This window comes from Bactrocera dorsalis, chromosome 5, assembly GCF_023373825.1.
Source record: "Bactrocera dorsalis isolate Fly_Bdor chromosome 5, ASM2337382v1, whole genome shotgun sequence".
Taxonomy (NCBI): domain Eukaryota; kingdom Metazoa; phylum Arthropoda; class Insecta; order Diptera; family Tephritidae; genus Bactrocera; species Bactrocera dorsalis.
In genome coordinates this window covers 61210416-61282504 of record NC_064307.1, presented here as the reverse complement: position 1 = coordinate 61282504, position 72089 = coordinate 61210416, and the positions used below count along the sequence as shown (strand labels likewise).

At 34.1% G+C, this 72089-nt stretch overlaps 1 protein-coding gene across 6 annotated transcripts; it reads left to right on the top strand.

Annotated features, from left to right (window-relative positions):
• Positions 1 to 14348: 14348 nt before the first annotated feature.
• LOC105222121 (somatostatin receptor type 5) lies at positions 14349 to 62513 on the top strand. 6 transcript variants are annotated; one of them, XM_049459392.1, is made up of 4 exons: positions 14350 to 14754; positions 17583 to 17963; positions 53744 to 53774; positions 59929 to 62513. In XM_049459392.1, the coding sequence occupies exon 4, from the start codon at positions 60077 to 60079 to the stop codon at positions 61718 to 61720; it is 1644 nt and encodes a 547-aa protein (XP_049315349.1). In that variant the 5' UTR covers positions 14350 to 14754; positions 17583 to 17963; positions 53744 to 53774; positions 59929 to 60076; the 3' UTR covers positions 61721 to 62513. The 6 variants fall into 6 exon arrangements, 5 of the variants coding, with proteins under 5 accessions (XP_049315349.1, XP_049315348.1, XP_049315352.1 ...); XM_049459391.1 differs by having other exon boundaries at positions 14350 to 14801; XM_049459394.1 differs by having other exon boundaries at positions 14365 to 14495.
• Positions 62514 to 72089: the final 9576 nt, after the last annotated feature.

The window sequence follows — 72089 nt, the reverse complement described above, 5'->3', positions numbered from 1 at the left end:
CTCACCGAAGTGTTCTCTCGGTATGTTCATTGATTCATGAGATGTGTGGGAAGTGGCGCTGTTTTGTTGAAAACAAATATCGCCAAGATCACAAGCTTTAATTTTAGACATCAAATAGTTGGTTATCATGGCGCAACAAAGGTCGCCATTGACTTTCACGTTTTCACCGAGGTCCTTTTTGAAGAATTGTGGACCGATGTTTGCACCGACCCTCAAACCACAATAAATCGTTGTTTTGTCTGGATAAAATGGCAACTCTTGAATCTCTTCAGGTTGTTCTGCATTACTAAACAAAAATAACGTGACAGCTGGAAACACAGGCTATTGAAAAATTACCTCTACTTGGATCACCCGATATAATGTTTACCATAGCAAACTGAAAAATAGAAGAATAAGACGGTAAGAGAGAAATTCTCTAGTACAAATATATATAACAAAATAGGTATGTTAGCGCTCCTATTCTACCACTAGTTTCCAGTATTTAGTTTGTTCCTTGTCAACGATTTGCAGAGGCAAAGAAGATCAAACGCGAAACGTTTGTACTCTTTGTACCTGAAAATCATACTTTCGTTGCTGCTCATTATACCAGAGACCCTATAAAGTATATAAATGATATATACAAGAAGAGCTGCGTCTATTTATCCATGTCATTATGTGTATACGCGAACTAGTTCCTCCGTTTTTGAGACATCGATGTGAATTTTATTTTCCCCTACGAAGCTGTTCATTTGGCGGAACCGGCGATATCGGAATATTATCGCATAAAGTTGCCGTACAAATTGACCGATCGATCTCAAGTCCTTGTATAGAAAAATTTTTTTTCCTTTGAAGGATATTATAGCATCGGTGCTACCGAAGTTAACTTTTTCTTCTTTATTTGATAAACTGTTTTCACAATATTTGGAATAATTTATGGTCGAAGATAATGTTAAATCATAAATAAGTCAAATAATTTAAGAAAATTGCGAAGAAATTGTTCATATCTGCTCTCAGTATAGCAAATAACTGCCACAGTTTCATAAAATAATTATGTACTACTAATGCGGAAACATCTCGATATCCTTACTGCTTCCGAGAAACCAGAAGACATAGCCGAAACCGACATTAGTCGTTTCAACAAATTTGTGGGAGGTTCAAAGCGCTTTGTCGATTTGTAGTGGTATTATGATCCAGAATATATATAGGAGTGTTCTTAGCTGTCAATGTACGATCCCTGCTAGGATCGACCTCATAACTTAAACTAACCCTATAAACGAAACTATTTTATACGTATAAGATATAGGTATATGTATAGGTATAGGTATAGGTATAGGTATAGGTATAGGTATAGGTATAGGTATAGGTATAGGTATAGGTATAGGTATAGGTATAGGTATAGGTATAGGTATAGGTATAGGTATAGGTATAGGTATAGGCATAGGTATAGGTATAGGTATAGGTATAAATGCGTATAACTCATTCGTTAGGTATATTTTTTTTCTGGGTATTAAAAAATCACATACAATAATATAAATTATGTTATTTTAATTTATAAAGACCAACCATGTTATTGCAAGTGAGCTTTATTAGTTTTTAGGGATCTGGAGTCTTAATTGTCTCTTATATGCATATAAACTACTTTTCATAAGATGCATATTTTTGTCAATATTCAAACCTTTTTATAGCCGAAAATTTTTTTCATTCTTTTTTTCGCTATAAGATCTTTTAATATCTTCCTTTGAACACATATCCACAACTCCCATGTATTTGCCAGAAAAGCTTTATTATTTCTGTGCATTCACCTTCACTACTCTGTCCTTTCGGCTTGACTTGATGTCGCCGATAATTGGTAATTAACATTGCTTAAATATGCTTACACAGCGTTGTTGTTGCTTTGCACAAAAGTTCATTGCTGCCGCTGTTTGCGCGTTGCACTGTGTCAACAACAATGTGGCATTGTCGCTTTAATGACTATTGTAAACAATCAATATACTTATTAAAATAAATGCAACCCTGTGTGTGCTATTATTAGCCCTTTTCCGCGCGTGTGTGCGTGGCTGTGTAATGTTGTGTAAACCTTCGCTTCATTGTGTAAATACACTTTAGTATTGTTCCACAATTAACATACTTAATGAAAGTGGCTTTATTGTTCGTTTGCCGTTCGCTGACTTAATTTTTTAATAGCTGGAAATTCAATATTTTCGCTTCTCGCCATTTTTGTGTTGCGGCTTTTGGTATTTAAGGAGTGCAGTTATTCAATTAAGTTGGAATTTTGCTGAGTTTTTATATTTATATAGTTAATTAACTTTTATTATTATAATTCAAGTAAGCAAATGTGTAAAAGGCTCTTAAATATTGCATATATTCGGATGCGCTGAAGTTATAATACACTGCCTTGGGTATAAAAATATCTTTATTTTCATTGCACAGTATAAATATACATACGTATATATGTAAAGTGGTCCGCTATCGGGGGTTGGCATATCATCAAATCAAATCAAATAAGAAAAGGACTTGTGCTAAATCTGAAAAGATGAGTGGATAAACGATTACTCTGGGAGTTTTATTAACAACTTTCCCTAATAATACGAAGCACTTGATCTAAAATAGTAAAGCTATATGTGTATATAGCTAATTATGCGACAAGGAGTTAGAAACTCCCAAGCACGTGATGCTAGATGCCACTGCAGTCTGCAGACGTAGTATTAAAGCCCTTGCATTTATGTATCGGAATAGGAAACACATCGCCTCAAAAAACCTAGCAGTATACTGGAATGTTTCAATGTGTAGTGTCTTCTATGTATGTGTGAGTTGTTGTGGTAGAGGGGAGGGCACTTTGCCTTACAACGCGTTTTTCTTTCAAATAAAACGTGGTCTGGTGTCAAAAATGTATCAAAGTATTTACCATAACACCTGTACATTCTAGTTGGCTTTATACTATAGATAAGTATCGCTCTATAATTATAATCAGAGAGTTTTTTTAATAAAAGTGGTTTGCTGCTAAAAAACATTAAATTTGGATCGGTACGGACTCCATGGTCAATAAAATCGATAAGAGTTCCCACAATGACTTGTTGATTCATTTCGCACATATTTCAATATTTGTCCTTAACTCGTTGTAAACCTTCGGGTAACAGAGACCTGAGTTAAAACTTAATTAAAAAATTAATGGTACGTTAAGTTAGGTTAGACGCCTGATATATAGAGATCGCACTTGGATTGTTATACAAATTAACACTTGCATTTAATTTCCATTCCGGCGTGACAGTCAAGAAGCAAGTGTTGAGTTGTTTGCACTTCATCTTCTTCTATACAACTTCTGCAGATGCAGTTTTGTAAGATTCAGAACCGTACATCATATATGTACGTCTGTTAAAAGCACCACTAGGAAGAGCACCACTAGCCTTACTGAGAGCGAAGAGATCTCTAGATATCTTGCGATCGATTTTGGACCATAAGGCTTTTGCGACCGCTGGCCAAGCTTCAACGAAGCCCAGCTGTCTAGTAGTAGAACAGAAGAAGGTACGGGACCACGGACCCATTCTTATTCCTTGCTAGCTCAGTTTTAAAATTTCCTGCGATTCCGTTGGGCCTGGCCTATACCAGTGTTATCACAAAGACACTCGTTGCTATTGATAGCGTGGTTAAGTACTCTTTGACCAGCCCTGAATGCAATGTTAATGTGTTCAAGGTCACTTTTTTGAAGAAGGCTGCACTTCGAAACAATAAATCTACTGTTACGTTAATGGCTGCAAACTTGGCTTGGAAACCATCGCAATAGTCGGAAAGTCTGAAGCTGGAGTTTATAGAGAGCTCTTGTTAGTAAACCCCTCCACCAACCTTCCCCCCAACCTTTGACCCATCCGTAAATAAGCTCATTGCCCCTCTCTTCCAACGGCTTCTTCCCACCCACAGCTCCCTTGCCGGTATTTAGGCAAAAAAGGAGCTACGTATAACAAGGTTCGGTTTGGCGACTCCATGATCGAAGTGTTCCGGTAAAAAGTTAAAATCAAAGTGAGTCAAAGTGAGTAACAACACTGACTGTCTGAGTCTGATACCAACATTTCGTAGCTATACCCCTTCCGACTACGGGCAATATGTGTAAGATGGCATTATAAATATAGTAAAATTATAATAATGGTATGCATTTTTATAAGATATTCATTGAGCTTCCATATTAGTAACTAATATTTAAGAGAATAATAATAAAGGAATAATGCAAAGTAAGTAAACTTTTTTCTTCAATATAGAAATGTAAACACAAGTCTTTTCGTTCATGGTCAGCCAACAAAATTTTTAACAAACTTACAAAGGTAAAATTTAAGAAGTTTTATTAATTTCTGAACACTTTCTTTATATTTTGATCCGCAAGTTTTCAACAAGCGTGCAAACTTCGAGTTCTCAAAAAAAAAAAATAACATCCGTATGGTTATTTTACGATGTAATCTAGTAGTTATATTGCATATTAAATTTCTTAACGAGGATAATACTTTAGTTCTCTTATTCCACTCATATTACATTTATTAATTTTAATTAGTTGCATACCGCTATCATTATCACATCATTTAATGGAATACTAGAATTTCCCTTTCATATTTTCTCGCCTCGCATAATCACACGTATATGAATACACATGAACATTGCCAAAACCTCTATAGTCTAAAAAATCTCCTTACGTCTACCGCACTCTGCTGCTTTGTTATTTTACGCACGCACCGAAAAATGTATTTGTTTACCAACACTTAACTGTTACGTCATAAAAAATCTGAGATGAAAGAACTTTGAGACCTCACAAAAGTGATTAATTTTTATTTTATGTTAGCGCTGCCACAACAAAGTATAATTTTATATGCCAAATAATAACAATTCAAACAGATTGGCAATTTGCTTTTTACGTACACTTATTTCAATGAGTTTGACGCAAATGTAGGTGTACGAAAGATATGAGACATACATAAAGAGATTTTTTGAAAATTTTCCATACACAAAATTGGAGTGGAGGAATTGGTACTCGTAGCAAATAAAGTTTGATTGATTTGATTGATTTGTATGAATTAATGTTTTAGCTGTCTATAGATGTATTAGAGTGTAGTTAACACAGTCTAATTGATGAAATACGAGAAATTAATGTTAAAGCGCTTTTATTGTTGTTATAACAATGACATTTCGGGAAATCGAAGTACATGCCTGCACATCATTTAATAAGAAAGTGCAGTCCTAATAACAATTGCTCATCAGAAATTTGAATAATAGTCTTTCAAACTCCTTTCTGCTTAATTCTAATGTGTACATATACATGTATACAAGTGTACACGTGTTTGTGCATCAGAAATTTTTGCTACCAGTAAATGAAAAATTAAGCTCGATGCCCTTGAAAACGCACAGAGTCGTAGTGACTTTGTTCTATATAGGGTGATTTTTGGGGGTTACGAGTTTTTTTTTAACATATTTACTAAAGTAATAAATGAACAGAGTAAAAATTCTCAGAGATATGATGTCAAATCAGCTTTAAAAAAAATATAGTTTTTTAGCTGTGTAGAATTTCCTTGAAGGATCGATGTTAAGACAGTTGTCAAATCAATAAATGAACAAAGTAAAATTTTTTAGAGGCATATGTATCCAATCAGCTATCAAAGTAATAAGTCACTCATTAGGATATTTTATACCCAAAGGAGATATATGTCGGTTTAACTCTCAAAGAGTTCCAAGAAATATAGTTGTCAAAGAAATTCTTGACGTTCAAGAAAATATTATTTCCAAGAGGGATAGATGTAAAATCGGATGTCAAAGTAACACGTTAGTTAATTTTAGGAGTATATATAATTGACTAATTGACAGTTTTGTTCAGTATACTTTGGAATATTCATATAAAAAGGCATAGACTGAAACATCTTTAAAAAATTATTGAAAAATCAGGTTCAGTCCGGCATAAGTTCCTTCATATTTTTAATGCTAAATAATATAGAATGACAATGGCGAAATGTGGTGTAATAATATGCGGCTCTCACGCTCGAAATCTTGACCATTTTTCTATCCTTTTCGTATCTCCTTTGAAATAAAGTTTTTATACCTCTAAGCAAGGGCCGTATAATTACACAACACCACCCTCCAAAATGAGGATCCTCAAAAACACTTAAATTGCACTCATTTTATATTTCATAAAAATCACCCTATATTTTCCACCACACTTGCACTTCCAAAACGAATATGGATCCTCAAGGCATTACAATGCCCTCGGTAAGAATATGGCACACATATATACGCTAATACGTATATATATGTACATATCTGCCTTCTAGCAAATGTCACGTCTGCATAACTTTTCTAAGAAATCCTATTATGATTGAAGCTAAAAGCAATATCGATATGCCGTCTCACCAACATACAGGCATATGCGTGAATTCACTCGAGTAGGCCACTCGGAAGAAATTGGCAAATCGGCAGCAATAGGAGCATGCATATTTTTGTATGGCTTTAGGCTTTGAAGTGCGCTTCTTTCTCTTTTTTCTGCATTCAATGGCATGTGAGCAGATTTGGAATTGTCAATTCATCTGAATTGTATGATTTTCAGATACAATTTTTTTCATTTTTTCGGGGCATTGAAATGGTCATAGCAACTAGAAAGCGAAAAACATAGATAAATACGGTACAAAATCATGTTTTTATGTGATACACACCAGTGCTATACATACATACATACATATTACAATGGAACGAAATGTCATCTTCTTTTAAAAATTATAGTTGTCATGTTCAGAAACGTTTACAAAACTCAAAGTAATCAATTTGGTATTTATCATAAGTTTTGGTGTTTTTTTGTGTTGAACCGAAAGAAAATGTCATCGTATTTAATCTGCAAGAACATCAAAATTTGTGTCTACAAAAAACATAACGCATACCTAATTTTAAACTGTGATTGTTGTTTTTCATTTAAAACTAGCAGGCATTTTTTAATTGCTTATTTACCTAATGAAAAACCTTTTGTACTGCAGTGCTAGAATAAAAAACTGAGAATTTTTCGTCAGAGAATGGGCTGCATTTTTCTCTTTCACTCTCTCCCTCTCTTACAGAAACGTTATTTTGTTATTGTTGACATTCTGGAAACAATTTTTGAGCATGTTTCGTTAAAAAGTGGCTCCCAAGATACAATGAATCTTTGTGTGTGGCCTTTTTCACTTCCTTTTCTACGCTGGAAGTAGAAGAAAGTGCAGTGACGGCTTTGTTGTTAAGGCTTACGATTTTAATATCTTCTGCGTACCCCAGTACCATTGAAACTTTGGAGTAAACAGTGCTTTTGGGGTTTAGGTTAGCGGCATATATCACCTTTTACAGCATAACATCACTCTGTCCAAAACCTCTTCTGGTAACATAGGGCTCGGAGGTGTCCTGCCCGATTTTGTGCTCAACGTCACTCTGCATTACCGTGTGATTTTTTACAGGGTTACCAAACTTAGACATACACATCTCCTGTGAGTGCTTTGAAAACGGCAAAAATGTAATGCGCGTCTATCTGTTCGTAAAGAGTCTTCTTCTGGATCTTATGCGATGTGATGTGGTCTAAAACTGCACTGATAAGGTCCGATCAGTTTATTTACAGTGGGCTTGAGTCTTTCACACAATACAGTCGAATAATCATTATAAGCATTGTTGAGGACTCTGATCCTGCAACTAATAACGCATTGTATACAGACTGTTCGAATTTTTTTGCCAAGAGAGACGAGAATTGCCATGAGAGTAGCATTACCTGTAAAATGGCAAAAACTTATCGAACGAAATGGTGCATATTTGACCAAAACCGGTATATGAAAGCTATGCTAATTAAAATCTTGAATTCAATGCAAAAATAGTGTATGTATTACGAGACTTTATACTGTAATAATGGGTGTTATTCTTGGCTGTATGGTTTTCGATGAGACAGCACTTTCCTCGAAACTGTTTTATACTCAGTTTGGTTTGGCATTTTATAGTGAATAGACCTACTCTGGAACAAATTTCCCAAATCAGGCATATGTTTTACCCAAATAATGGAGTGATAACAATCCACGGTCCATGGTTGAGGCGCCGTTAAATCATCAAAAAGTCAGTGTTTAGTGTAAAAAGTGAAGTCGGTCATAATGGTAGCAATAGGAGAGCGCTACAGATGATTAACTATGCGACTTTTTCGCGCTTGAATTTCCAAAAATGGCGCTAAATATCTTACAGTCAACTATACAATCAATTTATTGAAATAAGCTTTTGTTGAGCGTATTATTTATCGTAGGCTTGCGGCTTAGCCCTCAAGATCGTGCGATTTAGCACCCCTAGCAGTCGCTTGTTTACGCATATAAGCTCTTGAAAATTGACACCTTGGACGATAATATTTTTCGCGTTATTGTCGGCATACCGCTCGAACCAGTTTTCCAGCGCTGAAATTCGCATATGTGCAGGAAAAGGCCACTATCCGAGAACCATGTGAGACGATGGTGTTAGTAAAAGACGACGGCCAATAGGACAAAACGATAGACGTCGCCATGTTTTGTGACTACGTTGAGAAAGCTCTTTGTAAGCATGATAACTACCTGCGGGCTTTTCAATCCCAGGCTTTGTCAGAAGATATTACACACCGTTACCAAAAAATAACACGATGACATAGTTTTTAATAAAGCGTTGAAACTTATTGAGCATAAAATCTTTGCAATGGTTGGAAAGTAACTGCCCGGTTTTTGTATGCCTGTCCACAAGGAATGGACGAGTTGTACTCTGTTTTGGTCAGAGACTTTGGTTATGATTCCAAAGCCGTCGCGAAATTCTAGTCAAAAAAACAGAGTTCCCATTACTACCGGACCAAAGGCTAATTTTCAATTTAATAAAAAAACTGCGTAACTAGTGGACCAAGAGGTATTTGTTTGGACGCATCTGGGGACACAGGCAAAACTTTCTTGCAGAACTTGCTGTTGGCATAGTTGCGCAAAACCAAAGTGATTGTACTATCTGTTGTGTCCTCCGGCATAGTCGAAACATTGCCAAGTGAAAGCAGAACCACAGCTTGCAAGAGGGTCAATTTCTTCAATCATCAGGAGTCTGAACTCTTCGCCCAAACGCTTCTCGAGGTCGGCGAAGGTCGACAGATACTAAGGGCCAAATAACCTTCGACAGTCTATTTAGCAATATTGTTGGCTCGAAATGTAACCTATTAATGAGGTATTTTCGAGGTTACAAGAAAACCTGGCTAACGAGGAGTGGTTGTAAAAAAGAGCTATCACGGCGCCCGAAACCGAATTGGTAGGAAAAATTAATAAAATAATATTAGAGTAAGTTCCTGATGTGGTGAGGACCTGCATCTCAACAGACATGATGATGACAATTCACAACGCAATTATATACTCCGTAGAGTTTTTAAATTCCCGCGACTTGTTAAAGGTACCCTCCCACCAGTTGGAACTCAAAATTTGTGTGCCTATCATACTGATGTGTATCCTGGACACTTCCAGATTATGCACAGTGCATGGTTACGTACCACTATTTTTATTGGGTTAATGGAGAGATAGTAGTGATACCCAGAATCCCTATAATACCCACAAACATACCCTTCCAGTTAAACGACTACAATGTTCTTTATTAGTGGACTCCTGTATCACAACAAAAAAGTCAAGGGCAAACTCTAAAACTCTAAAAGTAGCCGGCATTCAACTGGGCAGCCTTATTTCTCTGATGGACAATTGTACGTGGGTTGCTCGCGTGTGTTAAGAGCAAAAAATCTTTTTATTTACACAAAAGACGTCACACAGTGTTGTTTACCAGGCTGTGCTGCAGTAAAATGATTTCTAGCTCTCTATGACCCGAGACAAAAAACAATTACATAAGCATAATCAACTCTCCCGTTCTGTTAGTCACTGTATTTTGTAAATTGATTTTGCCGATGCTTAAATTTATATTATTTTGTTTCTGAAAATGTGAATAGGCAATGCTTTTACTTTTACTGCACAATTATCCCTAATAAACCGCTGATAACACTTGGCAAAGATAATATGAAATAAAGATCATAATTGCGTTCAAACACTCGTAGTCTCTCAGAAGCCATCACTGATTTACTGCTTAAAAATAATCTTTGGTAATGAATTTAACTAACGTTTACTAGATATTCGTTCCATAGTAAAACCATCAAATTTACCACAGTTTGGCTTTCAAACCGCCTTATTGCCACCAAAACCACAAGTACTTGCACAAATAACTTAGTTCTGCCGCCTACTTGACTGCTAAAATAACTGCAGAAATACCTAAACTAACTGCAACGCTGCACGTCCATACTTATATCCGTTTCACGCTTGGCGATTTCCCATGCGCCTGCGAAACTGTACATGAATGAAGCATGCACGGACGAATTTGCTGCCCGCGATGACAGCAAATGCAACGTGCCAGCCATTTTTTGTGTGCTTTTTTCTCAAATTTTCCGCACATGGACCATGCGAAGTGATACAAGCTGCAAACGTGCTGCAGCATTGAACCGCACCGCAGTGCACTGCACAGCACGAGGGGAAATTGTAAGTTGGAAAAAAAGAAGAAGCAAAAGAAACAAAAGTAGCTTGAAGTGAGCACTAGTGGCCAATTGGGATTCGCTTAAGTGCGGCCATCAGGGGAAGTGGTAATTTTCAAATTAACTAACGACGGATTGCACAACAGCGTATTGGGGCAAGTGGCAAGTGCCAGTGGCAGAGACAATTACCGTTCTCATCAAATTGCTAATACTAATAGTCGCGAAATAAATAAACTTGCGCAAACAGTAAGAGCTTGAAAGTTAAAATAAAAATATTTGGTGTCGTAAAAACATAAAAAAATATAATTTTGGAGCAAAAACATAAAAGCAAAAGCAGTTTATGGCAAGCCAAGTGCTTCATGCCACAGCAGCAATGTGTAAATAAGCAGAAAGTTTCGACAAATTCAGTTTTTCTGATTTGTCTCTAAAGCAATATGTATGCAAATTACTCGAAAAACTCAAAAAACATACAACAACAATAAAATTATCATTTGCAGCAGGAGTACTGTTATTTGTATACCCTCTGCTTGCATATTTTGTACCTTAGTTTTGGGCGAAACTATTTAACTTTGAATTGCTTATTCCTTAGTTTGGTGGGAGACGCTGTAGGGAGTTGTAGGTTTGTGGTTTTTCAGCACTGGATTTGACGTTTTTTTTTTATTTATTTTGAAACATGCTGTTAACATGTAATTGTGTTATGATCTGCAATAAAACGTATACTTTTTTTCTAATAGTAATTCCATCAATTGGTTGTAGTCTTCTGAATTCGAAAATGTTGCATAATTCAGATGTGAAAATCAATTGCAAATTTTTACTTGTTTTGTTTAAACGAAATCTCTTGGCTTTTGTCTCAAACAATTTTGCTATGGTACAACCTTTATATATATTATTTTCAGCACGGCCATCAACATCATCTGAAGATCAACACGTTAATATAATAAAGGAATCGTTGCTTAAAAATCGACGATTAAAATTCAGACATCTAACTGACGTTGTTGGAATATGGCAAGGATGAAAACCATTTGGAAGGATCATTTGAGCCTAATAATTATTGGTTTCAAAATCACTACATTTTTTCGAAAACCTGCTTCGCGTTAACGTCTGTGAAACCACGTCAAACCAGTTAAAAATCAAGTTTATGTTGACAATTTTGTTCCATTATCGAGATGTTGTGTACTCCGAATTCCTTTCGAACGGCCACACAATCAACGTGGAATACGATTTGCTTGTTATGTGTCGTTTGCGCTAAGCTATTCGTAAAAAAGGCTGGAACTATGAGCCGACAACTAAAATTTTTTTGCTTATTAATGCAATTTTTAAAAATTGTCAACTTTTTCGGTAATTTCAAACGATGCAGTCTTAAATTCTTGAATCAGGCTATTCGCCTTTGAAGTTTTGCTCAAAACTATGTTAAAGTCAAATTTTTCGGTAATTCCAAACGTTGCCTCATTTACAAGGTCTTGTGGGTTAAACTTTAAAAAAAAATCGCTACGTTTAATTTTTATTCCATAAATGTTTACTTTAACACGTATTTTGGGGATTAGAAAAAAAAGTTCTGCTGACAAGTGGGAGGCACTCATTTTACTTTTTTGAATTTAAAAAACTTTACATAATAGGAATATTAAAAAAAAAATTATGGAATTAATATTTTTTTATATGTTAATCCTTTTTTTAGGATAATAAACTAGAAAAAACTTTAACTTCGGTAGAATCGCAGCTATAATAGCCTTTAAACACAAAATATTTAAGTTTTCGTACGTGTGCATGATTGTGATGGGTTAGTTTGTATGACAGCTATATGACATAGCTAACCGATCTGAACAATAAACCATACCGAGTTTCGATAGGATATAACGTCAACTGGAAAAGTTTTCCATAGAAGCACTTGAACGCGATCGTTCTGTTTTTATTGCAATTATGTGCTGTAGTGGTCTGATATCGACGACTCAGCTCATTACGCTGACCATTTACTTTACAAAAATAGTGGTAAGTCTTACATACGCTGTTCAAAATCAATTCAATTAATGCTTAAATTAATGAATAAAATGCAACCCTGCTTTCGACCGTGCTTGTTTTAAAGAGGCAGTTGTAAATCATCTATACCTGTATAGCTTTTTGTCTTATAGTGAAAAGATACATTTTTGCAGAGAACTCAACCAACATTTTACTGGCTCAATGTAACCTCGTGCATGACGAAATTTGTGTGTGTACCATAAATTCGCTGCAATGAATACTTTATTTTTTATTTGTATTTTATAAGCCTATAAGAGAAATTATAATTAAATTTTTTTCTGAAAAGTGACCTTATATTTGTATTTATAATAAATCAACTCTTTTATTTATTTCGTATTTTATTGTAATTAAGTTTTTAAAAAACAGCGAACAAGCCTTCGTGCATCAACATCGCTGTTTACAATGTGATTGCTTCGAGCTGTTAGTTCATACTAAATTCAATGCAATGTTGGCTGCAACTTTTATTGACTACGACAGCTAGTGGATGCTAGATAACAGAATGTTGCTTACTATGTTATTTTCATGTACTATATTATAATGTAAGTAATTTTAGCTAAACATTCTAATAACTCTGTTCTCTTAACATACACTGCAGTCACCATGTAGTGATAACAGCTGTTAACAGACTGTGTAAATTCTGAGTAGAGGGAGTTTATAACAGAGAGAAGTATAACAGAAATGTTGCATTGAAAATGACGAGCCCCCAAAATAAAAATATGTATGTATATAAAAAGCAAATACGTTTATAAATATATAATTGCATGTTCATATATATATGTTACATATATTTATACAACGAAGTAATGTGTATGCTATAGTATACAATTTATAATGATCTGTACGTAGGCTGAGAAAGCTTTGTTTCAATTTCTGAAAATGCTTACGCAAAAAAAAAAAAAAAAAAAAATACGGAGATGAAAGACGTTTATTTTATTATTTTTTGTTATAACATAATTTTATCACTATTTCTTATAATTTTTAAAATAAATTCATACATTCGTCATAAGCTGTAAAAAAAGTATTTTAAAGATTTTTACACTGTTAGTAGGACTAATAAGAATTTGAAAGGTATACTGAACTTCCCTTAAATAAATTTCATCAGTTTCATATTCACGCGCAACAAATATTACATTGAACGTAAAACTAGTACATGAATGGAGTGAACATAAATGTTAAGGATTAAAGCTCAGAAGAACTTGCTGCCATTAAAAATACATTAGAAAATCCATTATCCATGTTATCAAAAAATTTTAACTTTCTCTTTGAGAGAAACCCGCTTTTAAAGCACCATCATGTATTTTACAGCAGTGCTAATACGTCGCTGTTAAATAAACATTACACTGTTAGACTCACATATAATGTTTACAGCAAACGAGCGCAGCAAACTATGCCACTAAAGATAACAGCAAAAGCTACAGCTTACATCTACAGCTCTGTGTTTAGACTATGATTTTTGCTTTTACCTTTTTTCCTTGTAACATTTTCTCATTCGGCAACACGAGTGCTACTACATGTGTAACTGCGCAGCTACTGTTGATGCTCCAGCCTCTGTTACTGCTATTTCAACGCTGTTAACGCCACCAGTGATTTGTATTTTGTACCGCTATGGATGCTAACGCGGCGCTGCTGCGTTGTCTTGTCTGCTGCTTTCACAACATTTTTTTTTTATATTTACATATAATTTCTGCGCCACTGCCTGCTGTTGCTTGAGCGCCAAACTTCTATTTCAGCGCAAACATCACCGCCAGCGCCAACGTTCTTTAACGTCTGCTGCCAGCATGCGTGTATGTGTGTAATAAAAATGAAAGCAGCGCTTGTTGTATGCCATACATGTTGTCGGCCAGTGCGATTGCCGGACGCTTGTCAGTCGTGCGCTGTCAATAAAACGTTGCAAACGTGTCTAAAAGCGTGTGCGGAAAATAAAAGTTTTCGGGCGCCTATTGTTTACGAAAATGTTGTGCACATTTGTCCACATTTGTGTAATAAAAATGTAATAAATTTATGAAAAATATTTTATTGCTTACACGCGAATTACTTTGGTTAGCATATGGATATAAACAAATGCTAACATAAATGTGTAAAAATAATATTCTGAAAAAATGTGTTACTTTAAAGTACGCGCAGGCATTCAACTTGTATGTAGCATGTGGCATGTGGCACGTTGTGTTCATTTGGCAATCTCAGTTGCCTTTGATGTGCTGCTTTAATACGTTTCACTGCTGATATGACATGACAGCAGCATTGGCAAGGTATTTTTTTGCGTTGCACACGTTACAAATATCGTATGACACTAACGGTAATACATATATAATAAGTTGATATTTTCGGTGGAGCAAAAAAATATTATGAAACATGTATATTTAATGAGCTGAATTGATGTGTATATTAAAGGCAAGTTGATATCAAACTGAGTTTTTTAGGCAAAAAATATACAGGATAAAATTATAATTAGTGAACTAGTAGATTACAGCTGACAGTATTATTAATTAATGATATTTCAGACCATAAGTATGAATTTCAGTGCGCAACTGTGAATGATTGAAAAAACAATAATAATATTTTATATAAAAAGTCATGAATTTTTACTTGCTGTGTATGTTATAATAGTATTTATTATAGAATTACAAATAAATTTTTACTTTTGATATATTTGTATAACTGTCAATTTAAAACCGTTTACATATGTGCATATTGGGGTGAAAGTTATATTCCATGTGGGTGTCAGACCCCCTTTGAAGTTTCAGCTTTTAGTCGTAAAAAAAATTGTCCAACAGAAATAATTTCATAAAATCATAATTAAACCTGCCTAAATCATATGACTATATACTCGTATATATATGTGTATATGAAATGAAATTTGTTGGTCAAACAAGAAAACATAAAATCTTAAAGCAAATATACACTTATACAAAATTTTACGTTTCACCAAAAATGTTGCTAATTTTTTCCATAAAATCACTCAGTTATAAGTTATATGCAGTAAAGTTATTGTCAGTTTAATAGTCCAAATATCATTAAAGTTATAAAAATGTAAAATCATATCAAACAAGTGCCTTATAAAATCTGTGTTGCTCATACGTCATGGTCTACTAATAGAGTACAGTACATTTCTTCATTTTCTTGATATATAATACTATTGTAAAATTTAATTAAAACAAGCAACAGCTCAGTTGCACTGAAGCTTGGATACCCTGCACAAATGCAAAATATGAATAGTCGGTATGTCTTGCATGTATATTGTAGAAATATCAAATGAAAAAGCTTTCCATACAAGCAATTTATTTCATCTATATGCTATGTTGCTCAAACGATATGGTGTGCTATGAGAATACAGTTCTTCATTTTTTCAGCTTTTTTCTTAATTTTTGCCAACCAAACCAAAAATTATTTTTTGCGTCTCAAACCAGCTGCAGTTCTAACACAGAAACCACGTTAGGTTTCTCGTCGAGCCAATTTAATCAAACCGCATAAGCACATTTTATTTGATACATTACATTTAAAGCATTTGTCTGAACAAAATTACCAAAACACATGTTTAAGCTTTGCAGGTAAGGCTTCACTATGCTGGTTACTTATACGCCACGGCAGCATCACAGTTGTCTGCTTTTAATCATTTGAATGGAATCAAATTTTTTATAATAAACAATTTTTATATTAATTTCATGGCATATGGGACTACAGTTATTGCTTCTTTTGAAAACTAAAGCAATTAAAGCAATCAAAGCTTCAAATATGTAAAAATAACTAAGCCAAGCACCTACAACTGCGCTTTAATTATTGAGATTTTGATGAAATTTTTAAATGTTTTTTTTCATAAGCTGTTTGTTTGCAATTTCTACAACTAACTGCGTAGGTTTTCACTCTAAAGCAGCATGCCACTTCTCCATAATTTCGAGCTCAAAAAATGCATTGCTTTAAATGTTACTCATACGTCATGGGGAACTTTTTCCGAAACATTGGTTTATTTAAGTTTGTTTAAATTTTATTGAATATTGAATTTTTTTAAATTAAATTAATAATACTAAATATTTTACAACAAAATATAATAAAAATCAGTAAATTAGAAAGGAAAACTTAAATAGTTTTTATGGTATAAATAGAAAAGGAAACATTTGGTACTGCCATAAGAAAATTATATTTTTTCTATAGAGCAGAATTCTCAAAACGTGTAGAAATTTTATTTTTTAATATAGTTCTATTATTTTTGGGTATGTCTAGGCATTTTCTTTTGCTCAATTTTAGTGCTCCGATAATTAATTTTTTGCTTTAAACAATAATTTATTATAGGAAAGGTTACCTCTTAAATTTTTAAAATGTATTAGCATCAGAAGTAAACAATGATAAAAAATATACATCTAAAATAAGCAACACCTTAAGTTTCAATTAAATTCAGCTTAGCTCCCAGTCACAATTCTGTCAAACTCAACTATATCAAAAAAATTCCAAAACAGCATGTTTTAGCAAAAAAATTTAGTGTGTGCCCCGTACAAAATAAATGCCATATGTAGCATTATAATTGCAGATATTGACTTAAAGCATGCAATTTCTTGTTAACATATCCAATTTTTTTCATAAAAAATAACTCATACGCCACGGCATACAAATCCATAGTTAATCTATGTATATAAATTGAAGCATTTTTCTTACCTAAACATAAAGATACTGAATTTGAGGAATTATGTAGATATAAAAGTTGTATCATTTTTATGAGATATGCAAATATTAGTGTGAGCAAATTATTTTAAGTATAACAAGGTAAACGCTTTTGGGGTAAAATTAATTTACATGAAATGTGTGACATGTAAAAAACTAATACCATGTACAAAAATGATAAGCATTCAACACTATAGAAACTAAAACTAAAGCAGAGAGCTAACTTTATGTTATAAAATAATAAAAATTTTGCAACATTTTTGCTTGATGAATAAATGTAATAGCAAAAAAAGTAACGACAAATATACGTTAATGCGAAGTTAATGCCAAAAGATAGAAATGAAAAAATATATTATAATGCGCAGTTATTAAAAACCTTGCAGCGAAATACTAAAAAGTCACTAACATAACACGATAATTGTAGTGCTTACGTTGGCAGCATAAAACTGATTGTGTAAAACATCAAAGCAAATTTGCTTAGTCAACAAAATAAATATAAAAAAGAGAACTCAAAATACAACCTGAATCGTGTAAATCAATAATAAACAAGCAAAAAATAGCAAACGCCAAAAACCTAGCAAACGCCAAAAACATCGCAAACGGCATAAAAAAGGTAGCAACGAAGTCGACCGCAAAAAGCAGAAATCAATAGGCAAAAGTTGCTCATACGCCAACGCCCACAGTACAGAACAAGCAGCGCTAGGCAACTGCGTACAGCCAGTAGCTGTTCAACACCGTATGCCAGCAACCAACTTGTGCCGCTTCAGCGCCACTATAACAACAAACCACAAATAGACTTCAAACGGTAAGTTTCTACCTAACAAAATCAAACGTTAGCTCTTGCTGTCTGGCTCTTCCAGTCATTTCTGGTTATCGTTATGTCAGCTTTATAACAAGAAATTAATTTCACCCACCTGCTTTTGGTTATAGCATGCTGCTTATTAAATGCTACGCCTTTACCTGGTTGCTCCTGCACTGAGCAGCTTTAATAGCTAACAATGTTATCTTCGTCTTCGCTGCAGTGTGTCTTCCAGTGTGCGTTTGTCTTACGTGTGTAGGGGCAGTGTGTTGCGCATGTTCAGCTTGTGTTTCGGGTGTTTTTCTTTCATTTTTGCATATCATAATAGCTGCTGTCAACGCGGCTGTCATAACGATTTAGCTGATGTGACAGCTTACAAATTTACAGGTCACTACTGTATTTTAATACAGGCAGAGGAGAAAATTATGTTGCCGAAATGGCATAAAGGCGGCTGTGACGTTAGCAGTTTTGATAAAGAACCACACATATAATTTTGGCTTACCTGCACTCTATTCAAAGGTGAAATTATTTATATGTATTCACATATGCGTACCTTCTACTTATTAATCTTTATATCTATTAGGCAATATTGATGTTGTTGCTGTAATAATGTTATTGCTATTGGTATATACATATATGGTTGATTGTGTGCTGGTGTTACAGCTTATATCAGTATTTTCGGCACTGCAGTTCGATTGCTAAGTATGAGTCAGTATACCTTCAACAGTCTATTCCTAGTAACAAGAGGTTAGTTCCACTTTGCATTTATTATGGAGTTCAGCCAAAATATATGTAAAATTATAATCAATGAAACAATTCATGCATGAATAATCTACTTATAATTTAAGAGCGGTCTGTATGTCAACCATATACTGTTCTTGAAGATTGCAGCAGTGTCTTAAATTATAACGCATGCCTTCTTGTGGATGTATTAAATGAAAAATCAATGCAAACAGCAAAAGTGTTTTTGGCCGTTCCATTAAATATGTAAGTAGATGAGTAGCTTCTTTGTAAGAATAGTGTGAATACTAAACTTCAGACCGACGTTTTAAAAACAGAGGAACAAGTTCGCATATATATAGATAGATGCACATGACTATATCGATCCAGCTTGTTACGCTGATCATTTATTTGTTTTGAGGGACTCAAGAGTTTCCTGTTGGATGTTAAGGGGTTACATGGGTTTCCTCGGGTAAAAAGCAGCCTTTCTTCACCATTTTCTTTCTCATATAAAAATTGAAATCTTTCGTTAGAATTTTTATTGTATCTATTACTAATTAACAGAGAAATTCTGAAATTTTTGAAAAGAAATATTTTAAACTTGGCTATTGCGATTGCCATTTCCAGTGAGCCCTTGGAAAAAAGATGCGCCCGCTTTGGCAGGATAACCTTTTACAGGATCATCTAACCTGAAAAAATACATGTTACGTGTATATACATATTTAACACTAGAAAGACGGGAGCTTAGTTATACCTTTATTGCCTGAAAGCAGTCAAAAATCTCGTTCATTGTACATATTAGGTATTGGGAGAGTGAAAAAACTAATGTTAAAGACTTTGTCTTGGTTGAGATGTCGTTATTAAAGGATATTCATCAACAACCACTTTGTACGATTATTTCGAATTTTTTTCAACAGCATTTGTTTTTGTCTGCAGCGAGACAATTCAAAAATCCTATGGCCGAAGTTAATTGTAAGGTTACGTAAAATGTATTTTCAATATCGATTTACTTCCTTCTTGAAAGATCCACAAAATTTATTTTCCGCAGAGAACGCTAATCTTATTTCATTTAAATCATTTCAAAAATAGTCCGTCAGATTGTGCACACCAATCATTCAATGAATGTAAATTGTTTTGGGTAAAATCTCTTGAAATGTTTCTTCAAGAAGCGCAACAGTTGTGCTAGTACATAGCCAGAGTTAAAGTACTTCCATTACCTCATTCTAATATCAACTTTCTAGATTATCATTGTCTAGAACATTATTTCCCCTGCCATGCATTGTTAAGGTAATAGTCAAATCAAACACATGGTATTGGTTAGTAAAGAAGGCTACTTGCCAAAATAGATTTGCAAATATAATTATACTGATTTGGCTCGCCTACTTCAAATACATACGGTACTTACTTATATCTAAAAATACATACATAATTAAATTATATTGACCGCCTATGGGTATGCCCAAAGCAGACATATATTGAATATTAATGAGATTTTTGCTCATTGAAGGAAGCAGCCCACAGTGTACCTGTACCAAAAGTAGACTCAAGCACATGCACACACACACACACTTACGTGAACCCACTTGCTTCATTCGATACGTAAACGTGGGTTGTAAGCAGTACTAAGGTAAAATTTTACTGGCAATATGTTTTGCCCACAAGTTGGTATTGATCTTTAGTCCGAAGTTGATGCAATTAGGATAAATATTGATTGCTGGCTTGCGGCCGAATTTTTGTCGGCAAAATATTAACTGTTTATTAAATATATTTTGTTGTATCGACTTTCACTTGAATTGTATTGGGCGCATTGCTCTTTGAGATAACGTGCTTATATGTTGTGTACATTTTCGGTGTTTTGTATACATATACTCGTGCATTGGGATGTAAATATTATAGATTTATGATTAAAGAACACCCTATGACAGCTATTTAATATAGTCATCCGATCTGAATAATTGCTTCGGAAATGGCACCACTGCCTCAGGCAATGTTCTATATTATACTGGAAGATACCTACTCAATTTTTTTTTCATAGAACAACGTTATTGTGACCTATTACTTTTTATGGCAGTTATTGTAAATGCTATGGTTATCCGATCGAAATGATGTCTTCCGAGATTATACTTTTATTTGTGTTATAATGTATGTACAGTTTGAAGATATCTCGTCAAATATAAAAGTTTTCTATTGAAGGACTCGATTTCGATCGTTTAGCTTGCAGCTGCCCTGCAGCAGAAAAAGACGTGAGCAAAATTTTGCAAAGATATCTCACAGATTGAAGGACTTATTTACGTATATATAGCCGGAAAGACGGACGAGTATGGCTAAATTGACTAACTCGTCCCCCAATCATTTATTTATATATTTTAAAAGGTATCTGAAATTTTTTTTATGTTCAAAGATTAAATATTAAAATAATACAAATAAACAGAAGTTTTTTGATTTAAGATTTACCATACATTATATTGGCCAAATTTAGCACATGACCGTTAAAGACCTCTATGCTCTATGATAGTCTCAAGAAATATTATAATAATATTAGGTTGTCAAAAAAGTCTTGCCGATACAGTTTCCATTTCCACCACACAACGACGGTTTCAACGTTTTCGTTCTGGTGTAGAGGTGGTCGAAGATGCGCCACGCTCCGGAAGGCCTGTCGTCGAAAATTGCGATAAAATCGCTGAATTGGTCTTGGAGTCACTAAGAAGCTCGATGTATGGGTGCCACCCGAATTGATTCAATAAAAATACCGCAAGACTTCTTTGCCAACCCAATATATGTCACTTATTTTCTATTGCAGCCTCAGAATATAGAAATTGAGAGAATTCAATGCATAGTTTTAAACCATATTTCATGACAACCTTAATATGTACGCTGTATATCTCCCGCATATCGCTGTATCGAAATGCGTATGCAAATGTTGTTATGTATTTTTCGTTGTAATTGTTTTCATTATTTCTAGCTTGTTCATGCTCTTCTGTTTTCGCTGATAAGACTTATTTATGAGCTATTTTCTGTTTGACTTTCGACTAATCGTTTTTGTCTATTGACAGTTGTTGGTACAATGGATAAAAAAAATTGCGAGCAAATTGCCGCTAATCGCCCACTTGAATGAGATATCGGGAAAACATGAACATTTTGGTAAATATTGCCAAAGTGTTGATTATTATACTTGGAAATTGGAAAAAAATAGATTTTGTGGGTTCGAAATTGAAGTCAAATTCGGTTTGCTAGAGCTAACCAGCGAGAAAAGTTCGACGAGTATGTGATATATTTTCCAGTTAAATATTTGAAGTATTGTTAGCTAAAGTGAATAGATATTATTATTAGAGCGGAAAATATGAATTATTGTAAAGAGTTTTGAGAATTGCTTTTAGTTATTTCGGTTATAAATCTTGGACCGCTTTGGTTATATAGCTTTGGATATGGTGCTGATGAATCATGGTCAGCATTGGTTGAATAGGAAGTGTTCTTAAGGTATTGCTTTCGCACTGAACTAATTTATCCAATAGATTACTATACTAGATATTTTTTTTCGTCGGTATCAATTTCCTTTCACAAAGCTGATTTCATTTTATTTACAGTATAAGTTATTAAGAGCAATGTAATAAACCTATAGAATAGGGTCTTTAACATTTTAAAGTAAAATTAAAAAAGAGAAGTAAGCTTAAACTCATTATAAACAAAAGATAAGGCAATAAACACGAAAGTAAAATTAATTTATCGGCGACGTGTAGTCAGAAATAGGAAAAAGAAAGAGAAGGGCAGCTGTTGAAAGCAAAAGAACAATTATTATAGGCGGAAACTCATTAGAAATGCACGATAAGATAACGAAATGAAAGTAAAAAAGTGTATCAGCGAACTGAAGTCGAAAGTAGGAAGAAGAAGTAGGAGAGGTGTTGTTGAATTTTTAAAGGCTAAAAATGGCTTATCTCACTCACCAAAACTGCGAGTTCTTTAGGGAAAAGTTAGAAACATTCAGGGAAATAAAAATATCTACAGCTTTTGTGTTAATACCTTGTACACATAACATCAAAATTGATGTGAAAAATTCAAATATCCAAATTTTTAGATTTTTTCTATATTTTTAATAGTGAATAGAAAAGTTTTTCACATAACTTGGTGAAGACTTACCTTCTTGTACAAAAAACATTTTATTTTTGTATTATATTTCTAATATTAAGGAAAAAACCTTATTTTGACTTAAAATCGAAAAAAAAACATAATTTTTAAACAATAATTCTTTCGTCATCATGTCATTAGTGTGTTCTTTGAAATTAATTAATTTTGTTAATTTTTGAAAAAAAAAATCCGTCGATCAGGCCCAGGATTATCTATTTATAAAACCAATCTTTTTTGTCCGATTGATTTTAGATGAATCTCCAAGGACTTATGGTTGTCACCGCAAGTACCTTTTTTTGAAACTGGGTCAACACAAACAACTATAACTTTGGAAATAAATTTTTTTTTTTGAAATTTTCGTGACTTTAAGTCAACACATTCTATAATAATGCCATATTGCTACTTTTGTAAAATAACACGATTTAATATCAAAAAAATACTGAAAATTCTTTTTTTTCATGCCACTGACTACCCCTAACCTCTTAAGACACACCGAAAAATACGCAAGTGTAAATTATTTGGCGCCCTCAATATATATTAATTAAATCCAGTGCTTTAAATGTAAGCGACAACTCCAACAAACTAGTACGCATACTCAAGTATATTCATCTGCGAGTTTAATATTTGTATGTATGTATATATATATCTGGCGCATATTGACATTTAATTTAGTAGTTGCTATCATTTCATTATACGAGTGTAGCGCAGCCACGATGCAACTTTGTATTCCCCAACAGCACTCACGAGTAGATAACAATATGATTAGATAATTATTTATTAAATACATGTTAAACGTGAAGCTCTTATGTCGTTTCACATGCATACTGTTTCTGCGCAAATATTTAACATGCATTTATTAACTCTCATATAACAAATATGCATACATTAGGGTGTTCGTTATTTCACATGTTGTTTTTTTTTTTCTTTTTTTGCAAATGCCATTTGAAGTTTAAGTTTTTGCGCTAAAAACTGAGATCTGCGCTTTTTTTCAATATAAGCTGTGTCTAAATCATATTTCCTTTCTTATATTATGTATAACATAGCATTTTTTGATACTTCGCATTAAGCTGTTAAATCTATAAGTGTGAAAAAGTAATATTCAATATATTAATTAATCTTAATAATTTTCCGTAACATGCATTAAAGAATTATATGCAGTTAAACTTATACATTAAATGAGCTTAGCAGTCATTTAAGTGACTTTTGCATTGCATGTTACTCATACGACATGGTGTACTATGTGAAAGGTATCTGTGATGTATGTATAACTTTAACTGCTTATAACTTTTAAAGGTACGACTTTATGAGAAAGAAATTTGTACCATTGTAACATTTTTTCCAAATTATTTTCTTTAGAGATAAATGATTAATTGCGATAGATCATAAGATTCCATATAAAATTTATGAGAAATTTACAAAGCATTAGTGCGTTTGCAAAAAATAAACTATTTGGGAAATAACGGACACCCTAATGTACATATATGGTATATTAATATACTATATTTATTCATATACAAATAAATATGTATTAGTGCTTTGGCCGCTTGCTGATGCAATTTTCTAATTCTCTCAATAATAGCAATACTTTTGACCTCATTTGCGCCCAGACTCGTAGTTAATTATTTCGCTGTCGATCGCATTGTCCTTAGCACAATTGTGGCGCGTTGATAAGCTTCATTTGTTTACTTTATGATAATTGAAATAATGGCAAATCTCTTGTTAGGTTTTCAATTAAAGTTATTGTTTTATATTATTTATTTATGGTAATTGGCTGTTTACAGTGAAGGGATTTTCAAATGTTTCTAATGTAGCGTAAAATTGTTCAAGTACTTAACTGGAGGCATTGTATAAATTAAAATAAATATTTATATGCAATAATAGGTATATATAAATAATTGATTTTGTATAATAAAGCACAAAGAAATTTATTATAAAGTTGCGTATAGATTTCAGCCAAAGAATTTACCATTTTCGTTTATCTGAAATTTGATACATCCATACGAGTATATGAAAAGACTTATTTTAGCAGAGTTGAAAATTCGTGAACGACATACTATCAGTGTTGAGTGAAAATATTTTTCAATCTAAAGCAATGAATGGAATTACGCAAGTATAATTTCAAGATTTTTTAATTATTCAATAAGAAATGCCCAAAAAATAAGGTGACATTTGAATTTAAACTGCGCGCGTCGAAGGATTTGGAGAATTATTTTTTTTTTAGGTTGGTAGTACTGTCAGTCACATTTATGTCAAATTTCATGTCAAAATATTCATTAGTGTTTGAGATACGTGTCGTTTTGTGAGCTGCTAAAAGTGAGTTTTTCGTTTTTTGCGATATCGAAATTTGTTGAGCAAAGAATTTGCATTAAATTTTGTTTACGGAATCAATTTTCTGCTGCGGATACGTTGAGGATGGTGCAGAAAGCCTTTGGTGATGAGGCTATGTCTAAAAAAAATGTTTACAAGTGGTATAGTGAGTTCCAAGCCGGCCGTGAACGTGTCGAAGACGAAGAGCGTCCAGGGCGACCATCAACCTCAACCGACGAAGCTCACGTTCAACAAATCAAAGATTTGGTGTTGAAAAACCGTCGATTAACAATTAGAGACCTTGCTGATGAAGTTGGCATATCAAAAGGCTCAGCCAATACCATTTTGAAGGATGTTTTGGGCCTCAAGCGCGTCAAATCTTGACTGGTACCGAAAACATTGAATTTTTTGGAAAAAAGGCGTCGCGTTGAAGTGTGTGAAACGATGCTTTCCGACTACCAGGGTGTCATGAAATGCATTATAACTGGCGATGAGACTTGGATCTATGCTTACGACCCCGAAACAACCGATCAATCGAGCGAATATCGTGCCAAAAGAGAGCCGAGACCAAAAAAATCGCGCCAAAGTCGCTCAAAAATCAAGGTCATGTTGACTGTTTTCTTCGATTATCGTGGTGTTGTGCATTATGAATTCCTTCCAACCGATCAAACAGTCAACAAGGAATATTATTTGAACGTTATGCGTCGTTTGCGTAACGCTATCCGCCTAAAAAGGCCGGAATTGTGGAAAGACAATTCTTGGTTTTTACACCACGATAATGCACCATCCCATACTGCCCTCGTAATTCGTGATCATTTCGCCAAAAACTCAACCCATATCGTTCACCAAGCTCAAAAGACCGCTCCGGGGACACCGTTTTTATACGATAGAGGAGATTCAAGCCACAGCGAAGACGGAACTGAAGGCCATCCCGGAAAGTGACTACAACCAGTGTTTCGAAGATTGGAAAATCCGTTGGCATAAGTGCATTGCATCGGGAGGGGATTACTTTGAAGGGGATGAAATTGATTTAGAAGAATAAATAAAGAATTTTCAAAATAAATACAATGCCATCTTATTTTTTGGGCACAGTAGTATATCTTAAGATGATCCGATATCAATGGTTCCGAAAAATGAGCAGCTGCTTGATGGGAAAATACGGGATATACCGGGGCAAAAACTGATATATCAAAAATTCAAGATCTCTCTTAAAGTAGACGTTTCGCTGCCAAAGGGAACTGGAACTTTTTGATATAGATCAAATATTTAATAATGTATTTATATTAACTATGGACTTGTTTTACATATAATAATCGATAAAATGAAGTTATTAAATATTTTTCGCACATATTTGCCTAAAGCATTAAAGCCAAATAAAAGCTAGCACTGCCAACTTAAACAACTACGCAGATTGAAATCGTTTCCCACTCCAAATAAACGATAAAGGCAAAATACAGACAAAACAATAACAAAGGAAGAGAAAGCCAAAACAGAAATGAGGCAAATTAAATAAATATTTTATCAATTTGGCAAGTGACACCAAGCAACGCACTTAAGTAGCAAATATTACAACAAAAACAACCAGAGCGCCTATCAAAGAGCACACACATACAATCGCATTGACATGGAAAGAAAAAAAAAAAGAAAACGGTATATGAAAGCACACCTGTTATTGACTAACACATACACAGCAACCGTATCATAGCGCACCAATACACACGCAACATAGCAGCGAAGTTATTGTAATTTGCCAACACTCGGAAAGGTGCATGCCCAGCAGTCATAAACTAACGCTTAACTTTTGTTTATTTGCAGATACAACAAAATTGAAATCGAGTTAATGTGCTAGCAATTTTCGACAAATACCAAAGCAAAACTTGTTGAACACGCAAACACACACATGTTTACAGTTATCTACTTCTTTAATAATGCTAGTGTATATAGGCTAGCTGGCGCAAACGTGCTATTTACTTTCGGGTACTTATTCGGTGGTTTGTAGCTGTAACGTGTATAAAGGCCTGCCATGAATATCGCTTCGCCTAACTCTATGTAAGAGTGTGTGTGTCTGGGGATCATAAATAAAAGTGTTTTTATTATGAAAAAAGACAAAAACAAATAAATAATAGCAAAACACGCAGGCGAAATCGTGGCCATAAATTGAGTTATAAGGAAAGAGTTTTGGGGAGCTTTCCAGGAAATAATGTTTATGCGTTCTACAAAAGGCGCCAATAACTTTCCGCATGACAGTGGACATTAAATATCTTTAAAGAGATAAGAGCATGCAATTCCAGATAAAGTTAATGCGCTTGGTGTTGCTACATATGTATGTATATTTGTATAAATTATAATAGTTGCTATGAGTAGTTATAAAAATTATAAAAAATAATAAAGTTAATGGTCTTGGAACTACCGTGTGTACCATTATATTCACAATAGAACTCCCTGATGAAGACAAATAAATATACGAGTATACTGTTTCGGATTGTTTCCAAATTTATTTTTGAGAGGCTCTGTATGCTCAGGGTACAATAGACCTAAGGTCGCGGTGCATTCCTCATTTATTAATCTTAATGCACATGACTTCGATACTGCAATCTATCAATTAAAATTCTTTCTCCCACACTCACTTTTTTCGTCCCACTCTTACAGTATTACTATGCCAGTTTTTAGTCCTCTCTATTATCCTTCCTGTTTTTGGATTCAGAGGCAATTTATGATTGAGTTTGTATGAAATTACCTTTACGATGCCACTCAAGCCAACTTCTTACTAAATCTCCGTACACTCCACTGTAAAATTTGGTAAGGAGGATTAACATTTTCTTGTGAACGTTAAGTTTAACGTGCCTATAAAAGCCGAAGACGTACTGTGCAAAAGTGCTCTTGTTAATTTCGATTTTGATCTGAACAAACACTTTAATGAGATTGAGATTGATTGAAATACCTATGCGGTATTCGAAAGCCGCCAGCGTGGTCTTTGGGTTGAACATTTTTAAACCTGATTACTATACAATTAATTTCTTATCCTGCAAAGCTTTCATATCATCATATGGCGTGTAGCAGTGGATTAGTTGAAGAATTTAGACCGATTATATAGGGCGTGGTCAAAGATTCTTGGTAATCAAATTTGAACATTTTTGCAAATACTTATGCTTTAGAGCTTTCACGCTTAAGCTTTTTAAATATCGATTAAGTATCAACTTTGTTGGAAATATTTCGAAGTTTTCATACAGCTTTCAAATATCAACATTTTGACAAATACTTATCCTTCGCAGCTTTCACAGAGCTTTCATATTATAGTCTTTCACACATTAGCTTTAACGTTATTTCGTAGAGCTTTTGAGTGTAGCAGTGCATTAGTTAAAAAACTTCGTTTAAGCTTTTTGAATATAGATTAAGTGTCAACTTTCTTGGAAATATTTATTCTTCGAAGCTTTCAAATATCAACATTTTTGCAAATACTTATCCTTCGAAGCTTCCACAGATTTTTCATATTATAGTCTTTCGCACATTACCTTTAACGTCATTTCGTAGAGCTTTTGCGCTTAGCAGTGCATTAGTTAAAAAACTTCGTTCAAGATTTTTGAATATGGATTAAGAGTCGACTTTGTTGCAAATATTAATCCTTCGAATATCTCATATGGCGTTCAAATTTCAACATTTTAGCAAGTGCTTATCTTTCGAAGCTTTCACATATTTTTCATATTTTAGTTTTTTGTACATATAATACATTATATAATACATTATTGGACCCTTTTATTATTTAAAGTCATTTTGTATAGCTTTTCATGTGTAGCAGTGGATTAGTTAGACAACTTCGTCTAAGCTTCTTGCTTGTCGACTCAGTGTCAATTCGTATATTTCAAAGCTTTCATACGCATTTACAAGAATATTATTTAGTACACGAAATAAATGCTTGCGTCATGTACTCGGTGTTACCCAGCTCAGTTATTTTTTTGTAATTGTTTCAATAGATGCTTTAATCTCAATAATATGACTTCCATCAATACACTTAACAGACAGTATTTAAGAACATATTTAAATACTTCTTTCTACACTTTCTGATAACTAGAATCAATCGGCGCACAATTTCGGTGATGTATGGTCTAAATAGTCTAAATAGTTACATCGTTATTTGCTTGGAGTATAAACTAATAATTTCCATCTTTGGAGAAGACGCATAAGTAATTATATATTTATGTGTATTTTTGTGTAAGAATGCACTAAATGATATTCTTGAAATGCATAAAATATAAAATTCATTATTGCTTTCTAAGCAAGGAAAAAAATATTGCAATAATAAATTTCGCAAATAACTTTATTGTTTACCTTTCGAGAAACACATCAATATTTCTTTCACGCTTTAAAACGATTTACAGTATTCTGACTTGTATACAATTTCCGAAAAGCGGTGGAATACCTGAATTCACTCACGCACACAAACATATGTATGTACATAATTTAAAATACTTCATTCAAAAGTTGACTGCTTTCTGTCTTTCAATTTAATAAAAGCTCTGGTGGTCAATGTCAAACTAGAAGGTAAAATTGAATGCTTTTTTGCATATTTTATTGTACTTATATATTATCATCTTCAATTACTTGAGCAAGAATATTGTTTCTAAACTTGCCAAAACTATGGCTACAAAAAATTTGGAAAATATATGAACTGAGTGACATAAGTAATCAAAGCCAGTTTTCGTCAGAAACCGTGTAAGAGAGTATATCAAGGATGCATATAAGAAAATTTAGAGCATCTAACAAAGCTTAGGCTAGTAGTTAATTCGATGTAATGATACATTTTACATAAGCATGCTTTTTCAAGAACTTCATCAGTTAAATAATTATTTCTGAACTCACTTTATTTGATGAACTTTTAATAAAACCTTACAGAAGTCATTATAAAACCTACTCAAGTATAAGTTTGTATTTACTATTGTAGACTTGAGCGACACAACTACTTTAACATAGTTCTTTACACATTTTTCAACATGTTCTTCACATTTTTTTATATAATTGATTGACAGCTTATACTCGTACACTGGCCGCTTCGTACCACAAAACACGAATCGCATAAAATGGCAATTGAAGCACAGATGTATCCCTCTAAAACATAGCCTTTACCTCACTGCTGTCTCCATAATCATAGTCTAACTGAAATCTTACCGAGCTTTCAAATAAACCCTTAGGTTTAGTTAAGTAAGTAAAAATTAATTTGAAAAGCTTTGAGTTTTTCCATTTTTCGGCATCCCGATTCATTAAAGATAAGGTTGGTAACAGCTTGAAATTCATCTCTTTATAATGACGCATAGAACCAGTGAAGACCAAATACGTGAATCATGACTACTCTAGCCCCAAAGCTCAAAAGCACCAGTCATTTCGGATTAATTTGAAAGGTTGGAAAGTAACTCCGTGTGCTGTTCATGATTAACCATGCGATCAGGTAGATATACATATGTAAATCAAGTATAATTCCGAAAGCGTTATATGTGGTTCCAACCATAAACAAACTACATACATAAGCAATCGCGGCTAGCTTAAAGTGGCTATAAAAATGGGTGACGTAAACTCGAAACGCTAAATCCAACACACAATTTCGTAAGTCACTTTGTTGTCGAAATATATAGCAGGATTCACTAAAATAAGAGTCGATCTCGAAGGAGTGGTTCTTCATAGAACGATACGTCTAGAGTGTTTATTGAAGTGCTGAGTGAACTGGAAAAACATCTTTATTTGAAGGAATATCTTCACGAAATTTAACAAAGTCTGGCATCTAGGCCTATTTTTAAATTAAAGGAAAAACTGATGATGCCTTATTATTTGCTGCTAAAGTCTTCCTTGCACAATCAGACGATTTACATTAGATGCCGTGATGCTGAGTCAGATTTGAGAGCTGTTCATGTTGGCGTACTTCTAGGTAGTCTACTCGCCTCTGTTCTCTACATTCCTTGTACAGCAGACCTTCAAATGCTCAACTCTGAATCCGCAATGACAGCAACCAATGCTGATGATACTGCACCGCTAGCAACAAGTGGCAACTTGCACTGGCTAGCACTGCTGCTTCGAGAAAACTGCAGTTCCAATTGAATGCTCTAGAACCGTAACTCACCAAAGGGAACATTAGCATCAACAGCGAGAAGTACGTACTAGTAGTACCCTCAAGCACAATAATTGCCTGCAAGTGACTTTATATGGTTAGGTGTTACCACATGACACATGCACATGAGCAAAAAAAAAACAAAAATGGGGGTTCATTTGATAAGAGACTCACTTGGTAAGATCGCGTAAAAATAAAAAGAACTCAGCTAAGATTTAAGTTGGCGCAGTTACACTGACACCTTGACTCCTTAACTTGACATGAAGGTTAGTTATATGGAAGAGCGAAGCTAGAAAAAACTGTAAAACGTTTCTCATTAGACACACATTGCTGGCCGGTTAAGTGTGCGGAATATACGTAAATCTGCTATAGAAATGTAGTCATGAAGGGTATTATAGCTTCTGTGCAACCTAAGTTAAAGTTTTTCTTCTTTTAATCTGTAAATACGTAAGATTGGATTTAGTTTTCTACCATGCGGTATTCCAACATAAAAAAAGTGCGAGCACTTGGCCAACTATGTGGTGAACAATTTTCTATTATAGCGAAGATAATCAAATATCACGAACCTTATAAACTTATATTAAATTTACGCGCTATAATTCCTTAAAGCGCTTTCATCCACTTAAAAATAGTTAATTTTAATATTAATATATAAATGTGTATTCCCCAACGTTGCTCACATTCTTTGTATTGCCAAATCTAACCACTTCAAAAATCAAAATTAAACCGCAATAACTGGTTTCTACCTTTAAATTTAACTTTTGTCTGCAGTTCTTCCGCCATGAACCACAGTATCCATCAGCCTAGACTTAATTGAAAAACATCAAACGCGCCTATTTGCTCACCGCAGCCACTGCTGCCTCTTCAGCCGCAATAGTAATGTTTTAATTAAAATTTCATTGGTTAAATAAACAAACACAGCAAAAAAGAGTGCGGCAACCGAGTAAAAAGTGAAAGCAGAGGCATGCACTGGCCTACGCTGTGGCTGAAGCCGAGGTTGCGCAAGAGGCGCTTGGCACTCGAAACAGGAATTGTTTGTTGCACACGGAAAATGTGGGCATAACAAAGGCATTTGTTACGCTGCGAGTTGTGGCAAATAAACAGAAGGGCTGCAAGTAAACAAAAGCGCCAAAAAAAAAGTGGTGAGAGAGCGGCACACTTCGCCACCGAAAAGGCAGCGGCCCTGTTATTTAGCTTAATTTAGTTGTTTGAAATTTTCATTGATGTGCGATTTGGCAGTCGCGATGCGAAAAGGCGACAGTTACCGCCACGTCTGACGGCATTTCAGCAACCACAGCTATAACGAGTAGCTCTAACGAGCTATGAACTATTTCGCTTTAGTTTTACTTTCGCGCTCACAGCGACCGCACTCGCTTGCCACAAAAAAATGAAATGAATTTAAATGGTGAATAAATTTTGCAAACACTAGTTCAAAAATCATTTAGGGAATGTTTTTATTACCCTATTTCTCTCGGTAAATTTGTTCTGTTTTATTTTTTTTTGTGCGCTGCCTTGATTCAACAATACAAATAGTGCAGCGTTGCATAAAGAAAAATTGCCTCTATTAGCATTCGCGGCAACGTTTGCCGACGGTGAGGGCAAAAGCAACTTTCCTCAGTGCGCATTCCCTGCATTTATTGTTTTTGCATTCCCAATGCATGCATTTCAAAGTTTCTATTTACCTTGGATATTTTTTTACTGGCGCATTTCATTAACTTTATGCTGAAAATATTTGGCAATTCCACATTTACCGCATTTTTCGGTTTTTAATTGTTTCTTATTGTAGTAATGTGGAAGGGACCAAGTTCACTCCTTCGTTTAAGTAGACTTCAAGTAGCAATACAAATATCTGGCTGTCAGTTTTGCAGCTTTCATTAGAACTTTCATCTATGCAAAGCTCGGATAAAGCTCTATAAGCTTGTTCCTAAGCAATATTGGGGTTATTAAATTTTCTAGCGCGAGGTTATGATGGAATATTAAACTTATAACCTAACTTCAAGATGAGTTGACTAGGTTCGAAAGACATTTGCTATTATTACCAGCAACTTTCAGGCAAAAATTTCCTGAGTCACAAAATACCAAAGAAGCTGTTTCGTTAATATTGAAGAATATCCGCAATTCTTCGCAGTAAAAAATTGCATACAAAATTTTAATTTAAAAAACCGGCAAAGGTAGGCGCCTTCCCACTCTCAATACTCGCGCACTCTTTCACTTTTCACTTCAAATTATGGGCATTGCATAAGAAACGTCTCACTGGCAACATTGAATGTACGCACATACACATATTCAATATTGCCAGCGCAATCGTTGCACTCCCACATACACACACACACACACACAATTGAATGAGCAAAAACTAGCAATATCTACGCACTTGATGCGGCCTTGAGTGCTCGCCATACGCAAGTACCATCTAGCGGCGGCGTACAAAGCGAAAAATTGTGTTAATATCAGCGTTCGGCATTCCAGTTGAGCAAAAGCGCAAAGTAGCAATTTGCGCGTCATAAAAGTACAGTCAAACTGAAACGCCTTAGTTGGTGAATATGGTGTATAAGAGCTTGAAGTGCGGAAGCATACATAAACTAGTATTGCCAGACAATATGAGACTCTGCGACTACGAAACTATTAGCTAAATATATGAGCTGCCACGAAAATACGTGCACAGATGATTGTGATGCAGACGCTGCAGATTCGTGTAATTTAAAAATACCTCCGCCTATAAAAAAGTACCTTTTGTGGGTAGCAGATAATATGTAGAGATTTTTTTAGAAAGTTTTTGGCTTCTTGATTACACATTTTACATAGAGTTTTGCCGGTAGCTCTAAAGAAATTAATACTAACACTTCTGAAGCGTGAATGTGAATGTTTGTCTTTTGTAGAAACAGTACATGTGCTAACAAACAATTTTTGCATTAAATGAAACCTTATGAGCTTTTTTAGTTAATGGAACCGCATGAACTTTTTATACGACGGATCTTAGTTTAGACGAAACCTTCAACTCACTTTCTGTTCAGTGCTGGATAATTCAATGCAAAAGCTTTTTAAACAAAATTTAGGCTTGTTATTCGACATGGTTGTTAACGACTCTCAAACATCGGTGTATTATCTACATAGTTTATACAGTACGATTGACCTTTTGCTTCATGCAAGTCTTATTCTCTCCGATTTTAGTTCAGCGACTTATATCCAAAGGTTTGAAAATAACAAAAGATAATATGGTGGTTTCATATGCAATTCGAAGTGAAATTTACTTAATTTTGCCATCGTTTTAGGTAGCTTTTAACGCGTTACTTTCTCCTATGGTTTGTCTCATTACTCAAATTTACATGAACGTCCAATACTTTTCCCATGGCACTTAACGCCAACTTGCACATAGTGCCGTAGATATCGTCGGAAGGTGTATGACTGGGAAAGTTGCTATCACACCCAGAGAATAAAGGTTCCTAAATGAACATGTGTTTGAACACTCGGATATCCTCACACACTTTGACTTCATACCGGAGCCCTTGGATAATGAAGTCGCCATATCCTACTCTGCCGTTTACTTCTCTGCACATATCCCGTGAGGGAGTTGTGGATGGGAAGAACCCGTTGGAGGAGAGTGCAGTGAGCTTCTTAATGGATGGAGAGGGTTGGTGGTCAACTACAGCTTCAGACTTTCTGGAAAGTCAAGCTAGAACCGCTATCGGTACATTGGGAGAGGGTCGGTGCTTCCGTATTCTCTTGTGTTCTACTACTAGATAGCTTAGCGGAAGCTTGGCCAGTGCTAGGCCATCATCGATACATGCGCAGCCGCAAATTCTTTTGGCTCAAAATCGATAGCAAGAGATCTAGTAATCTCTTTGTCCTCAGTAAGGCTAGCCTCTCTCTAGTTGTGAGACTTTTTATAGGCCATTGCCTTATTGGCGTCCATGCCGCCGTAATATTGAAAATCTTACCGGGCGCCATATGCAGAAGCTGTATGGAAGAAGATTAGAAGGAAAAAACTCAACACTTCTTTGTTGACTGTTCCACGTTTGGTAGGTCACCACTTAAACACTTGAGAGTGTATACCTTCAGAATTGCCACCGAACTGGCGGGAATGGAAATTAAATGCCTATGTAAATTTGTATTGGCTACTAAGCGTTTTGCTAATTTATAAGTTCAAACACAGGAGTCCTTCTTTTTTATAACTTCACAAAGGCCTACACATAGCAGTTCATGGGCGATCTCTCTAAATCATCCATCTAAGCTAACCTAACTCAATACTTTTCCCTGATACTTTTCGAATGCCAGCTTTCTCTAAAAAACTCATTTTAAAGTCGGCCAAAATACTTTTTTGTATAGTTTCGTGTGTTCAAACAGTATGCTTTAGGGCGAAAGGAATAAAATTACTGCTGTTTGGTGGACTTTTTTTTAAGTCATAATAGGTCTTTTCGAAAACCATTGCATGAGAGATGCTGCAGTTAAGCTGTGTAGAAAAGCCTTTATATTTGTGATTTACTTGGAACTTGACGATCTCCTGACAGGTTTTGAACCTTGACATACTAAGTACTTAACAAAACTTTAAAAACAATATCAAATGTATACTATTAAAGATTGTGTTTATATATTCATTCTTGTTTGCGAAAATCTAAAGTTTAATAATACATGGCTTCCTGCCGAAGGTAGTTTCGATCTGACAATTGGTTCACATAATAATATAATTATTTAAAAATGGTATGCATCATGCTTAGCTTAGAACATAGAATCTCTTAAAAGCAGAACAAGATCAGAATTTATCAAATATAATTCAAAAGCACTTTTTTTAATTCTATGTCAATTTGAAGGTCCTCAGTTAAATTTGGTTGTACCACTAATGAAAAACATGAACAAAACAGAATATTTGCTGATTTCTAACAGAAATTGAATTTCTTTATATTATTACAAGAAATAAACAGCGCTTACATAATAGATCAGGCAATTGTGAGAATTTAATTAACTTGCCACATTGTTGCATAAACCCTTGCCACCCGCAGCTGCAATCAACTTGCAATGTCGACAACCTCAGCAAGTGTGCAACGACTTCTTCAACAATAATACATACAAACAGCCAAACATTTGCACGTAACTGTTTAAGAAGCAAAATTGATAAAGATGCTACATAATAGCAAACGTTGCAACGACCAAGGGGAGATGAGCATAGTTTTGCAACAGACAAACAAGCGAAGGGAAGAAAAAAACAAATACGAAATGAAATTAAGTGGCTGAGAGAACATATGCAGCAAATGGTGGCAGAAGAAAGCAACATGACCCTAGCTAGATGGAGGAGTGCAAGATAAATATTGCAACAGCAAACAAATGATGTGCCAAAATGAACGAGTGCGAATAATTGCTCAGTCAAGTGGGTAATTAGAAAGTTTGAATATGGGGAGGGAATGAGAGAGAGTGAGGGAGGAAGAGGAAAATAAAATTGCATTAAAAACCGCAAGTTGCATGAGGGGCTTACAATAAAAGCGTAAGCTTATTAGCAACTAATATGTGTGAGTGTATATTTTTTTGTTTTTGTAGTTTTGGCGATAAATATTAACTGTGTTAGTGGTTTGCGCTAAGCTAATGGCAACAGCGTGCAAAGCTAGCATAAACAAATAAAAAAAAACAAGAAAAAACGTTAACTTCGGTTGCAACGCAGCTGTAATACCCCACACAAATCCAAAAGATTCCAGTGTAGTTTTAGGCTAATGTGCCATAGTAATCCTATCTAAACAATTTTTGCATAGATTGTACCGTTCCTGAGGATATTTCGTTAAATTAAATATTTTCCATACAAGTACTAGATTTTGATCGTTCAGTTCTAAGATCTATGTATTATAGTAATCCGATCGGAACACTTTCTTCGAACATAAGACTACTACTTGGTCAATAGTCAATGCCGAATTTCAGGCGAATATATCGTTAGACATGTCGAGGTTATAATAAAAGCTGAAAGCCAGACTCAAGCAACAACAAGTGTGACAAAAATTAATTTTCGTCCAGCGTTAAGTTTAAATTAATTTAGCAACAAAAAGATTAAATTACAAACAAGCGTAGCGAAACTTTGTAGAGACTGTCAACGCGCCGCAACCTGACAGCTGATGAGCATGAAAAATGGAGCGACAGCAAGCTCGCCAGCGCCAAGCTGTTCAGTGCAGCAAGGCACACACAAAAAAGCAGCAAAAGTAAAGTAAAAAAGTAAAAATGTATGTTTGCCGTAAATCAAAATGCTTTAATAAAATCAATATGCGCTTTAGCTGCGAAAAGTAGCGCGCAAGTCAGCGTTGCCACTTTGCTCCCATAAGCGGCTTAGCAAATTGTTGCTATATTTTTTTTTTACCTAATTTCCTTTTCTCTTACACATTTTTTTCGCATACTTTTGCCACTTTTGTCTACATTTTGCCGCATATTATTTATGCTTTCGCTTTTTCTTATGGTTCACCGTAACAAAGTTTGGCGTCTAGGGTGCAGTTGCCAAATTAGTATGCTTAAATTTGTTGCTGCTATTTAGCAAAGTTTTTACGCACTTTCCGGGTAATTTAAAGGGCATGAAAGCGTGTGTACGCCTAGAGGGACCACTAATAAATGATTTTGTTAATTTATCTCTTTCTTATGGTTAAGCAACTTTGTTCTCAGCTTACTTGCCTAGGGTGCATGTTTAGGGGCAGAGGTTTAAAAAATGAGAAAAAGCTCGTAAAAGTTTTATATACATTAAGTGAAATAATTTATGTAATTAAATTTAATGCGTAGATGAGATTGCATGATCTCGGTTTAAGGAATATGGTTGTAAAAAATTTTTAGGCATAACCCTTTTTCGCTCTTCTTTTCTTACACTCTTACTTTTTCAAGCATAGCTATTTTTCTTTTCTCTTTCTTTTTATTCTATCTGTCTTTTTAATGGAGTTCAATGTATTAGCTTAGTGGTTCTAGCTCTGTAAACATAGACAGTGGTTATACGGTGTAAACTTCTTGTTTCTATAAAAAATATTCTATACCTTGTTGTAAATCTTAAAGCTGAGGCCACTGACTACGAATTTCGGTAGCAAATTTAAATAATTTCTATTCGTTTTTAGATAGTATTTCTATCCATGATTAAATGGCAAATCTTGGGGAAGTGAAATATCGGAAGAACGGGAAAAAATATGGCGTCATTTGCTGCCACTATCGGTCTACTTTTGTAGTGCCTTATTGACAAATCCTATATATCTTCCATATTTCGTTGGTTTTATAACCTAAAAGTACGAGGTGTGTTCAAAAAGTATCGCGAATCGTAACTGACAGTTTTCTTCGATTGCAGGGGCGTGGTGCAGAGGCCCATGAAAGGACGACGTTACGTTTCTCTTGACGAGATAAAGACGGCATCGAAGGAGGAGCTGAAGAAGATAAAAATGATTTTTTGAAGTGCTACGAAGATTGGAAAAACCGTTGGTACAAGTGTATGTATAATATTTCATGGAGATTACTTTGAAGGGGACAAAATAGATATTCATGAATAAATAAATAATTTTTGAAAAAACACAAAATTCGCGATACTTTTTGAACACACCTCGTAGTTCTTTCCTTTTGCTGGAACTTCTATATCCGCATCTAATTTTCTTCCTTTGAAAAGGGCATGAGCAGTTCATTTTTTAACCTTAAAGAGAGACTCCAAATCTCACTTATTTCGTATGCGGTGATAATTTTTTCGAACATTGTGCTCATCGCTTTTGATATGTGGATAAGGATCAATATTGTCTTGTTCAAGTTTTGAATTATCTACCGACAATCTTGCCAATTAGCCAATCCTGTTTCTTATTTCACTCATAATATGCATTCCAGGATAATACATCTGAAGCATACATCTGAAAAGTTTTAAAGCAAAGATGGTCCTCTCAGCAAAAATATTTAATATTCTGACTTTTTTTAAATTACGAAATAATATTTTAGTAAAAACAAAGTCATACTCTAAAATACAATTTTTCTATGCCTTTCCACATATCGTTTATCATTTTAAATCCGCCATGCCTTAATTCATGGGCATTATGACACTAGGACAATGAACATGTAGCTAATGCATTTTTTATGTATATTTTGGACTTATAATTGTTAGGTCAGAACAATTTTTTTTCAAAAAGTAAAGAAAAAAAAAAATACATGAATAAATATAGGTCGGCTATCACTCGATACATAGACCTGGTGGTCTTTAGTAATACCAACCGAAAGTTCTGTTTAATTTCAGGCGAAGAATTCTCCAAGGACGCCAACGTTCTTTTCGAACTTTGAGAGCAACTACGTTTGATGCTTCGTCCAGTTCTTTGACCTTCGAAGCTTCTAGATACTTAATTCGATCACTAAAAAGTGCTGGGCAAAGGCATAAGACGTGTTTCAACATCTATCTCATGTTTACTTCACTGCACTTTCTGCATACATCACTTAACCTCGCCAGTAGGTTCGGACCTGTCAAGAGGCCAACAATCGTCTGGTAGTCCTTTTGAGACCGTGTGAGTAAGAAGTAACTGAATTTCTCTAAAGGTCCCTTGCATATGATCTTGGCGATCCTGCACGTACTTAGGGAATTTCATCTCGCCTTGATCCGCCTGTCAGCTCTTTCCTAAATTTCATTGAATATCGTTCTTAGCGACTTCCTTGTTTTCTGTACTTGTTCTGTAGCCAAATAAATGGCACTTTTGGGAATCTTATCCGCTGCTTCGTGACCTGGAACTCCTTTGTGGCCAGCAACCCAGTATATGAATAGCCGCTTTCCGGCAGCCGCTGCATCTACTGCTTTTCTATTTCTAAAAACATTCTCTAATGTTATGCGTTGTGAGTTTATTGCCTTAATTGCTGCCTGACTATCGACGCATATATTTATCTTCTTTATATTATTTTTTGCGCGGTTAGCTATCTTGGGTCGCCTGAGATCCAGTTCCGGGCAAAAGATTTCCGCTCCCATTCCGTTGGTTATTTTGAATCCTTCATCAATTCATCTTTCTTTAATGTGACTTGGAAACTTCTCTCCCAAATAAAGTGTATGGGTATGAGATCGAATTTGTCCACCAGACCCCGCGTATTGAGCTATACCCAAAGGTCCCTGTGGAGATCTTATCTAATGCCAATCGTACAGTTGATTTTGCCGCAGAGCTTAAGAGTATATACAAGTATTTAGTTATTATGTTAAAAAATCCCATTTCCATTTTTCCATTTTCTACTTTTTCCATAAAAAGTTTAAAATTGGTTTCCCTTTACACGAATGAACTGAAATGACTTTAAAATTATACATGCTTATTTAAGGAATATAAATGTGAAGATAACTGCTCAGAGTATCTAAAATGAAACTCAGATCAAAAGAATATAGTTTATTGTTCTACTGGGTGAGTCCGCAGCCAAAATACTCGTATATAATCTTCTTAGATAAAGCAAAGCTTGCAATCCTCAAATTACTCTGTAATCCAACAAAGTTGAGAAACAGTAAAGAAATATGTAAAATTTTGTACAATATGAATTTTTCGACCATTGTTTTATCGCTTAAAACGTTCAAAAATCTTTCAAGTGTATATAACTCAACAGAAATCACACCAAATTAAACGGTAATCCGGTTATGAAAGGTGTTAACAAAAAGTTTAAATCCAAAAACATAGCAACAATTTTAATCCACAGCTTAAAAAGGACAATGTTTTTGTTATTTCGACAAATCTAGCACGCTTACCGCTGCTTTGCACGCATTGATATGGATAAAGCTGTTACAAAAGTCTTGTCCAGTTTGCAGCCTGATTTATTGTTGTCGGTTGTGCAACATTTATTTACCTGTTATTGTTTACAGAGTTTGTATTTATTTATCTTTTTATTGCATAATTTTTTTCAGGCAAATGCTTTTAGCGCAGTTTGGTTTGCTCACTGTCTGCTCTCACGCATTTCGTAGCTCATACGCCGTGTCGCACAATATATTACAGACTCAATTGTTTCTGCTAGCGTTCGTTTTGTGCTACCGACAAGCACGTACGCGTAAGTAAACAAGCATTTGGATATTTTCGCGCTCACTGATAACCACATTTTGTTGCCGTTTGGCGGCTGGGTGACCGCAGTGCGCTCATAAATAATATGCGTGCTATTCGGCATTTTTTTATTTTCCTATTTTGTTGTTTTATTTTATTTATTGTTTTCGTCTCTGTGGCTTATCATTTTGTACACAAAGTAAGACTTTTGCTAACCTCAAAAACATAGTCTGTGCTGTTTGATATAAATTAGTCCCACAACAGATATATATTTGCAGTGCCGTGCTGCTTTATTTGCAAGCTTTACTTTTTTCTACAGCGCTCTATTTACACTGCCTTTCTACTTATGTACTCTCATTGCTTACAAATAAATAATTTATATTTCTCACTTATTTTGTCGCGCTTTGTTATTATTCCATCTGTGGTGTTTTTTTCAACTATTTCGCTGGAAAGTATATCTCATTTATTAGGAATGCTTCACCTTTGAGACCTTCAACTCTTTATCATGATTTGCTTATAGTGAAGGGTCTGAACTGAAGAAAGACAGTTCAGTTTGTATGACAGCTTTATTAGACAGTAGTTCGATTTGAACAAATTCTTTAGGTACATTATAGTAAAGTCTTAGGAAAGAATTCGTATGAAATTTTGTGAAGTTTTTTTTATCAACTAAGCTCTTGACGTTGATCATTTATATAGCATATATTATATATGAACATACGACTATATTTTATACAGACATTTCCTTTTGAGTGTTTCAGACTTCTTTGTAAATGTAATATATCATGTTCAGAGCATAAAAAGAAGGTCTATTGTAAGATTTAATGGATGCATACGAATTGGCAAAAATTATTTTATGAAAAAAAATTGTCTTCCTCTATTCATATTCTGTATACAATAAATAGAGAATAAAGATAAACAACAAACCATATTGCATATATTCTAATTCTCCCAAAATTTGACTGAATATGATTTCAGGGTGTCAAATATTTACTTGAAATCTGGAGACTTAGCTTTTATGGTATTGAAGGATCACTAATAATCACTTACGATATTAAAATTGTAGCAATATTCTAATTTTAGTCAACTATTACAAAGGATATAAGTAAGGGGTGACTAATTTCAATGTTCCCTACTACGAATGACATGCGTCTGGTTTAGCTTCAAGTCCTGAACACAAACCGAATTGTTCTCATAGACTTTACACGTTTCATATTCCCAGAGAAAAAAGTTGTACAGTGTATCAAGCGACTCGATAAATCCATGGAAAGTGGCGCCGTCTTGCTGAAATTAATTGTCGCCGCGTCAATTTCAGGCATCAAACAGTCGGTTATCATGACGCCATTGACGATTATATTCTCACCAGCATCCTTTTTGAAGAAACATGGATCGATGAAGCTCTTCTGTCTTCCAGTTTATACTATATGGTTATTTAAAAAAAATGGTTTGAACTTCACACTCCAAATATTCAAATATATTTGAGTGAGTATTACACCATATTTCCACTTTTTGCAATGCCTAGTAAAATATATATACATATGTTTATAAAAAACATTATTTTTTTATTTTTTCGCCTTGAAAATTTCCTGCAGCCCAGGCATATGAGGGAAGACGAAGTTATTAAAATCAAACTCTATCATTTCCCTCACTAAAATAACCCATATAACTACTTAACCAAATACATATATTTCGCTACTACAATTTACATTATCCATATTAAAGTTGCTTTATGATCATCGTAAAATTTTCCATAGCAGCAAAGCTGAAATTCCTTCTAGTTATTAAATAAGCCAAGAAAGTTGATTAGGAACAACACTTAAAAGATTATTTTGGCACGAGTGGCACCAAACACACACAAAAAGATTGTGCAAAATCGCTGACAAATCATTTATGGCGAGCATAAAATAGTAATGCAAAAATCATAAGCGCAAAACGGATAAGCAAAACACAAATAATAAGCAACGAAGTAAGGCGAAAAGCAATGTGGCAGAACGTAAATAAGTTATACCACGAAAACAACACATATTTATTTATGTACGGAGATGTATGAAGTAATAAAATGCAATCGCTTAAATCGCCAATTTGGCGACACTTCCACATAATCCAGCAAAAATCTGCTGCTGATACTTTTTTTACGGCTTTTATGAGTTGTTAAGCTGCTTTTGTTTATATTATGTGGCAAGCTTGTTAGTTTGTTTTGTTTTGCTGCGCTGCTTTGTGGAATTTATTATTCGGTAAGACAATAGACAGTGGGCGAGTGAAATATATATGCATAAGCTGCGTGCTTTATATATACGTATTTATATAAGTTTGTGTGTGGCTTTATGAAGTGAGGTGGACTGCAAGGATAAAGAAAACTTGTATAATAAAATTGTAGGCGGTAAAATTCAAAAATTTGCTATTTGGATGAAATAAATGCGATTTAAGTGTATGGTAAATAAGTTATGAACACGAAGAGTGATAATAAATTTGTTATGCAATCAAATTTATTGCAGATATGTGACGCTATTTATGAATTAATAGTATTATATGTAGTATAACAAGTCACTTTTAATTGCTTAGTTAAGAGTTAAGAAAATCTGAAATATTCTGAGGATATGAAATAGCAAAAGAATCGACTCAAATGTTATTCTAATAAAAAAAAAAAATGTGGTAGTCAATTTTTATTTTCAAATATTGATCAGTCAAGTCACGCGTTTTCGCGTTACCAAATATGCTCCAGTTACCAGTATCCGAGTTAAGTTTAAATGTTACTCATACGCACCGGTGATATGACAATTCAACTTATTGGCTCCAATAAATCAATGAATACCTCGAAAGACTTCAAAATATAAATCTTTTACGTTTATACATATTGTATACATAAGTACGATTCTTGCATCGTGTTCAAATGTTACTTATGCTCCCTGCCGTAAATGATAAAACTCATATCTTTGTTTTCAAAACTTTATTAAAATAAGTGTTAAGGCCGGGCAACAGGTGGAGTCAATGTATAGTGTCACTAACAGCTGAATATTTGAAAATTCGTGCAAATTTTTCGAAAAAAAGTTTGAAAATTAACATGTAGCATAAACGTATAAGTATAAACATTATTAACGAGTACAAACTAAACAGCAACCAATTAATGTTTTGGAAATTGTTTGAAAATTCATCGATAAGTCTATAGTAGAAAGTGACTTAAAGTAAACATAAAACAAAATTATTAGTCAAAAGTTGGTATTCACAAAATACTCTTGACCAAAATATTGCTCATACGCACCGTCGTATGTGACAAAAAACATTTATTAGGTTCTTATGATTAAGTAATACAAGTTTGGAGGCTAGTGTACAGTCTCTAAAGCGTAAAATAAAAACAAATCTAGCAATTTTGCCGTTAGTGTACTTAGTTTCGAAGAAATTTTCATGCAAAAAGGTAGTATATATTACACTGATTGAACGCAAAATAATTGAAATGTAAGGATCATTTTTGTAATATCTTTTGAGTACTAATCGAAATTTACTTACTAATCGAAATTTAAAGAAAAATCATCATATTTGCATATTTCGATAGTCAAAAGTTTTAAAAATGTCAGACCTTAATCATAAATTAATCTGTAAAATATTTTATGATTTGCAGCTTTCTGAAGTATAGCTGTTCAATCCAAGCGGCTCTATCAGTATATTTTTAAACGCATTTTTTGAAACTACATTTTGCTAATTTCGATCAAACATCGAATTTGAAACAAAAAAAAGACCCCTAAACATATAATAACCAAGTTTGTCGAACCAAGTATTCTTATAACTCCTACCAACCGGGTGAAATAGCTTAAATGGTGTCTGGGTCGAAATTGGACGATGGGTTGGCAAAACCCATGAAAATGCATATCTCGAGACTTGCCATACCGATTTCAACCAAACTAAGTACGTGACATTCTGATATTTTGATATTACAGTGTGAAAATGGGCGAAACGAGACTACAGCCACACCTACTTCCCATATAACATAATTTTAAATTCCATTTGAAACTTTCACTTTCCAGTGAGTAAAAGAGAAGCGATTAATATAATATGAAAAAACTTTGCACGAATAATATTATGCCGCCTTTAAAATAAAAAAGTCAAAATCGAAACAAGACTGTTCAAACCCCTAGGTACTCAATATATGCATTCAGGGCTTATAGTTGACTTTTTACCGAAAATGTGACAATGTGAGAGATATATAATTGAAATACAGAGAGAATCTTTTCTGGCAGTGGTATGTCGTTGTGTTACAAATGAATTGCATGAGATTACTGCTTCCCGTAGCCCTCAAATACCAAATATAGAGATTTTCGAAATTCCGGATGAATTTTATACCGTACATTTCTTTGTGCTTAGAAAGAATGAAATGAAGAGTTGCCCAAGATCACATATGTATATCTAAAAAGCCTTATGGATCTGAAGGTACTTCCTGTGTAATATCCGTGCAAGTTGCAAAGGTATGAAATGTTCGGTTATACTCGAACTTAGCTCTTCCTTATTTTTTATTTTGTCAACATGACCATAAGTCATTTGTCAGAAAATATTTTAGAGATTTTTTTTTTTAATTTCACAATCGTAGAATGCTGGAGTCACTATTCTTAATTATATTTATGATATTAATATATAATTAAATTTAAATCAATTGATACCGTAGAATTTTTTCAATTCCTAAAATTAGTTTTTGTTAAAGCTGTCGTACTAGGAAAAATCAACAAAACATTTATAATTCTTCAAAAAATAGCTGAATTTTTAATGTTATTGGGGTGACGCAACGGTGTTATAATCACAAATATTACTGAGACCAGATAATTGCTTTCTTAAAACAAAATTACCCAAATGTAACTCATCCGCAGTGTAGCACTTTTTGAATATGAGTGTACAAATACATTGAGAAAAAATATACAAGTATTTTATTATAATATGTAATGGTTTAAAAGTTGAAGTTTTTTTTAAGTAATTATGAAATTAGACATATCTTTTTGGACAGAATATATGCACACACATACATATAAAATATTCATGTCTACACATGACGCAATCAGCTATTTAAAACCAATTGTTTAATTAAATAATAAATAACGTTCAACTAGTTTGCGTTCAATGCACATCTACTCATCACCAACTTGATTTCTTAAGTGCTCATTTACTGAAGTGAATTAGTATTTATTAGCAGAGTGTCTGTAATATGTGTGAAAATAATGAAATTATGGTACGTGTATGATGGGCCTTAAATATTCAGACCAACTAATAAATAAACACAATTGATTAATTAATACATATTATGCGCCGAGTTTGTAAAAATAATAAACCAATAATACAATTACAATCATCATACTAAACTATGCGGGGCGCTGAGGAATAGAGGTCACTGAAAGTGATCACACGACGAGCTAATGTGTCAGCCAGCGATAAAGCTGTGTTGCTAACACACAGAATAAATCGCAAGTAAATAGTGCAGTAGCATAAATGAGTTCGCACAGTAGGCAACCCATTTAAGCAAAGTTGCTGATTGATGTGAGCTACCTATGCATAAATATATGCGAGAATAGTAGGAAAAATATGTTGCGCCAATTTATAAAATATGTATGTTTGGAATTCTATCATTGACTGGAATCTTGAAGATAAAGTGCAGATCCTTTGTTGTGGTACAACGGCTTCAAACACAGGTCGTATTAATGGGGCCTGTGTGCTTCTAGAACAGAAATTAGACAGAGAGATGCTTATTTTTGCTTGCCGTCATCATATCTTTAGCAACTGTTTCGAAGATTGGAAAAAATGTTGGGACAAGTGTATTGGGGCCTAGGGGAATTACATTGAAGGGGATAACATAGATTTTGAATAATAAATTACCTAAAAGTAAGAATAAAGTCTTACTATTTTTTGCCCACGATTTATGATAAGTACATTTAACATTGATTTTGATTTCGTACTAAAAATGATGACGATTGGCTAAAGGATCTGGAATCATACTTGCAGTTCCACTTATATTATACATATAGTACTTTGGTGCATAAATAAGTATATGGTTGATATACCGAGGAGACGAAGGACTCAGAATGCTTTAAACCTTCTTTTATGCTATAAGTACTTAGGCTGAGATCTCTTCGAAATGAAAGCAAGATTCATATCATCTAAAGTGGAACGTTTTCAGCTAATAATCTGCTTTTTTAAACAACAATAACTTTCTATACGTATGGAAATTGAACACTATAAGTTTTGAGCTCAGTTAGTTATTTGAGTTAGCAAATAATTTTTGAGCATTCAACAGATTATACATATCAAATGTCCGTTTTGCAGACACTTTGATACCTCAACAATTTCACTCGTTTTGGAGTACTCAATCTTTATGTCATCCAATACAGCAAGCAATGCGTCAAAAATTATATAAAAGTGCGATTGCTATTCGGTGAGCAATGAAGAATTTTCGCAAATATAATTGAGTCGTAGGTTTCAACCTTTAACAAAAATCAGGAAAAAGTAATGTAGTTACTGTGGAATGACCTGTGGATTTCTCTCTGTAGCTATAATTCTTAGTTTTTCGCTTAACTGACAGAGCATACCACTTTGATGGCAATATGACAAAAGGATCTGATGGAGTCATTTAATGTATGAAAATATGTTTTTAAGAGATCGCTCAGGCTTTAGGGTTAGCTTTGGGACATAATATAAATAAGCAGCTGGTTAACTAGTGTTTTTAAATGAGTTGAGCTGAGATTCGCTGTTGTCAACCTAACTTTAAAGGGCGCTTAGCTCTGGTCCTTTCGCGTTTCTAGTGAGTTCATGTCAGGCTACTGACGAGTGTATGCCATTTTGATAGGAATGTTACTTTTAAACCGATTCGGTTAATGAATTTAATTTTGAAGTAAAATTAGATAATCTATTTGTCCTTGATTGCAAATCGCTATATATTTGAGTTTGCTTCAAAATCCGCTTTTGGTACATTCTTTTGGCATTAAAGTTCGAACAGCTCTACTACACTCAGGCTGGTAATAAAGTTGGGCGTACTTTTAAATATTAGAGCAATTCTGAATTCAAATAAAAATGGAATTTAAAAAACTATAAGAACCTAAGAAAAATATATTTGAACTTTTCGGCATATAAAAAAATCTGGAATCCGTAGAAAGCGATATTGGACTTTTCACCAAAGCTTTATGGGAATAAAATAAAGAAACATTAGCGATAGTTCTTGAGATCACATGGGCATTTATGATTCCATAAAAAATACTGAAGCAGTTTCAGAAACCGCATTAGTAACATCAGCCGTTTATAAAAGTCATGCTTAGAAATATTTGCTGCAATCCTGATGAGCTTATTAGATATACTTGGAAAATATGTATGTGTATAAAAATTTAGTAAAATAAACATATACCATATTCATATTTAAGAGCTATCTTTCTTTCAGCACTCCATTGCCGTGTGCTATGCCAAAATAAAATAATAGCAACAACAACAAACAGTAAATCACATTTTGAATAAACAAATCTACATTTTAATATTCATGACTTTACGCGTGAGTGATGGCAAAAAGCAGTTTTTATTGTTGATATTGCCGCATTTTTGTTGTAGTTGTTGCCTACTGGCATTCGCTACCTGTACGCAGCTATATATGCATATGAGCACGCCAAAAAACCAAATAAGAAAGCAAAAAGGACAGCAAACGTGTGAAGCAGCTGCCACCTGCCGCACAACGGTGCCGGTGAATGAGTGGAGACACATAAATTTACATACAAAAGTGTGTCAGAGGCACAAAGAAAAGTAGCACAAAACAATAAAACAACAACAAACAAATGTATCTAATTTGCTTGGGGTGAATGCCTGTGGCGCAACAAGCGCCTGGGTTTCGACTACTTTAACACACCCCCGACACAAAACGGCGAAGTGACTATAAGTTTGTTGTTGTTGCAAGCATATGGCAGCAATTTGTTGTTGCTCTTTGCTGCCACTAATGATAATTTGTGCCGAAAATTATACGCATACGCTTGACTGGCTGGGCTTGTAACCACGTACATACGTGCAACGTGACTTGACGGCCGCTAGCAACAGCAACAAAAACATTTATTAGTACACCACAGCAGGTTTTGCTGGCGCAGATTTCCCTCGGCCTGTTGCCACGCCGCACGAACAGCTGTTTGTTTTTCATGTAATTTGCATAAACAGCGCATGTGGCACGTGCGGCAAGTGTTGGAATCGACTAACATTTCGCTGTTGCCAATTGATCGGTGGTGTGGGTGTGTGGTGAATTGCTAGCAAATTGTACATATAGTGCGCGTGGCAAGTGGCAAGCATTTCGACACTGTTTAATTGTAATGCAAAAATTGCATGTGGCATACCACAAATGATAGCGAAGCATTGCAATTTCCTGCTATGCCTTAAATTGTAGGCGACACGCTTGCAAAGTTGTGAAAAAAATCAACTTTTTACTGCATTTATTGTGTTGTGGCATGCCACATGGCATTTATTTGGCAGCATAAAAAGTAAATATATGTGTGTGTGTGTGTTGTGCTTTCAGCACATAAATGCTTGTTTCAATATTTGTTTTCGTCACCTGCTAGCTCTTAATTGTTGTTGTGCACTTGTTATGGTTTTTGTTGTAATTGATTTTCCATGTTATGAAATCCTTTCAGCTGCTGTGACATTAAACGAGACGAGAAATTCTGGCAAAGAAATTCAAAAATAATTGCATTTATATTCATATATTTTACATACACACTTACATATATATACTCACAGCTTTTCACTTTTCCGTTAGCATGCTTTCTTCGTCTACGAAAATGTGCATCAAAAGCTCGAAGCTTATAGAAAGTGTAAACAGAGTGTGAACATCAATAAACAAATATGTGAAATCGAAGTGCAAATTTTCACTTCACCTTTGGGGCAAACACAGAGTTCGTAAGCTTAAATTCAGCGCCATATGAGCAGCATTTACAAAAAAAACTTATCAAGAAGAACAAAATGAAAAGTTGAAAGAGCGAGCTACAACAACAATATTTTGACTCACAGCAGGTTGCATTATCCGTGCCACAAAGTATTTCAATATGTGGTACGTGGCATGTGACATTTCCTCAATATTCAATACATCAATTTGTGCTCATGTGCAGGCAGTAAGCTGCTAGCTCGAGCATCTGCTTCGGCTTTGCAACTTTCAAACTGTTTAACGCTTAGCTGCGTAGAGATTGCCAAAGTGATTAGATTGAATACATATACTTTTTCAGTAATATATATGTATGTATTGGAAAATAAGCATTAGGGTGGTTTATATAGGTCAGAATGATGTTTGAAACCGATTTCATGAAGCTTCAACTTTTCGTTACTTTATGGTCGGATATCTAATATAAGCACTCTGCTAACGCTTGTAGACGATTACACATATCGCTAGAGAGCCCAGGCACAGGTTTCCAAATAAAGCATGTTGTAATATTCGCTTCACTAGCAAATTTTCTGTAATTTCCCATATTTCAAGCAGCTTTTCCATATATCTGTTCAAGTACTTATATATATTACTTATGTTTTGGTTTTTAAGGACAACGCTATTATACATAAAAGCATATAGTCCAGAACCGAAGGACTTCTACTACGAAAAAACTGTCGTTAAAATTTTAAAAACTTCAAAATATAATAAATTTAGATGTATCTAAATTGATCCATCTGAAGGAAGAACTGCTCTATATTTTCAATATAATTAAGAGAATAACATTTTAACTCTTTTAATAACCCTGAAACGATTTGTATATCAACATCATTTTGTAGAAACTCAATCAATTAGAATGTAAGTCAAATCCAGACTTCACAGCTCAATAGTTTTCTCGCTGCAAATTTCAACTTGCTTGTAAATATTATTCATCACCGTAAAAAGATGTATGTATGTATGTATTATAGTATGCTCGTTCAATAATTCACATTTTTGATTGAACTCTGTTTTACGTTCGGTAACTGTTCCGCACCAGTACCTTAATGTGTATTACAAATACACCTTCGTTGCACTTTCAGTCATTTTTAGCTCGTAACCATTTCTTATTGCTCTTCTGGTCACATGAACTGCTGAGCTGCTAGTTATCTTTGGTCAGTCACTCATTGGTTTATCGAAGCAATTTTACGCTTGAGTATGCACTGTGCAGCAGTTAAGATGCATATATATGTATGCATGTAGTATTTATGTGCTATATATACAAGCTGCTTTGTGATTGCATGCACCACACGAGGGTAAGTTTAGTTTTTGTGCGTCTCAAACAAGTGGGAGGTTTTAAAGTGAAAAACAAAAAATAAGAAAGATCTAAAATCTAAAACTATATTTGAGAAAATAAATATAAAAAGTTATGAATTTATTTGATATTATTTAATTTATGTTAGAAAATTTTGAAAGTATGGCAACACTGTTAAACAAATATTTTTTAAATCTTGTTTATTCCATGTTTTTTATTTATTTATTATTTAAACCAGGTTAGAAAATTTCGAAAGTATGGCAACACTGTTCAAAAAATATATTTTAGTTATAAAAAAACCTTGAATCTGGTTTATTCCATGTTTTCTCATTGATTTGGCTATATTATATTATTTATTTCGCGTTAGGAAATTTTGGAAGTATGGCAACACTATTCAAAAAATATATTTTAGTTATAAAACGTCTTTCAATATGGTTAATTCCATGTTTTAAATTGATTTGATATTATTTCGTCCTTGTTAGAGCATTTTGAAAGTATGGCAACACTGTTCAAAAAAATATTTTTGTTATAAAATATCCTTAAATCTGGTTTATTTCATATTATCCTATTGATTTAGTTATATTATATCATTTAATCCATGTTAGAAAATTTTGAAAGTATGGCAACACTGTTCAAAAAATGTATTTCAGTTATAAAAAATCGTCAGTCTGCTTTTTTTTTGTTTTCCTACTGATTAGATGACATTATTTAATTTACACCGCACTGTAAATTTCATTATTTATTCCAAAAATTTTGGAGCCAGTTGGCAACTCCTAGAAAATTTTGTTTTATAAAACTTACTTTAATACCTTTTCTGCGATATCCTGCTTTAATAATATTTATAATTTCGATGTTAAGTAAAATTTATTAAATAAATAAATATGGCAACCATTAATTTTTGTTGTTATTTAGGTTGGCTCTATATATTAAACTGTATAATATATATTCCCTTTCCCGATTTCTGGACCACTTACAACAACTAGTTTAAGAACGACTGATATACAATTTTATAATAGAAAGAAAATATAGATTACAAATTATTAGAAGTATGTTTTAATAATTATCTGAAAGACACCGTCCTATTATATGCCGATATACAATATAAATATTAATCGATAATATTTACGAAGTCAATATCAATATCAAGTATAGTATTTTTTTTCTGACACTAGAAAAGCTTTAAGCCTTATCGATAATTCAGTAGATATATTTCTTAACTTATCGATTTTTTGTATATCGATATTTCGGTATATCGATTTTTTATATTTGCATAAAATTCAATCCGAATTCATTTAAGGCTTTCCACAGTTCAGATGCACCTTTCAAATCAGAAAATACATTTCCTACACAATTTTATTAACAGTTATGTATTTCACATAACCTTTAACGCCAGTGCAACCCATAACTCTGCCTTGATTGCTTCAGCTCACAAAGTCTTCAGCAGCCACATACTGAAATTTCAAATGTGAAATTGAGAAATTCTACCAACTCCATTTTGGTAATACGAAAATTCCCATTGCCAACAGCAAATTTTCGGCAAATACGATTTTATGCTCAATTTATTGCCTCCGGCCATTCAAAGTAATGACTACTTGTATGCACAGGTACATTACATGCAAATACACATATGTATGTACATATAGCATGCAAGCAAAACACCGAAATGCAAGTTGAGGGAGCTCAAAACACATGTGGCCATGCAGGCAACCAAAAGCAGTTGTTGTTGGTAATTGCAAACTTGCCACAAGCTACTGCAAAGAAGCTTAGCTGTTGTGAAAGGTGTCCATCGAGTTAGGTGAGGAGAGCAAAGTGAAATTTTGTGCATTTTTGTGTTGCCAGAGTCAGTATATGAATATCGTGTTAATAGCTCTTGTACTCACACAGGTGTACAACAACAATAAGCAATATCGAAAGAGTCGTATTTCTTATTGAAGCAAAAATACTTGAGAACAAATCTTGTGGTAGAAGTCAGCAATTTAATATGTGGGTTGGAAAAACGTGTAACAAATGTGGGTGGACCTGTCTGCATAAAAAGTTTATATTTTGCTGGAAGCTACATTACGCAATCATAATAAACTTTTATATATGTAAGTCGAAGTACTTGTGTGTGTTGGGCTTTTATTCTGAAATTTCAATTGAACTCCCATAATAACAATCATTTTTCAAAGGTTAAAGTAAATCCAGCAGACTTACGAAGAAAAATACTTGTAAAGAGACTACTTGCAACTTTTAACTTTCTCACTCTATCCGCTGGCTGGAAATGCCCATACTTATGCATGGATCTAAGCAAACTGTGTTCCAAAAATGCTCTCATCCAAGTACAATTTATCTCGATGTAAATAAAATCTTCAGTAATTTCACAGACTTTTCTCACTTTCGTTTCAGTATCCGTTGTGTTGGCGCGCAGCTCTGACAAGTGAGTATCTGTTTGAATAACAATACATTTTAGTACAAATACATCCTTTGTACATACATTGAAACAAATATTATAAAAATTTTGAGTACAAAAGCTTTGAAATCCATTATTGACTAAATAGCTACAAAGCTGATATAGATAACGGCATGGAAATATGAAAAACATAAGAAGTCAGCTGGAGTAATAGAAATATATAGTGAACAGCGAAGCATAATTAATGATAAACAATATTATATGAAAGCGCCATCAACGGCACCTTATAACTATCCACAATAGCAGGCACACCAAACGTGCTCTCACTACCAAGCAACAAGTGATGAATATTTTCGACAGATCGCAAAAACATATTTTCTACCTAAATAATACATTCACGTGTCTGCAAATTGCTTTCCGTGGGAATAAACTCATATATTCCCGTAAGTAGTACGGTTACAAACAATCAGCGCCCACTTCATATTTCAGCTGCCGGAATTAGAAATTGTCTACTACGAATAAGTCCACCCCACCATGTTGCACGTGTCCACCCACATAAAATATGCTACAAAATATATTACGCCTAAGTAGCGTGGCGTGTTCGCTAAAAATGACTATGAAAAAATAGTGAAAAAGAAGAAACACACAAAACACCACGCACCAACGAGTGAGATAAGTAAAAAAGGTACAAAATACTTTTTGGGGGCAATAATAAATAAGATAAGCGCAAATATGCCAACGCGGGTCAAGCTAAACAACACTTCGGCGCGCACAAAACGACTGCTATACTTGTGCACTCAAACTGCTGCTATGACACACTCTAATAAAGGCGACACATAACGAAACGGAAGTAGAAGCGAGCATGAAAAACCTTGCAGTTGACAGTGTCGAGTTCACTGGCAGGCCAATTGTATTGCGAGTGTGTTAGGTTAGTGACAGAGTGCCAACTTAGAGCACGTGGCAACACGTAGATGTCACAATACAAAGTAGCTTTTAAGGAAGGTGTACATATATGTATATGTATATATACTTCTACCCACACATGTACGTATTATATCTGCCCACTAAAATACTAGCTAGATTTTATTATATTTTTGCCTGAGCATTTATGACCATCGGCACTGATTCAATTCCCATTCGGTGGACAACAGATTTACAGGAGAATATAAAATAAGTGTTGCAGAGATTTATTTTTTATAATTACATAAATATGTAACTACATATGTACACTAAGTACATACCGGTCAATACATGTATGCTTACATAAGAGAAGAAAATTCTGAATTTGCACTTTTACTTCGATGTTGAGGGTATTTGCAGCAGACCGTTAAGCTAGTTGCTAGGCTATCAAAGTTGTCAACAAACTACTATAGAGAAGTATAAGGAATGAGATTTTATGCGAGTTGGAGAGTACTGCTAGTTTTATTGTTCCATAGAAATTTAACTCTGTACTGGTGTTAAGGAATTTATGAAAAACTATGTTTTGTTTGGACTTCGCTAGTCAACAAGAAACAGTATGAAGGGAGAGATAGAGGGCGAAAAATAGGGAGAGAATAGGAATATTAAGTAAACGGGACCTCTACAAACAATGAACAAATGAAACACATGTTTTTTTTTTATACCAAATAAGCTCGCTCACATACAGGCAATAATATTATTAAGGACGAAAGAAATTTCAGAAATTTTGGATACGGAATCAAACACCTTACCTTTAAATGAGGTTGGAAGCTCTTTTTCGCTATCAAATAGCATCACTACTGAAATTATTCTCAGATCTTCTAGAAAAATTAATAAAAATGTAAAGAATTGCAGACAAAAGTTAAAAAGCTGAGATTAAGGGAAGTGGACGAAGTGACTTTCTTACAAGTAGTTCTGCTTTATTCCGACAAACACAAAATTTTATGGAATTTCCAAATCACTGTGATATAATTTCGCTTCATTTCAGACTGAAAAATTTAGTGTGAAGAATTTCTCGTGTATAGGGATATCTGAAATTCTAACAACTACAAACTACTGTTTTAGTTAATTTTGCAGCAGGGTTCTTTTCGTCTGTTGTTTTAATCAGACCTTACATTGCTATGTTAAAGGTTGCCTGTGACTTTATTTTCAACGATTTAAAGCATCTTCAGATATAATAGGGCAGCTTTACCTCTTTGCTTTAGCTTTGTTTGAATTCTTGGTAATTCGAAAATAGTGACACATAAATTTTCCTTCCAAAAAGAGACTGACTCTTAGACCTTCGATGCTAATGGACTTATCACAAACATAAAAGGAGATCTTTGGTAGTTTATACAAATACAATAAAAACAAATTTTAAGGTAAACAATAGTATGGTAAGAATTCCACATCATCTGCTTCTGTGAGCACTGAAATATATGTATTTTGTACATACATATGTATTTCAGCACGGAAGAAAGAGCATGTGAAAAATTAATTCATCTCCTTACTTCCATCTAAGCACTTGCAACAAGAACGTCTACTATGAATGCTGCCAACAACACTGTGTATTTTTAGCAATATTTTAATATAAAATCAACAGCACCAACTGCACTATTTATTACTGTCAACATTAAGATCCGTAGTACTAGTGTAAGTAAGTATAAGTATAAGTATAAGTATAAGTATAAGTATAAGTATAAGTATAAGTATAAGTATAAGTATAAGTATAAGTATAAGTATAAGTATAAGTATAAGTATAAGTATAAGTATAAGTATAAGTATAAGTATAAGTAAGTATAAGTATAAGTATAAGTATAAGTATAAGTATAAGTATAAGTATAAGTATAAGTATAAGTATAAGTATAAGTATAAGTATAAGTATAAGTATAAGTATAAGTATAAGTATAAGTATAAGTATAAGTATAAGTATAAGTATAAGTATAAGTATAAGTACATATAAGTATAAGTATAAGTATAAGTATAAGTATAAGTATAAGTATAAGTATAAGTATAAGTATAAGTATAAGTATAAGTATAAGTATAAGTATTAGTATAAGTATAAGTAATAAGTATAGTATAAGTATAAGTATAAGTATTGCCGTATAAGTATAAATATAAGTTATAAGTATAATTATATAAGTTATAAGTATAAGTATAAATATAAGTTATAAGTATAAGTATAACCTTAAATTTACCAACCGGTGTTGGCTAACTGCGTATAATATCCTTTAATATTATATTTATTTTATGCCCATTTATTCCCTTCATATTTATATTTTAAATATGGTACTAATACAGTAACGGTAACAAGTAATCCGTCACAGGTGTTTTATCCAATCTATTATCCCAGATTACATTCACAAATTTTCGTTTGAAAAGCCTGAAATCTGTTTGTTTGTTATTTAAAATATTTATGTACGAAAATGCATGGCAACATTGTACCTTGTTTGCTTAAACATTGTGGGCCCAACTGAATTTTTTTTCCTATAATATAGGGTGCCTTTATGGCGTTATAGAATTTCGACGAATAGCTGCTAAACGAGTTATCAAGAAAACATTTGTATATAATAACGATGAGAGTCTGTCCAGCCTGCCTTGTATCATGAAAAAGCTGCTAAATATTGTGTTTCCGAAAGTGTTACTGGTAAATCTGGTTTAAATTTAAGATTTAGAGTCAATGGGTATCAGGAAAAATATTGTGAAATGGACTGCGTGGTTGGACTTTACTTAGAAAAAAGTTTTGTTCAAAAGCTAGAATTTTCGGTTAATTATTTTATACCTCTCAAATACACCCTTTATTCATGAACTAAAGGATACTCATTATTTTTATAAATATTTGCTCTGCTAAGATTGTCGTCCCCACCTTTTGCCAAAGGGGATTTTAATACTGTCTGAAGGACGTTACTATTTCAACAAAAGCGGCTTAAAAACGGACGGTTATAAACTCCTGAGTATTCTTTCGACAGCTTATATATATTTATTGCTTTCTATCTATTATGTGTTGCTATTGGTAAATATGATTTTTCAATTTTTTGGAAAGAGAGATTGTTTACTTAGTAACATTAATACGGTTTAAAGCAACTACGTACAAACATATACATATTTACTGCAACTCATATAAGTAATATGTATATATTTCTTCCTACCATCGTTCTCTACCTTTAAGAGCTTAACGCATATATTACGCTTTATTACAATTTTTCTCAGAAATCACAAAAACTGTGTGTGCATGCTTAAGCCTGCTCGTGACACTTTTGTTTACTATACTCTTGTATACTGTGTAAACACCTTTGATTGAAAGCCAAATTAAAAGCATCCACTTAAGATATGAGTAAACACACGTATCGTGGAGTGTGCCACAAGTTCAACGTGTGCGCAAATGTGCGATAGTAATGGCATAAAGTGTGAGTACACGTTAATTGAAAGCAGTAATCTGATATAATCAAAGGCTGGCACAAGGTCTTATAGCTTCACAACATGTAGGTGTTTTAATGCACAAGAAAATAAGGAAAATGCAGGAGGAAGAGAAACTGAGAATTACTACGCAGTATGCGGTTTTCTTAGAAGTGTCCGTTTAAGTAAGGAATGTTGCAGTAAAATTTAATGAACAATTTTCAGATATCATATAATTTTCATGTGAAAGCAATTGTTTAAAGAATACTACACGCACACTACGTTGGCGCAATTCAAAGAATCATGTGCAATACAAAAATATTCGAAAAAATGCTCATTATTCTTCATTAATATTTTATCAAAAGCCTCTGAAATCACTCACCATTAATCCATTAAGTTTTTTTGTGAGAAGTACTGACCGAAATATGTTGCCACATACCAGCTCTTAAGCCCTGTTGACATTTCCTTTCCTTCCCGTGCAGTGCTTGCTTTTCTCCAACAACTTCTGCCCACATGCGAGCTAATAATTTGTGAGCCAACATTTTCTTGTACCTAGAGTACGTACGTAGCGTGTGTTTGTCAATACCATGGCAGTTGGTAGTACGATTCACAAGTTCAATGGCATTCGTGTGACTTTGCTTTTGTGCGTAAAGTAAAACTTTTTCCCGTTGCGTTTGAAATAATTGCCGTTAACTGATTTATTTTACGACAACAAACCACTTTATTGTTTTCGTTTTCGGTTTTGTTGGTTTGCACACCAAGGCTATTTGAGTGCTAATTTTCACAATATGTGGCCATATTTTATGGGGTCACAGTGAGTGTAAACTCAGTAAGTATACTCAGGAAAGCATTTGTGCATACACAGTCGAAGAGACGCACGTGTCAGGAAGTCATGAAGTTTTATTGCAATGAAATTGTTTGTTTTATTAGTAAAGACAATTGAGCTTAGTAATTTGTCGGAAAGGAGAAGACTACCGGATGCCGTGGAAGTGAAGTAAACTGTGCAAACTGTTGGGCATACATATGTGCGAATAATGTCGTGCTTTTGAAGAGAGAAAATGTATTCAACAGGCGATGTTTTGATCTCTTTAATGTACTTTCTTCTGCAAAGGTCTTGAAGGTCTTTAAAAGTATTTGTATTTTTTTAATAAAATCCCAAGATGAAGTTGAACAAACTTTTTTTATATAAACCACGTCGAGTTTCAGAAGTGATGAAAGTACTTTAAGAAGTTCACCAAACTTTTAAACACTCTACGAGTATAGATTCCAGCAAGTACAACAAGAACAACAGATCTTTATTAAATAACTTAATATTTGAGGAGAGAATTTTGCAATATTAGTGGCTATAGAGTATATATTCAGAGAACCCAGCAAGAGGCTAACGAAAAAACTCCACTCAATGAAATTATTTGAAGAAGAAAAGTTTGGAATAAATGGAGCGTTAACAGCCGCATATTATAAAAATTTTATGATTACAAAGTCCAGCCGTTGGCATGTAATATGCTCAGTAGTATCGAATACACGATTGACGAGGGGATTACTAAATTCTCCGTCGTCGCAGTTATTTGGAAACTCTTTAAAGTGCAATTAACACTAAATTAATGTTAAACATTACATCACTCACAAAGACAGCGTTTTAGGCCAAGTTCAGACATTGTCTGGCAAAGCCTTAAGATCAAATTAATGCAATAAACAACTTGTAAAAGGAAAAGTATATTGTTTGTTGGCTCAAGCTATATTAATAGTTTCCCTTTCGCTGCTCGACGAGCTACTTTAAGACGAACAAGTTATAATATTTCTGCTTTCAAATTAAAGAAATAAATACCTATTTTATATATTTTCTTTACAGATGGTATAAGATGGCACTAGGAACTAATAACTTTACGCTTTTGCACCTACCGACCTACGCCAATACGTAACTCAACAAAGTACAGAATACCAAAAAATAACAGAAACGCTTTGAAAGAAGCAAAATTTGTCGAAGAACATCCAAGAAAATGGAGTACAACATATCGAATTTATTCTACATCACTCTACTGGCGTGCTTTATGCCACATTACGCACAAGCCGGGAAAACAGAAGCCAGTGAACCACCTGCTGGGCAGGAGCATGGCAGCGCGAGCTTGGCTATGGCACGCGCTCGAGCGCTGGCGAATATACAAGAACAACTCTTACCGAATTTGAATCTCTTGCAATTGGAGGCAAATGAGTTTCTGAGTCGCGTCAATGGCGCCATCTATAATATGACCTTCAACGAGACTTTCGAAGAGGAGATGATGTGTCACAATGGGCAGAATGCGATTGCCAATCTGGTCACGATGATACTCTATGCACTCGTTTGCATTATTGGGCTCTTCGGCAATACACTCGTTATTTATGTGGTGCTGCGTTTTTCGAAAATGCAAACAGTCACCAATATTTATATACTCAATCTGGCCATAGCCGATGAATGCTTTCTGATTGGTATACCAATACTCTTGTATACAATGCAAATCGGCAGATGGCCATTTGACGATTATGTGTGTAAAGCTTATATGGTGAGCACATCGATAACACAATTTACATCGTCGATATTCTTGCTGATCATGTCAGCCGATCGTTATATAGCCGTTTGTCATCCGATATCATCGCCACGCTATCGTACGCCGTTCGTATCGAAATTGGTCTCGGGTTTTGCTTGGCTGACGTCGGTGCTACTTATGTTGCCCGTGATACTGTTCGCCAACACGGTGCAGTCGAATGAGGATCACGTGTCGTGCAACATTAAGTGGCCCGAAGCACAAAATACACAATCGGGTACCACATTTATACTGTACACACTGACATTGGGCTTTGCCACACCGCTTACCTTCATCTTGATCTTCTACTTTCTAGTTATACGCAAATTGCATACGGTCGGTCCAAAGCAAAAGTCCAAAGAGAAGAAGCGCTCTCACCGCAAGGTGACCAAACTGGTGCTAACAGTGATTACAGTATACATACTGTGTTGGCTACCCTATTGGATATCACAGTTGGCGCTCATCTATTCGTCGCCAAGCAAATGTGCATCGAGACTCGAGATCACCATCTTCCTGCTAGCCGGCTGTCTCGGCTACTCGAACTCGGCCATGAATCCCATACTATATGCATTTCTGAGTGACAATTTCAAGAAGAGCTTCCTAAAAGCTTGTACTTGTGCAACTCGTAAGGATGTCAATGCCCAGTTACAATTGGAGAATAGTCTCTTTCCAAAATTCGGCAAAAATCGTCAATCGGATCGTCTATTCTCACCAAAGAAAGCTAAACAGAAGAAGTTGCTGGTAACGCGTAATAATAATGCGACAAATATGCACAACGCGGCTTCAACAACAACCACGACGACGACGAATACAACAACAACTAGCAATAATAGTGCCGCCAATCAAATTGTTGCTTACCCGGATCCACAGACAAGCAATTTGCCGACATTTAAGACGCCGCTAATGACAGCTAACCAACAAGCCGCTGGGAACGTTGTGCCGGGCACAAATGCAACCGTGCTTTTGGTGCCGGACACATCGTGCGCAGATGTGTTGGAACATCAGTTCGCCGCTGAAGGCACGACGATGCCGATTGGTACCGATATGAATTGTAAAGCGCCAGTGTTGCACACGGACTTATAAGACTTGGCTATGGGTGGTCGTACGCCAGTCGAGACAATTGTCTATGTGGCAAAGAGATGAGTATTAGCAAGAGAGTTCCGAAATGAAGAGTTGATATGAGCGTTAGTTATGACAAGAAAATGAGGCTTAGAAAGTTTATAGAGTGAGCGATTAAGTTGCGTAAGAGTATTTAGTTGAGACTGAGCAGTTGTGCTCGGGTGATTAAAATATCTTCTTCTACTAAGCAGAAGCATGTGGATAGATGAAAATCTTAAAGGCAGAGAGGTAGAACTGTTTGGCATAATTTGAATAAAATTGAAGTCACTTAAATATTTAGGGAAAGTATAGACGATATCGATATCTCATAAAGCAGTTAGTATAGTAAGAGGGTGTGAGATGAGCTTTGTGATAAAACTGGCGCTATTTATGCAATTTCGACTTGAAGAGATGTATATTAACTAAAATAAAAAAAAGTCAAATCATAAGCTGTGTTTGAAAGCGTTTAGAGCAAAAATAGTAGTGCTAGTATTCAAAATACTTAATATAAGGAGCTTTACTCATATATCATATCAAAACAATGCTGTTTAAGGTATATGATCAACTCTCAATTCGTCGATTATTAGAGGGCTTGCATTTTTATTTACTTTATAAGCAAATTATAACCAAAAAGCTTTTAAGCGTCAAAGCTTTGAAAGCTCTCTGAGCTTGTACAGAAGTTTCAAGGCAGTTAGTAGCAAGTGATTTTACGTTCAATAACAGCATACAACTCAGTTGGATAATAGATCACAGATTTAGATTTTCCGTTGTGGTATCCTTCTTATAAGATATCAAAGCTTCGTAGAACTTTTTTTATTAAATCAAGTTGAAAGAAATCTAAAAATAAATTATGTAAATAGTTGTAACGAAACCCAGAAACTTTTTGTGAAAAGTTACCGAAATTTTATTTTTTTGAAAAGCTTCCAAAGCTTTAATTTTATGAAAAGCTTTCAAAACTTTGACTTTTTAAAATAATTTTAAATACCCATGAACTTTTTTTTACTTTAGATAGCTTTTAAAATGTGACACAAAAATCTTGAACCTCTTTTGTAAAGCTTCCAAAGCTTTAATTTTTTTAAAAGCTTTCAAAACTTTAACTTTTTAAAATATTTTTAAATACCAAGGAACTTTTTTTATTTTAGATAGCTTTAAAATGTGACACAAAAATCTTGAACCTCTTTTGTAAAGCTTCCAAAGCTTTAATTTTTTGAAAAGCCTTCAAAACTTTAACTTTTTAAAATATTTTTAAATACCAAGGAACTTTTTTTTTATTTCAGATAGCTTTTAAAATGTGACACAAAAATCTTAAACCTTTTTTTAATGAAACTAAAAGTCCACGCAAGTATAATGACCTTAAACTTTGAGCTTTTAAGTTTAATTGGTCTTTTCACTTTTAATAATAAATCTTCTCGTATAACCTCGTACGGTTCTAATTTTTAAAGCACTGCTATACGATATTTTCCGTATTGAAATTAAGTGAGTGGAAGCTTTAACAATGCTTAAAAGCTTACACGAAGCTTAGTGAAAACATTCAGTTGTCTCTTTTCACCACGCTCACTCTCTTCACCTTTGCCCAAGTCTTTTGGTTCTGTTGTGATATTTGCACTTGGCATATGAGAAACAGTTTCATTTCAAAAATAAAAATAAATAAATATTGTAGATGTTAAAGTAAAGTTTGTAATAAATTAAAAAATTAAAAATCAGCAAAAAAAATTTAATAGTAATTAAATTTTCAATAGCATTATTATTATGTATGAACGTGAAAAAATGAAAAGAATTTTAAATATTAAGCCATAAAACTAAAGTTAAAGTCATACACCTAATATTATCGTTCTCAATAAAACGTCGATCGAATTTATCTGTTATTGCAGTGTTAGACTCCATAGTGAAATAAATAAAATTTGAAATTTTAGCACAATAAGTATTATCGACTAAGAAAATTCTTTAGTTTAAGTTTGTAATGAAGAAAAAGAAACTTTATGTGTGTGATATGTTCAATTTTAAGATTTATATAAAAAAAATATAAATTAAAATAAAAATAAAAATAAAATTACTTTAAGTTGCTAAATTTAATGACGAACTTGTATATAGAAAATTAAAAAAATATAAATAATAAAAATATAAATATAAAAAAAAATTTAATGTTCGAACTTCTTTTATTGTAAATTAATATAATGTTATATACAATTATGAAAAAATATAAATAAAAAATACTATTTATGTTTCATTTTATATTCAGCTTTTTATATAACAAACTAGCTTTGAAAATACAGTTTTTGTTTATGTTATATATTTTTGAATTGAGTAATGCCTTGCGAAATTGTAAATCAAAAACATTATTTATCAAATTTTTTTGTATGAAAAAATTGCCTAAAGGGCTTTAAAATTAAAATAAGTATAAAATGTTGAAATTTTTTTAATTAAACGTGTATTTTAATATTAGCTAGAAATAATATTTAGTATTTTAATTGTAATATAAAATAATTTAAGTGTATTAAAATTAAATAAGTAACTCCAAAAAAATACTTTAATTTTTTACTTTTAACTTTCACCCTATACGGACGTGTTTTTCATTCGCTCCGTAGAAACTTTCGAAAAAAAACAAAAATAAAACAAAATAAACAAATATTAAAAAAAAGTGCATTCAGTGCAACGTTAGGCAATATCGCCGAAAGTACAAATCAAAACATAAAAAACCACAAACTGTTTATAAACAAAAAACATAACAAAATAACAAACAATAAGTGCGAAATAAAACAAAAAATAAATACAAAGGCATGAGCGCAGCGCAGCCCCACCAACAAGGCCGTAGGCATTCTCTGAATGCCTACTTCAGCTTTGTCGAGCCTGCGAGTTCAGCTCCTACCAACAAACAAGGCAACGGTGAGAAGGATGAGTCATCGCAGCGACCAACTGAGCAGCACCATAAGCAGAGCTTACAAAAAACTAAAGCAGGAGAGAACGGCAGTCAACAACGGCACGCAGCAAACATGATCACACCAACTAAACAGGTACCAGCAAGTACGCAGGCAGCGAAGAACAACATAAAGCAAGGTGAGAATGTACCAATAAAAAAAGGCCAGTCTGTACAAACTGGCATTGACCGCTACATTAACATAAAAAGGAAATTAAGTCCTTCAAAGTCAGCGGTCAATCCCAAGAAATTTCAAGCCGGTACACCATTTAAGAATAAACCGGAAGTTTTAAATGGCAATAGGTTTGCCTTACTAAGCAATGGAACAGACGACGATGCCAAGGGTACCACCACAGTCGTTAATGCCAAACCACCCCCAATATATTTGCGCGAACGTAGCAGTAATGCTCTCGTTGCTGAAATAAGTAAAATTATAGGTACTAACAATTTCCATATAGTGCCTTTGAAAAAAGGCAATATAGATGAAACAAAAATTCAGTCCTACACTGAAAAAAGTTTTATGGACATAGTTAAATTTTTGTCAAATAAAAACAAAAATTATTATTCGTATCAACTGAAGAGCTCTAAGGGCCTAGTTGTTGTAATCAAGGGTATAGAGTCCGCCGTGGACTCTAGTGAAGTCAAAGAAGCATTGGAAGAATGTGGTTTTGGAATTAAAACAGTTGTAAATATATTTAATAGAAACAAAATACCACAGCCAATGTTTAAAATTGAATTGTTGCCGAATTCGAATCAACTTAAAAAAAATGAGACCCATCCCATTTATAATTTGAAATATTTGCTGCATCGTAGAGTAACTGTGGAAGAACCACATAAAAGAAACGGTCCGGTACAATGTACTAACTGCCAAGAATATGGGCATACTAAATCATACTGCACTCTACGCAGTGTTTGTGTGGTATGTGGTGATTTACATCCCACTTCTAAATGTACTCTTAAAAAAGAAGAGTTAAATAAAAAATGCAGCAATTGCGGAGGGAATCACACTGCTAACTACAGAGGTTGCCCTGTATATAAAGATTTGAAATCGAAATTGTCTCAGGGCATTCAAGCACGTCGTAACCAAATGTTACAAACGCCCCGTAATGAAATTATAGCAACCTCAGAAAAAAGTACAAATCCTATTACTTCTAACAATAATAATATGCAAGGAAGCTATGCAAATGTGGTGAAAGGCAACACTGTGCAAATGCAACTGCCGCAAAATCCTCCAAATGGAGGTATTGAAACTATGATTATAAATCTTACACAGTGTATGACACAATTTATGTCTACCATGCAAAACATGATCCAAGATTTAATAAAATCACAAAATCAAATGCTGCAAAATTTATTAAGTAAAAAATGAGCTTACTAAATATCTGCATATGGAATGCTAACGGTGTTAACCAACATAAATTAGAGATTATCAGATTTCTGTCTGAAAAGAATATAGATGTAATGCTTATTTCAGAAACTCATCTAACAAATAAAAATAATTTCAACATACCGGGATTTAGACTATATGTTACAAATCATCCGGATGGAAAAGCGCATGGTGGCACGGCAGTGTTGATTAGAAATCGTTTAAACCACTATGCTCTAGAATCTTATGCTACACCACAGTTGCAAGCTACAACAATATCACTAAAAAATCAGGGTTGTGACTTAAACCTTACGGCTATATACTGTCCACCTCGTTTTAAAATTACAGAAAGCGAATTTAAAGACTTTTTTGGAACACTAGGTCAAAGATTTCTAGCAGGTGGAGATTACAACGCAAAACACACGTACTGGGGCTCACGTCTTATTAATCCGAAAGGACGACAGCTGTATCAAACTGTTATAAATAGGCACAATAACCTTGAAATAATATCTCCTGGTAAGCCGACATATTGGCCTAGTGATCGGAAGAAAATACCAGATTTAATTGATTTTGCTGTAATCAAAAATATAGATAAATCGCACGTAACAGCAGATACATGTACTGATCTATCTTCTGATCACTCTCCGGTACTAATAAAACTATGTGAACAACCCATATTCGTTAATCCAAAAGTGGGTCTAACTTCTTATAAAACAAATTGGCTAAAATATAAAAAATACGTCAGTAGCCACATTAATATTGAGTATAAAATAAATACAGGAAGAGATATTGACGAAAGTCTAAGAGAAGTCAATGATATAATAACCTGCGCAGCTGTCTTAGCAACACCAAACAAAAGCTATAAGCCGCTTGGTTTCAGAAAAATCTCTAATAGAGAAATAGAAATGCTTGTAAATGTAAAAAGGCGTGCAAGACGTGAATGGCAGATAAATCGTTCCCCTTCCACTCAGCTTCAATTAAAATCTGCTGTACGTAGATTAAAAAACGCGCTTAAACGTGAGGAAGAATTGAACACCGAAATGTATATAAAGAAGCTGTGTCCGAATTCAAACAAGCAAAATTCCCTTTGGAAAGCCCAAAAGTCCATGAAGCCACCAACTGACTCCAACATGCCTATACGAGACTTGGGAGGAAATTGGGCTCGAAGTGACGAGGAAAAGGCTAATTGCTTTGCAAATCACCTAGAAAAGGTATTTCAACCCAATTTGCCAAAGAACAACTTTAAGTTGTCAATCTTACCCAACACAGCTAAAGAGTCGCTCGAGCCTCTTATGACTTCACCTTCTGAAATCATTGGTATCATCAAAGAACTTAATCCAAAAAAATCGCCGGGACATGATAAAATTTCCCCAAAAATGCTAATTGAGTTACCAATTATTGCTGTAGAGGTGCTCTCTTTGCTCTTCAATGCAATTCTTAGTTTCGGATACTATCCAATTTCATGGAAAAAGTCGCAGATTATCTTGATAGATAAACCTGGGAAAGACTTAACACAGCCGTCTTCATACAGACCAATCAGTCTTCTACCCTGTCTTTCAAAAGTATTTGAAAAAGTATTACTATCAAAGATGTCTCCTTTCCTCCACGAAAATAACACAATACCAATGCATCAATTCGGATTTCGTGCGAAACATGGCACAATAGAGCAAGTCAATAGAATTACTAACGAGATAAGAAAAGCATTTGAGCACAGGGAGTACTGTTCAGCAATATTTCTAGATGTAGCTCAGGCGTTTGATAAGGTGTGGCACGAAGGTCTTTTATATAAGATTAAAAAAATTCTACCTTTAGAATTGTATAGAACCTTGGAGTCTTATTTAAAAAATAGAAAATTTATGGTAAAAGTGGGAGATTTCATATCTGATGAACGTCAGATAAGGGCTGGTGTTCCCCAGGGCAGTGTTTTAGGCCCAACACTATACATCATATATACAGCAGATCTTCCAACAGCTAACAATGTATTAACTTCAACTTTTGCGGACGATACAGCAATAGTGAGCCGTAACAAATGCCACATTGTAGCATCAAGAATATTAACGGAGCATTTAAGTTCTGTCGAAGAATGGCTAGCGAACTGGCGTATAAATGTGAATGAACAGAAGTGTAAGCACATTACATTCTCGCTAAGACCAAAGATGTGCCGGCATTAAAAATAAACAATATCTTAGTACCCCAAGCGAACGAAGTAACATATCTTGGAATTCACCTAGATAGAAGGCTCACGTGGAGAAAACACGTATCTAGTAAAATAACATGTATGAAGATTAGAGCTGCAAATTTAAATTGGCTTTTAAATAAAAACTCCAAACTTAGCCTAGACAACAAAGTGCTCTTATATAATGCGGTCATAAAGCCGATTTGGATGTATGGCATTCAACTGTGGGGTACGACCTGTGCAACTAATATTGATGTAATACAAAGGTTCCAATCAAAAATGCTTAGAACAATCACGTGTTCACCATGGTACATGCGTAACGAAAATATCCATAAAGACCTTGGTATTCCTATGGTAAAAAAAGAAGTAGAAGACAGCAGAATTAAATATATATCTAAACTCCGAGATCACCCAAACCCTTTGGCTAATGCTTTGGTACATTCCAGCGATCAAACACGACTTAAAAGAAGAGATATGCCTGCGTATTAAAGAGCGACGTAACACCAAAACAGCTCAATCACTTGCTTGAGTCTGTATAGTTTTTAAATAGATTTAAGATTTCATTACTTATTGTTAGGCTTTAAGAAAAAGCAGATACAATAAATAAATTAATTTTGAAAAATAAAAAAAAAAAAAATACTTTTGGCATGAAGGAGGTGAAAAAGTAGTTGTTTTCTAATTCAACCATATTCCATAGGTGTTATGAACACGTAAGTCAGGGTTAAAATATTACCAAATTCAAAAAAGAAAAAACAGCGCATACTTGTATAAAAAGAAGAGTTACTGCTCCTTTGCTAGTTATTGGTTTTGTTTTTCTGAAAATAGCTTCATTGGGCTTACCAGCACTCGGAAGCAACAGACATATTTCTTATATACTGGTCTAATGAACAATGAGTACAGTAAGAAACATTTATAGCTCATTACTTTTTTAGCCTATTGTTGGAATTAAAGATATAAAATAATAAAATAAGTATATTGGAATTTTGAACCGAAGACGCAACATCAGCACATGAAAGTAAACACTAAACTAACGCTATGCACTGAAGAGTCTGATGATATATGGTATGGGATTATGCGTCAGCAATGCCGTTCAACTCATTGCTGTCACGAATGTGTCAATTGTAAGTGCTGACGCCTTCAGTGCTGTCAATCAATTGTATTTAAAGCCACTTATCAAATTGTGTCTAATGAGTAGCTACCCAGAATAAAGGAAAGAGCCGAACTTAGTTTAGTGGAAATATAAATGATTCTATTGACCACAAATCGGCACACAAACACAATTTTTTTACAAAATTCATTCTTTCGTTTTTATTTAACATAGTACACTTTAATGATATAATGATTATAGTGACCATGCAATATTTCGATACCATTTTTGAAGAATTGATTTGACCTTATCTTAAAAAAAGGTCGTAGTTTCGGCAATAACCTTTTCATTCAAGGAAAATGGACAGATGGGATTGGAATTGGACAGATTTCTTTTGAGTTGTGAGAACAGGAAATAATCGTAAGATCCAGATCTGGAGAATACGGTAGATGCGAATGCAATTCAGAGCCCAATTCATGGGCTTATGCCAACGTTTCATTGACTTGTGATATGGTGCATTGCCTTGATGAAACAGCAGTTTCTTTTTTTTTTAAAGGCGGCCGTTTTTCGGCGGTTTCGTCTTACAAACGTTCCAATAACACTATGTAATTGTGTCTGTTGACGAAACTTTATTTTTCAGTGTAATCAGGGAAATTTATTATATGCGCATCCCAAAATACAGACGCTATAACCAACCGAATGTTGCGTTTTTCCGTGCTTTGGTCGATGGAGTTCGGACTTAAATGTTGTAGCCATGTTTCATTCATCATCACATATTGATTTTGTTATGCTTGAACATCTCCAAATACTCCTCCGAACCGTCAAATCGTCGTTATTTTAGATAAACAGAGCGCCCGCGCGGCACCCACTTTGCACAGAGCTTTCTCATACCCAAATATTCATTGGTTCACACATTCAGTTGATATCTTTAGAGTGCCTGCTATCTCAAACAACTTCGCTTTACGGTCATCCAAAACTGCGTTCACTTCGATCACTGTGTTCGGTTCTAATTTCACGAAGTCGAAACTTACCTTGATTATTAATTTTCCTGAGAGAGCGTCCGGAAACTATTTGACAAGCCAAGTGTTTGCAACAATTATATTTTTTCTTTTGAAAAAGCATTATTTTATTAACACCCCAAATATCTTTCCCTCCATTTTTTCACAAGGACAAAAGTTGCTTGTTTCAAAATGACATAATTCACAAGCTAATAATCTGACACCTTTAAACTTGATACACCCGTCTTTTGAAAGATAAGGTTAATAAAAAATTATATGAGTTTAATTCTAGTGATGCACAAAAATGCTTACTGCTTCCAGTGAGTCATTAGAGGTTTAACATTTGGACTCGTATGAAAAAAATTACGCCGATTAAGTTAGGTTAGAATAGCTGTAGCTTCGAAAAGGTATGTATGAAAAGCTGTAATAGTGAGCTGACGCTTGCAGTATATAGTTCAATAAAATTCTGCGCACAATTAAGATAAAACGCTTGGAGGTTGTTTAAAAATATACTAAATGCGTTGGAGAATTCTGATACGAGTATATTTTAAATCTGGCCGGATCTGAAACCAAGTAATTACTGTCTATGACGTTTGATTTAGCTGGGCTTCAACAGAAGCTTGCGAAAATCGACTGTGTCAATGCCAAAATGACAACCGGTTAACAAACAAAATAATGTTTATTCGACCAAAATCGGACCACTGAAGTATCATACTTAAAATGGCTTGAAATAGTCTTTTGTCTAAAACCTCTTCTATAGTCTCTGAAGAGGATTTTTATGTTCGCTACTTGATTAACATATAATATATTTTATCTCAGCTATTAGCCCTTGGAAACTACACATAATTACTTAAATTTTTCGTCGCTTTCAACTCACTTAATTTAATTTCATTTCTCACAAGCTTCGAATCATAAGATCGAGCTCTTTCTCCAACGGCACAGGCACTGAACGTGTAATTTAATTAAGACAAAAACAAGAAATTCACCATTCACAAGAAAACCCGCAGCAAGCAATATGAGTAAGTATATGTGGGATCTGTTAGCTGTAAGAAAACAATAACCATACCATAAAACACAACCACAGCAACAATGGTCGGGATAACAATGAAGCGCGCCGACGAATTGGGGTCGAGCTGCGAAAATCAGCGCAGAATTGTAAGTCGAGGCGGAAAGCATTGAATTTATTTTCGATATTTTTTGTTTCTTTCAATGTATTAATGGCATGTTTCACTACTCAAATTGATGCTGTCTTGTATTGTTATTATTGTTGTTTGTTCCTTGGCAAGCGGTTCACGCTGGCAAATGTCCGTTCATTAAAGTGTGTGGAAGCACGACGGCACAAGCTCAGCAAATTTTTTCGGGAAACAATCACTGAACCCAAACGCATTATTGTTATATTTACTGCATATTGAGGCGAGAGTTAGGCTGGTAAGTATATTTGTTTGTGTGCGGTTCCACATGTGTGAGTAGACAACAGATTGGGATTGTTAGCCAAACAATGGTTGGCAATTCGAGACACAATGGTCTAGTGCTTTATGTTAGAATTCTGTGAATCTGTGCAAAGGAGGAAGGAGTAAAGTTGTTGCTAAATGAGTAAATAGAGATTATACACAAATTGTTGGGGAGTATTTTGTTCGAAATTTGCAAAAATTTAAGATATTAAAGTGAGGTTGGAACGAAAAATATGTGGCCACAAACCAAAAGACCATATTTTCTTCATATTAGTCATTTTCTTAATATAACAAACAAGTTTTCAGTTTAAAATATCTTTAAATACAATCAAAAGCAAAATAAAGGAAGTAATATTTCTGTA

Coding starts and splice junctions, on each gene's coding strand:
- LOC105222121 (XM_049459392.1), top strand. CDS start 60,077: ATGGAGTACAACATATCGAATTTATTCTACATCACTCTACTGGCGTGC.